The following is a 54,532-nucleotide window of genomic DNA, read 5'->3' as shown; positions in this document are numbered from 1 at the left end:
GTGTCAGCATAGATTTCAGAAAAAATATTTGTTTTTTAATAATGAGTCACATATCTATAATGACATTGAAAGCAGGTGCCATTATAATAAATGAAAAAAAAAACATTGCAATTAAAATGTGTGTATCATGTTGTTTCACAGAAATCTTCAAGCCTTTGCAAAACTTTGAAATTTAGTTGCAGTTTAGCAGGATTTCCGAGGGCTAACGGCGGCATTTAACAATCAATGACTCAGGCTGTTGTGCTGTCATTCCAGATATGACTATTTAGTTTCTCCTTAATTCTTTTTTTTAATTTTTTTCTTTCTGTTAGACTAATCTAGCTGTTTTAATTGTAGCTCTGAGTTTGCTTGGAGCTGTGGAGGATTTCAGTGGAAAATATAACTGATAAAGCTTAAATGAACTCGCCCATTTAATGTGTGCACTGCCATGAAATTAGGGGGAAACAACACTGAACGGGTCTATTTTAAAAGACACTGTAAAGTCACCGTCACTGATTACAACAGTTAAAAGGGCAAGAATGAGCATGTTTCAAAGCCTGGAAAAAAAAAAAAAAAGCTTTTCAGAAAAATGTGAATCACTTAATTGTGGAAAATGATGTTTCTGCAGAGTATGCTTTCCTGATTTGATGTAGGAGTACAGCAGGCTATTGTTCAGCATATTTCAGCACTTGACATTTTGAGATATGCTAACAATAAATCTTCAGGCATTAATCACAAGGATAAGAGTTGAAAAGAAAAAAAAATTCTCATTCTTGGCGGGCAGCAATTGAAGAGCAACTTTTTGTGGCTGTAACCCAGAATAGCACCTCCATACACACTCAAAGTTTTGCTGAATGACTGAATGTTAGGTTCTAATGAGTTGGGTGATGTGTGAAAATCTTTTCTTTCTCCACTCCCCTCTCGCTGTCTCTGTTTTCTATTCTGTCATTTTCTCTTTTTCACACTTGCACACAGTGACACCATCGGTTTTTTCTCTTGGTCACACACACACAAGGAAATGTTCACACAAACACACACATGCATACACAAATACTCCTACACCTCCAGAAATAGAGACAGAAACAGTCTCGCTGAATCTCACAGCCCACATGTTGATAATGTCACCTTTTCAGTGTTTCATTACCTTGTGCTAACAATCACAAAGCATCTCCTTTTTTTCCCAATCAACTCAGTCTCTCTTCCTCTGTCTTTATTTTGGGATCAGTGGGATGTTTGAGAGAACCTGCCATTCTATATAATTGCGATGGTTAATGGTGCTACTCTATAATTTCTCCCTCACATCTGGAGAGGGAAGAGAGTTTATGATCCATTAATGTCAGCACTCTAAATTGTAAACTGCACTCAGAGGAAATATCAGACAAAAGGACGACAGTATGGAAGCAAGGTGCAATACACAAGAGGTTGAGTTGCTTCACATTCAGAGGGCCTGTCAAGTATAACATTGTGAAATTTCATGATATATTTAACCACTCAAATCACCATAGTTACCACGCATTGTCAGAGAATTACAATCCAGAGGGGTTTCGAGCACAAATCTTATTGCTGTGTGAAAATACAAAATTTCATAAATGCTGATGTCATCAGTCAACAAAATATAAAAATGCATGTAAACTGATTCATAGTAAACTTATCCTCACACTGACAAAGTACAAAATATGTCAGCTAATATATCAAATTTCAGTTAAATTATTATTATTTTTAATATTATGTAAATTAATGAAAAAATGTCATTTCAAGACATTTTAGAGATACAGTAAAATTCTGTTAAAATATTGTTTAATATTTACTGCAATCCAATAATAATCCATTTATAAGTCTTTATAAGCACCACTTGTCTGATTCATTAGAATTGGTGTTATAAATGAAAATACATATTTAAAAAAAATGTTTCCATGCTAAAGAAAACAAACAGATTGCATCAAATCTTTTCTTTAAGCCCATCTCCTGTCCTGAGGATCCACGGGCCAACGGAGAGGAAAAGCCCATTTTAATAAAGGGAAACTTCCAGCAGAACCAGACTCCGGAAGGGCGGCCATCTGCCTCAACTGGTTGGACATTGCCAAAACAGGAAAGAGGGGTCAGCAAGCACCGTAACACTAAGCCAGGAATACCTGCTGAGAAAGCAAAAAAGAGAAATACAAGTTAATGACAACAATAATGTCTTTAACCCATTATAGCACAGGCTAATAATAGCATAACTAAAGGGTTAAGGATAACCTAACCCAGCCCTGACTATGTGTTCTCAAAGAGGAAAGTTTGAAGACTATTCTTAAAATCAGAGACAGTGTGTGCTTCCTGAGCTCAGACTGGGAGCTGGTTCCATCGGTGAGGGGACTTATAACTGAAGGGTCTGCCTCCCATTCAACCTTTAGACACTCCAGAAAACACAAGCAAGCCTGCAGTCTAAGAGCAAAGCGTCCTGTTGGGAAGAGCTTTATATATAAGTAAAATAATAATTCTGGATTTAACTGAGAGAAAAAAAAAAAGATCTGCCCTGTTTATTTTTTTTTAGAACCCTCATTGCAACATTTTGGATCAACTGGATCCTTTGAATCAACCTTTCAGAGAATTTTATGGATGATTATTAATAATGAATTGTAGTAGTCTAATCTTGAAGTAGCAAATGGGTGGAGTAGTTTAATGGCATCACTCTGAGATTTGATATTCCTAAGTTTAGCATTATTCCTTAAGTCAAACAAAGCTTTCCTTGAAGAATGGAGAGATGTTTTTGAATGAAACAATGTTTAATTATTTTCACATCAAGGGTTTTAATTTGTCCAAACTGTACAGCCAAGTAGCCTACATGTTAATTTATTACTTGTTTAAAAAAGAATGGGAAACCGCACTGATGTAAAGGTACTGAAATTGCATTTAATTACCTAAAAAATCATGAATTATAGTACCACATTTTTTCTAATAAACCATTTTACTTCTGCAGACATGCACATTGATGTTTTTTTCTGTATTTAAATCTGATTTTAACTTTTACTCAGTTTGTTGATTTTTCTATTTGACCTATGAAAATATTGATAAAATAATATCTTGTCACATTTATATAATATAAACTATCTATAAAAACACCTGGATCATTTTCTTGTCCTCTTTATCACTGATCCATGTTCCAGCCCTGGAGGTCCCTGCTTGGTCAGGAGCATTTTCTGCATTAGCACATTAGTTGTTACTATAAATTCTTACAGATGGGTCCAAGCCACTTGGCCAGGCCAAGATACAAACAGCTGACTGTTTTGCAAATAAATGAATTCATGCATGTAGCTGTCATGATTTTATTGCAGGTAAATGACCTTTCAAATCACAATGAAAAATTGCTCAAAGAGTCAAAAAAAAAAAAAAAAAAACTAAATTTACACAAAAAAAATTAAAACAAAGTCAACCTAATCTTTAAAATGTCATTTGAAGTACAAATGTATAGAATGATGATAAGTCAAAGGGAAATACTAAATAACAAGAATTTTACACTGATTTGCTTTAAAAATATTTTCTGAGGCATGAGTGGCAGCAGTAGACTTTTTTTCTTGGTAGAGTCATCATCAAGGGAAAGTATTTGAAGAAAAGCAACTAAAGGGTTGAACAGATGGTCAGTGAAATTTTAATGCCCAGGCAAAACTAAACTGTTGCTTGGTGGTTGGCTAAATCTCAGGGCTATAATCAGTGTTATGTAAACTGAGGAGTGAGAGCACTGGTGCTGCTGTGTGCCTCCGCTTCGTGGCATCACTTGCTCGCTTCCACAGCACTGTATCTATGTATATGACAAGTGTATTTTCATGAGCAGGCATCTGTGTTTTTGTGGTGGGAATGGAGACAAGAGCCGATATGGATGTAAACCAGGCAAGATTAAATGGAGGAAACAAGACAAAGATCAAGGGCGACTGACAGAAGAATTTTCAAATTTAGTAGAATTCACATCCAGCCAGTAATCAGCAGCTGCCACAGCTGAATAATGTAGATAATGGATATGATTCTAGGATGCACTTTATTCAGTGGCCACAAGAGGCTGGATGTTTACTAACTGGGTCTAAATAAACTGTAATCTTTGCTTTGGAAGGTTCCTAACTGAGTGAAATTACCCTGAAGTATGTCAGCAGCAGCCATAGGAACCATTCTCTAAAAGCTAAAGAAGCTGTCTTTAGCTTTTAGATTAACACTCATATATGAGAGATTAAAACATTTCTAAGAAAAATTTGTGGTGAAAATTATGTATACATACACTACAGGATATACTCCTGAGTTGTTAATTTTCTAAGCCAGGGGTGCCCAAGTTCGGTCTTTTAGATGCAACCCTTCTCCAACAGGCTTGAATCAGATGTCATCTGCGTGTCATTCAGCTCTGCAGAGGCCTGGTAACGAGCCAGTCATTTGATTCCGGTGTGTTGGAGAAGGGTTGCATCTAAAAGTTGCAGGATAGTAGATCTCGAGGACCAGACTTGGGCACCCCTGTTCTAAGATTTTTTTGTTTTGTTTTTTTTGCTCTTACGGACCTTTTAAAATCTTGAGCTACCTTCAATAATAGGGATTCATGTTAAATGAAGATGTGCATTACACTCTTGTAAATAATAAAATGTTAGTAAAATGTTTGGAAGTTTAAAAAAAATGTATTGCTCCCATCGTGTACAAGAGTAATAAACGGTACAGGAGGTTTTATACGTTATAGGACTCAATGGTCACTCTGCAGTTCACTCAAAGAGTGGAAAGTGTTGAGGGTTAGTGTCTGCCAAACAAGGCACAAATCATTCTCCTCTACCACTGTTCTTGACTGTTGGTATGAGGGCTTTTGTCTTGATGTGCTGTCATCAGTTTTAATCAGTGCTATGTTGTGGTTTTCACTAAGTTTAGTTTTCACCACATGACACTGTCCTTTATGACCGAAAACTTCCTAATCCTTTCAAAAGATGTCATACAGTCTATTTATAATTGCACTTTATTATGTAAATTGTCAAGTGAGGCCTATAGTGTCTGAGATGTAGTTCTTGGGGTTGTGTACTTTCTCTGAACATAGTCTGACCATGGAGTGAACTTGCTAGGACATCATAAATTTCTTGAATGTTATCCACTTGTGCAGCAATAATTGCTTTTCAAAAATATTCACTGAAGTTTTTCCTCCTTGAGATTATGTTGACAAGACACATCTAAATCCTTCATACCCCAAAACTGCCAAAATGTCTTCCTTATAGAAATGTGTTGCCACTTGCTGACTACTTCTTGAAAGTATATTTTACTTACAGCACCTTGTTGCTATCACCCTCCTAATTTCCTCTTAACAATGACGCAATGCAAAATCTTGTACTGTTGTTCTCCAAAAGTTGTGTTTACTGAATCTTAAGACCTGTTGGGACAACAAAAATACAGTCAGGTCCGTATATATGTGGACACTGACACACATTTTGTTACTTTGGGTGTACTAAAACATACACAAAATACAGTTGTGTAATCAATATGTACTTGAAATGCAGACTCAGCTTTAACTTAATGGTATGAACACCCAAATCAAAGGAAAGGTTTTGGGATTACAACTCTTTAATATGAGTTAATTTCCTCATGCATCCATCATCAGTTAAGCTGGTAAAAGGTCAGGACGTGACTCCAGGTGTGGCATTTGCATTTGTAATCTGTTGCTGTGAACCCACAACATGCAGGAGCTCTCAATGGATGTGAAATAGACCGTCCTTTGAAAGAAGAAATCCATCAGAGAGACAGTACAAATGTTAGGAGTGACTAAAACAAGAGTTTGGTACATTCTGAGAGAAAGAGAGTGCGCTGGTAAGCTTGGGAACTCAAAAAGGTCATCAGTCAGTCATCAGATCTAAACCTGATTGACCATAAATCTCAGAAAGAGGGTGGGTAGAAAGACCCACAAACAAGCATCAACTGAAGACAACTGCAGTAAAGGTCGAGCAAAGGATCACAAAGGAGGAAAGCCAGGGTTAGGTGATGTTCATGGGTTCCAGGCTTCAGGTAGTCATTGATTCTCATTCTCCAGCAACGTCCGCGAGCTACTGTTTCCACCCAAGAAAAAAATAAATAAAATAAAATAAAGAATAAAAATAAAACAATAAAACTTAAAATAAAGTTTTGGCTTATCTCTGAATAAGTGAATAACTGCATGTGGAAATTAAAGATAGATTTTGAACCAGTAACCTCCCTTTAGACTAGCAATGTAACAGTTAAAACATGATATGATGGAGATATTTATTTTTATATCTATGCACTTCAACAAGTTACTGTAAATTGCCCCACCGGTAAGGCAGAAGAGGAACTGTTGGAATTATCCAGTGATGGGACATTGCAAGTCCAATTTTAGCAGGTTAATCATGAAAACTTTTGGCCCTCCCTCTCTCACAAGTGTCCCAAACTCACTGCCTATGCCATGAAACATATTAATTATCTCTCTCTCTCTCTCTCGCTTCTATTACATTTCAGTTGTTTAATTTCAAATCCAATGTTGTGATATACAGAGCCCAAATCATGACAATTGTGTTAATGTCCAAATATGTCTCAGCCTATCTTAGAACTACATTTCAGTAGTAAAAAACAGTAAAATAATACATTTTTTCAGGGAGAAACAACACAAATGCTACAGATGATTTTACATAAATTGCTATGATGCCATTGTTTCACACAAAATAAGTATCATCCATCCATCCATCCATCCATCCATCCATCCATCCATCCATCCATTCATCCATCCATCCATCCATCCATCCATCCATCCACTTTTTATACCGGACATTACATTGCAGTGTTGTTAGGGGAAAAAAACAAAAGCTAGAACATCTATATCTACATAAACATCTTAAAAAAAGGATACCACAGATATGAATAGCCAGATCTGCATGCTATGAACCTTGAGTGTTTCTGCTTTAAGCAGCTGTGTTTACATACAGCTTGTCTGCATTTACATGCACACGCAGTAAGTTCAGTTTTCTTTAAATAAAACAATTTGACTGCGTGCTCACAGAATTTCTGCTTGGCAAGACATTTGCACTATTTGCACTGTATTAAAATGTGCATGTCAGCCTAAATGAGCAAGTGCATATGATTTGGTATGGCCGTGTATGTGTGTACACCTTAACACCCATGTCACACTGGACTTGACCTCGAACAGTGACTCAGAGAAGATGGCAAGTTTTGCTGATTGCAGAGAGCAGCTCGCAGTGGGGTAGCCTACTTTTGTCTTCAACAACAGCTTGATTTGTTTCTCAGGATGACTGATTGAGGCAAGTCACTCCTAATGCTCTGCAGGATAGGAGCTACAGACTGCAATCACAGGAGCTTTGTGTCCTCCGGTAAAATGACAGGTGTCCTGCAGTCTGGCAAGAATAACATCTGACCTCTGCATTCTGGTCAGTCCAACAATTCCTTCACTCATTTTAACCCTTTAAAATCTACCATATAACAAGTCAGCCAAAGTATAATTTTACATTTTTAATGTTTTTTTTTTTTTTTTTTTTAGCATTTTGATCAGTATAAACCTTAGATTTCATATTTTGATAATATGCATTTCCAGCTTCAACGAAACAATCAACAATGACACAATGACAAAAAAAAGATTGTTAAAAAAAGTGTTGGAAGCCACAAAAAACCCAAAACAAAACAAAATAAAAGCTGAAAGCAGCGATGAAGGCCCTCGCACCTCTGGCACCACTCCAGCCTATTGCACCGCCCCATCAGCCATATGCTCACTTGTCCCCAGGTTTTCTGCCTTGGTGGTCATTGTCTCCCTCCGAGGATCACCTGGTACATCAACGGGCCCAATAATGACATCAGAAGTGTTCATGACCATGTTCTGACCAATTGTGTGAAATAAATACAAACAAAAGCACATATAAACATTGCCTGTAGGTGGGGCCATAGTGTCTTTTTATATACTAACATGTTCAGGATGGGACTTTAATGACAAATGAAAAAAATAAAAAACGTTCTTTGGTCAACTGAGTCCAGAGTTATAGCTACTTCCTGTTTCATGGTGAAGAACTGAAACCTCACAGGCAGCCATTTTAATCATGATGGTGTAAGAAGTTTTTTATAATGTGAATCATTAGTTCATCAAGGATGATGTTGATGAGTTTGCTTAGGTTTTCAAGGTTTTCATTGGTAAAAAGAAAATGCGGTACTTCCTGTTTTCGGGGGGGGGGGGGGGGGGGGGGGGGGGCTATGGTGTTAACAATATCTGGACATGTCGATGTGGTCAGCATGGAAATGGTATCATACATGGGCATATTTTGGTTCAGATATGTTGTTTTGTATGTAAGTTATATCAATTTCATCTCTCATAGTGAGATATCAAAGTTTGAGGCCACACCCCTGCCATGCCCTTTCTCCTTTGAGAGAGTTTTTTATAACTTCTCATCACACATGCCTCTGGAGTGTTCAGACTGATTTTGAGGCCAGTACGATAAAATCTCTAGGAGGAGTTTGTTTAAATGCAAGTCAAAGAAAAATGCAAAAATTACCCCAAAAATGACTTTTTTCAAAATGGCCGACTTCCTGTTGAAGTTAACATTTAGGTCCAGGAGGCTTTTTTGTACATTCTTGCAAGTTCTATCAATATGCCAGATTTCAGCCATATCGGTCAATTTAGTGTGCTGTTATGGTCAATTAAACATTTGTAGGGGGCGCTATAGAGCCATATTGCAACTTTTCCAGCATATGCCAATTTGGCTCAGTTCCATGTCGTTCCTTCCTGCCGATTTTGGTGAAGATCAATGGTACAATAGGTGAGTTACAAGTAATTCCTGTGTGATGGCGTCGGACCAATATTCACCATGGTTATGCTTGGCAAAGGAACTTGAGATTTTTACTGTGGTATCATGAAAGGGTTTAACCTGTTGTGAAGCAATTTCAAGTGTCTGGAGTTCATGCCTACGGAGAAGGACCCTGGCATCTGAAAAAAAGCCCTCCCTGTTGAAAGTGGGCGGGGCTTAGGGCTACACTGGAAGTGGTCATATAGGTCTGTTCGGACCGGACCATGACTAATTCCTATGAGTGTGATGGTTATTGGATGAAAATTGAGGGACTTATTTTGATTTATGATGTCATGCCGTCTTAGCGAAGTTCGCCATGGCGCCATGGTCTCGCCTTGCAGCATAGAGCAACAGTTTTCACCGGATATCATCACCAACTTGTTTTCTGCTGTCTGACCCAGTTTGGGCCTGGTTGTGTCTAAAACATCAGAGAAGTGGGTCATCAAGTAAAAACCATGACTTCCGGTTGCCAGGGGGCGTGGCCAATTCATAATCCAAATATTGGCATGTAGTTGTGTTCAAGATGGGACTGGCATCATACATGGCCATTTTGGTTCAGATATCTTGTTTTATGTGGAAGTTATATTACTTTTGTTTTTCATGGCGATGCATCAAACTTTGAGGCCACGCCCCTGCTATACACTTTCTCCTTTGAGAAAATTTTTGACAACTTTTAAAGACACATGCCTTCTGAACATACTGAGCAATTTTGGTGCCAGTGTGATGAAATCTCTAGGAGAAGATAGATTGTAAACGTCAGTAAAATGCCAAAATGGCGACTTTGACCTTAAATGGCCAACTTCCTGTTGGTTTTCAGCAAATACTCCAAGAGGATTTTTTATTCGCCTGAGCATTTAGAATGTGTGTACGGATTTTTATAAAGATTGATGACATGCAGTGACGGGGCATCATAAATAGGTGGCGCTCTCGTTCAATTTTGCCCGAACCGTCCAGAGCACCCCAAAATACATAAATTTACGCATTCCTTTGGGGGTGTAGGCAAAATTTGGTGAGTTTTTGAGCATGTTCAGATCCCATAAAAAGCTATTTATTTTTAGAAAGCCTCAAACCGTGATGGCCTTGTCCTCTCCAACCACTATGAGGCTCTGTCTGTACTTGTGGTCCTGTGGCTGCTTGGACTGAGGGTTCAACGCCAAGTAGCAATCGGCCAGTTGTTGTTTCTGTCCCTGCTCATGCCGAGAGAGAGGTTTGACATGTGCAATGCTCATCTTCAAACTGTTGCAAGGGGATGTGGTGAGTGGACACCCTGGGACTCATCGCCATTTTGACCACGAGCGTGGCCCAGTGGGGGCCCATACTACAACGTGTTCATCTGTGGCCACTGTTGCTGGTGCCTCAGTATCAAGAACCACCACTACCCCTCCTGCAGCAGCTGCTGCCGAAAACATCCGCCTCACACAACTCTTCTCTGTCCACAAAACTTCACACAGGCACAAAAACTCTCAAGTTGCAGCAATCCGAAACCCTTAAGCCTTCCCGAAACCCTTCACAGCATCAAAAAGTTAAAGAAACGATGCATCATCTCTGGTCCACTTCCCTCCCCCCGTTTTGGGGACATGAAATTCAGCCACTTGCAACAGCTTCACATTCCATATGTTGACAACCTCTTACAACAGACCATGCATTTTCAAACATTACGGCATACATCCAAATCAAACAGGAACTAATGTTTTTACCACTCACTCACGGATCTTTCAGGAACAGCAAAACATTTACAACAGTGCAGTGAAACAAGCAAGAACCCTCCATTTTTCAAATCTTATCACACAAAACAAAAACATTCCAAAATTCCTTTTTAAAACAATAGATCTTCAATTAAACACATATTTAACAAGTCTTCCATGGCAGCATCAGACACTGCATGTGAGGACTTTGCAGACCACTTCAAGGTAAGATCAGTGCTTCAATGAGATAAAAGACTAGATCAGTGTAGATCTAGTCTTTTATCTCACCAAAATGTTTATTCTAACATGTCTGAAGCATTTTTCTTACCCAAGGAAAAACTGGAGAGTTTATGCAAAGATCTTTGGTTAAGTTTTCTCCCAACTAAACCCAAAAACCTGCCTTCTAGATCCCAATCCCACATCCTTTTTAAAAACATTTCATTGAGCTTATAACATTGTTAATTACTCTTTTCAAATAAGGGTTCTTCCCATCTGCCTTCAAAACAGCAGTGGGGAGGCCCCTTTTGAAGAAGAGTAATTTAGATCCCAACATATTTTATAACTACTGACCTGTATCCAACTTACCCTTTTCAAGTAAGATTATAGTAAAAAGTTGTTTTTATCAAATTGCATGAGTTTTAAAATAAACAGAGCAATAAGAAAAGAACATCAGTCTGGTTTTAGGACAAACCACAGTACCGAGACACCCCTTTTAAAGATTATTAATGATCTCAGATGTAACATGGACTCTCCGAAACTTTCAGTCCTGGTGCTGCTCGATCTTAGGGCAGCTTTTGATTCAGAAGATCACCACATTTTATTAAACAGACTTAGAAATCTGGTGGACGTCTCTGGTACTGTTACCTGGTTTAATTCTGACCTGCAATTACTCCAAAGTTTAGCTACACGTGTTCTGATGAGGACCAGAGGGTGGGAACACATTACACCAGTTGTAAAATTACTGCATTGGCTCCACATGCGTTTTGAGATTGATTTCAACTTTCTTTTATTTGTTTATAAATGCCTTAATGGTCTTGGACCTTGTTTTTTTATCTGACCTTCTTTTAAGTTTTGAGCCCTTGAGGACCCTGAGGTCCTCTGGTACCAGCCTTTTAGTTGTTCCTAAAGTTAGAGCTAAAGCTTATGGTGAGACCTCATTCCACTATCATGGCACTCGACAGTGGAACAGCCTGCCAGAGAACCTCAAGGCTACAGGGACTGTTCATGTTTTTTAAAAAGAGGCTCAAGACCTATCTTTTTAGGATATATATATATATATATATATTTGTCCATTTATTATTTTATATGTCTTATTAATTGTGTACTTTTTTGTTTTCATTGTTTTTAGGTTTATTTTTTATCTTGTTTTACCTTTTTAACTTCAGTGTTTTCCTCATGGGGATCCATCGCATAGGGGGCAATGTCTTCTTTGTCTGTGGGTACTTACTCTGGACATTGCCCTGGTGGGGTGGTTTGTGGGGTCTTTCACTACAGCTCTGGCTGTATTGTGGGGCCCCTGGCTGCCCTGATTTCGGCAGTTTCCTGTGATAACGCTATATGTGGTCTTTGGTGAGGCGGCTCCTGGTGTGGAAGGATATTGTTTCCTCACCTTAGCATCAGGCCAGATTTTTATATCCAGATGTTTACCTCTGGTCAAATTTTCAAATGTTTCAGTTAAAGCGATAGAAACTAAATGTCAGAGTTTATGTTTGTGCAAAGAGGGCTGGGAGTTGTATATGTGTGCTGAGTGTGATGATGATGTGTGTGTGTGAGAGTATGATCAGGGGTGTGTTATTGAACTTTGTTTTATACTTGTGTGTGACGGTTTTATATATACTCAAAATTAGTTTTTATATAAAACATGGTTCTGCTTTTTGTATGAAAAGTGCTTTATAAATAAAGTTTGATTTTTATTTTATTATATTTATCATATTACTTATGCATATTATATTTTGGCATTTTTCATTTATTAAATGTGAAAATTTTTACGTTAATTAGTGGTTTAATTTTTTTTTTAGCATTTTAAAAAGATTTATTTGTTCTTAAAAGTGAAAGTGTTTCTTTCAAGTATTGATGTTATTGAGGTTTATTTATATTATTTATTGCCTGTGCAATAACGATATTAATGTACAACCGTGACTGTCTTCTAAGGTGCAAAATGTATTGATATCAGTATCAATGAGAAAGTAGATAACGGTATGGTACGGACAGGAAAAACTTTGGCATCACCTATTTGTGGATTTACAAATAGACAAATACCACACACAGCCAACAATGTCTTATTCAAGTCTGACCTGCAAACTTTCAATATGGCAATAGGCCTACATGAAAAGTTAGAGGTGAAACACAAGAGATGACACAACTGGTGGCAGCAGGTTGCGGTTTCTACTGATGTGCATTTATGCAAGGTTTCTTCCTGGGGCCAGTTTACCACTGTGGGTCATTTTAGTTTTTTGTGAAATGAGACAAATTATCATCACATTCAGAACCATGAAAGATGCACAAACAGTAAGGAGGGGGCGCAGTTTGTCAAAATCCCTTCTTTCAAAATTCCAAGGCAGTGTTCACAGCGAGTGATTATTTTCCCATAACCCGCACATCTCTCACCTAAATTACCGTCATCCATCTTTCTCCGTTTAGCCCTACACACACTCACACACACGCGTTTCACTAACCCTTCCCATCACCTGCCCAGAGATGGAGCTGTGGGAAGGCAAGTCGGCTGTTTTTGCTGTTTGAACGGCGCCAATGGAAAATCACTTGCACTGTTGAGAAGCTGCCTCTTGTTGCCCGCGCAGAAAGTCTCCTCCTTGGTAGAGCGAAAGGTTATTAAGATGCCGGGAGGCTGAAGCCCCGACGGCGGCGGTCGCACTTACTTTTCCCTTCTCTCAGATTTCCGATGCGGGCGTGCACGTTGTGAAAAAAAAAAGAAAAGAAAAAACACTAGCATGCGGGCACGTGTTGGTCGTGCACGCCCGCACGTGCACGCGCGAGCACAGGCAAATCGAGTCACATGCAGCGGTTGCGAATGGCTTTCAGGGAAGGTGGTGGTGGTGGGGTCTTGAAACGAAACTCCAGTTGCATTATAATGGCATCAATTGTACAGAAGCAGATGGATGGGGTGATGGAGGGATTTAAAAAAATATTAGCAGATGCACATGCACCTGCAGCATCGAGTCTGGAGAAGAAATGCAAGTGCAAAAATATGGGAAAAGAGTGGGGAGTGGGTAACGGAGGTTTTTTTTTTTTTTTTTTTTTGTAGATAGATAGATAGATAGATAGATAGATAGATAGATAGATAGATAGATAGATAGAGACAGTGCTTTTGAATCCAGAGAATACAGTGCATATAAGCCCATGACGTCCCTCATAACTAATCACGCACATGCATTACTTTAACCACGCGTGAGGAGGCAACACACACGCTCTCAGAGGAAACGTTGCACTGCAGACCAGACTGACGTGACTCCACTGCCAGCTCACTCTGCCTGTTCTGCTGTGATGAAAATAAACCCCTAGTCAAAAAAATGAGTTCTTCCACTGTCAAAAGCATTCTGTCAACAGCCGGGATTAATAGAAGGCATAAATTACACTGATATGATGTGAACTGCCCCATAAGAATGCCCTTCCTGTCCGCGCCTGCCTCATGCTACAGTCCTTGGTGATTAAAATGTCCTCTGATTTGTAGTTTAAGTTGAATACGCAGATGACTACAGAAATATACGCCGCGTATCATAAGCCCCCTTTTTTTCCTCCCTTGCAGATGCACGCAGCTCAGCGCTCCTCGCCGTTCTGTGTTCAGTCTGGAGTCGCGCGGCTGTAGCAGCAGAATATTTGGCTGTAAACAGAGACACGGCGCTGTTGTCTCAATGCGAAACGTGGGCTTTTAGGAGACGGTGAGTGATTCGAAGAGGATTTTATTGCAGATACAGGTTCGTCTCATCAGTGGTGGCAATCTGGTGAGGGGGTCAGTATTTTTTATTATTATTCTGACGGTGTCTTCCCAGCTTGTGCGCTCCTAGTCTTATCCATTCGTGTTTAATTCTGTCTCGCCGCATCGTAAGTACTTGTTGGTTTTTATAAGTGGTACTCTTGTAGATAAGATGCATAAACTGTCTTGGTTGGGAAAGGGTCTTCATATAAATGAAATGTCGGCGAATTTGAGCTCTTTGAGAATCATCACGTAGGAGTCATGGAGACTGGCGGATAACGCGCGATGGGGGAGAAAACAAGGAATTCTAGTTGAAAATGTAAGAGGATTTTTATTTAGCAGCCACTGAAAAGAGATTAGAGCGACAGCAGTGGAAGTTAAATTGTGCTGCATATAAAATGGGCGGGTTTGTCTTAATATTACGTTGGCACAGCCTATTCCAAAATGAAGTAGACTGAGGTCGGCATAGTCCTATCTGTTTGCGTGCCCCTAATTTAAAGGCACGATCAATGAACTAAAACATTTATGTAAGGAGAGCAGAACTGATAGTTTAGCAGAACATTTCTGTTACTGACAGACTGAGAGTTGAACTCTCTACAGCACCACCAATGAACAGTGAGAGAGACCTGCGCATATCGTCAGCAGCCGCTTCTCCAGCCTCAAGCTAAAAATCGTCAGATCTGAGATCACAGAGATTTTTTTCTCATTCAGTCCGGCTAGAAAAATATTTTCACAAAAGTTTGGGGGTATAGTCAGCGGACGCCCAATATGCATCGGCTCATCTGCTGTAAGTGGTATTCTCTATTTTCTCACCGTTTTTTTTTTTCGGGCTAAAGAAGGGGAAAGGGGAGTAACAGTCGGTTTTTAGGAACGGATGGGTTTTGTTGCTGGAAACTGCTACCATCGAAGACCGGTTTTATTGGGGTGTAGGGGAGGTTATCACCGAAATAGGGATCGTTTAAGGGGTATTTTATGACAAGCACGAAGCGGTAGGTGCTGCCCGGTTTCAGCACCACGGACAGCACTCCGAATAAACAGAATCAACGCACATTTGCTTAATTGCTCCGCCACGGATTGGAACCGTCGTGCATGCATTTAGACCAGCCTTGTAGGGATGCCAGTTGCATGCAAAATTTTCAAGCCAGTTTCAAAATATTCATTTGCTGCTGGTAAGAGGGTGACATTCCCCTAGAATAACTTAAAAAGTGTGCTTGTCCGGGATTTTCTCTCCCGTTCGTTAATCTGCATCATCCTCGCTTTAAATCCTTGCCAGCCAAAGGATTTATTTTTATTTTCATTTCTTCTTTTTTTCTGTGCATTGTATATCAAGCGTTCCTTATCCGGTCACAGCACACCTTGAAACACCACAAGCAAGTGTTAAGGGTATTGTGTTTTACGTGATCTCTGTTTCAGGGGCAAAATTTTGTGGCCGTTTGTACAATTTTAGCGCTTCTGTTCTTATTTAAGCAGCTGGCCCTCTCGTGGACACATCGATTATGCTTTCCATAACAGACTGTGAATATCAGCATTGTAATTTGCATGTTCAATAGCGCAGAGTGTTGCTTATGTACTTGATGACCTGGCTGACATCATTGGCGAATATCTGAGGAGGAAGCAAATGTGTTTAATTTTTATTTGTTCATTTATTTATTTTCCGGGGGGAGGGGGGGTAGTTTGATCTTGCGGTACCGCCGCCTCACATTGCAGGGAATTAGAAGAGGCTGTTCACAGGTGCTACAAGCTCACACAGGGTGCTCTGTGCTTGATGGTGTGTTTCCTTGTTATTTCTTCTTAATTGTTATGTGCTACAGATGCAGCCCCGCCGTATGCGTCTGTTATGAACGTCTGTTCTGAAAATCTATTTACACACATCCCTCTGTCATCGTGGCTGCGTTGAACTGTTATTTCAGATTTGGGCTCTCTTAGAGTTAAACTGCAGAATATATCTCTGCCAATGTGACACTTGATTCAAAATGATGATATACAATGAAATGATAGAAGGTTTTGTGTCGAAGGTGCACGTGTGGCAGTTTGGTTTGAGTTCTTTGCTGTCACTGAAACTGGGAGAGATGTTTAGTTCCAGGATCAAAAACCTTACATGAAGCACATATACAGTGACACAATCATCCTTCTTAGCTGTGTTTTTTAAGCACACCTTGTTTGTTGACACTTTGAGCTGACAAAATGTTGGAGATAGTGGTGTAACACTGGAATATTATATTGAAATGATGTTCCTTTTCTCTGTCTTCAGCAGTGAAAGGTCCTCATATTGCAACTATGTGTGGACGGAGCAGGGCGGCCTGTCTGTGTGTTTTGGCTTGCTTGCTTGTCACCAACAGTGTACTAGGTGGGAAAAGGTAAGAAAAAACTCCAGTTTGTGACGGAAATACATTTGTGCCTGTGAATTACACTGGTTAACTCATGAAAGTCTGGGACACTCAAATGCATCTGCACATTGCTCATGTGTTCTGATTTTGACGTCCTTCACAGAATATGAATGGTCTAAATCTGCCGATTTGTTCAAGCTATTTCTGGGAAGAACCAGCAAATTGAATGAAATTCCGTTTTTTTGAAAAGTACAAGTATCTTTTAATGCAGATTCACAGCCAGCCAAATGGTCAGCTGGCTTGAGGAAAGTTCTGTAAATCTGGAAGCCAGCCAAGGTGGGAAGCAGCCAATCATATGACTGATATTCCATTTTCCTGCCTAGTGCTTGGTGTATTGGGTTAGAATCTTGCAGAGTACATTCACTGTGGTTGTAACTGGGGCATCCCCACAGGACACCTGCATACGTATAATTGCAAAGGTAATAAGAAGTGCAACACAGGGAGAAGGAGCCAAAATAAGCTCTATCCACTTTACTGTAGTGCTACTCTTTGCCGGTGTGCAATAAATGTTCTTTGCAATAGATTAGTGTTTTTGACAGCAACTGCAGGGGTCAATGTACAGACATTTCTGCTTAGTGTCAACACTGAAGTGTTGAATGTCAGCTACTCATAAGCAAACAAACAAGGAGAGAAATGAGAGAATTGGATTAGAGATGACAGCAATAAGATTCACTGTCATGTGACAGCAACTGCATTAATTCCCACATGATTCAAATGCCAAGCAGCCCTTCGTCTGCTGCATATTTGAAAACACTCTTTGGATGAATGTGGATGCAAACCAATTAAACATTTATAAACACAAATAAAACAGCTCTGAAAGAACAATTCATCAGCTGCTCCAGTTGCCTGAGATCATTTGAGCTCTTGTCCCTATGTGGTTCTTGTGGAGAATCCTCTAAAGATTGAAGGGATCAGGATTTTCCTCACAGTTGAATAATTCAGTAGAACTGTCATAGGCAGTTGGCTTAAATAGTGATATCTTGAGACGGTCCGGCTTGGCTTCCTCAGTAGTTACACCAAAAAGGAAAAGAAAAAACTAACCAAATCATACATGTTTCAGCTTAAACCCTCCAAGCCAAAGAGAAAATCACGTGTTCTGTTTCGAATGTATGAGGCGCTGCTGTATGTCATCATTGGGAATTGATTCGATCTAACTCATTAATCACAACTGCAGCTTGGATTTGAGATTTACTGGCTGCAAATGGAGGGTCTTATTTACTGGATTTGATGAGCTGTACATTAGAGAAAATGTGAAAGCACTGAAGCACTGCAGTGACAGTCCCCCCAGTACTGTCATTGCAAACTGCAAAGCAATTATCACCCAAAGATTTACTGTATAATCCAGTCCCCCTTTTGAAGTCAAATGCAGAATCACACACACACACTCATGCACACACCTTTGGGGATTTGAGCAGGACACGGTAATCAAGAGGACCGAGCACTCTGATACAGTATGTTGCCAACTAAAGAAATTACCTTATAATTAGATATCCGGCAGACAGGAGAATCAAATAGAGAGAAAGTGACATATACAGTGAAATGAACAGATAGGGGGAGAGAGAGAGAGAGAGAGAGAGAGAGAGAGAGGCATTGGCAGCATGAGTGTGAACGGCACTGTTGCTGTTCAGATGACCTGTAGATGGAGATGGTGTACAGTGTTATAGAAGGAAGTAGCCTCTGGCTGCTAAACTTGTGTGTTCTTTCACTCCACCTGTGTCTCTCCATTTTCTTTTCTTATCCTTGACAGACATCAATGATCTTCACACCATGTCGCACCATATGTTCTAACAAAACCTTATGGATAAAATTGATGTAGTCATTGTATCATCTTCACTCCTGTTATTACTCCTATTATACAGTATTACATGCAAATGTGTTATTTTACTGTTATTTTTACTGAATAACAACTTGTAAGGGTGGATCTTCTTCACTCCCCGATAAATCAGTTCAGTGGAAACAGCTGAAGATCCTGGCTTATACTCTGTATTCATGTGAACTATAAGTAAGGAGATTGTAACCATGTCGGCAAACCTAAAAATAATTTTGGTTCCTTGCACTGCTTTGGCAAATTCAAAATGCCCACAAAGATGTTGAAAGTGGGAATATTACAAAGGATGGCAAGAGAGAGACAATGTTTTATTTCCGTCTCAGCTGACATCCCATGGATGCGGTTTATGTTGTCTGTTTTTATGCATAATTGGCTTCCCAGACTCAAATAGAGGTATTAATTATTGTTTTACATTCGAGTTTTGCAAAGCAGTTACCTTCAGGGCTGTTGTGGACCAAAATTACTCATCATGTTTTGTCTTTTTTTTTTAAATTTATTTTATTGTTGCTGTTTATATTATTCTTTTTCTTTTCTTTCGGAAGATGGGGGGATGCTCGTGAGCCAAAGGAAATTGGAGGCAGAGAGAGAGATGTGCATTAACTCTGTGATGCAAATCCATGCGTGATATAATTGGTGCATCCTCATTTATATAGCTCACGTTAAGATCTGTAGGATCTGCCTCAGTCCTGCTAACTTAAATGTGAGCTACATCCCTCAAAATGGTGACAGTTGAAACAGCATTCACACCTTTTGCAGCCTTCCTTTCTCACATTTCCTTCCTCCCTGCTATCGTCTTTTTATTTCCTCTTGCTTGTCTTCTCTTTAGAGCTCTAGCTCACATGTTTCTCCAGATGCTGCGCTCCCTCTGCTTGTTCCTTCTCTCCCGTCGCAGGTCCCCGCTAACTAATCTTGATGACCTCTCCCTCTCCTTGGAGCCGTTCAGCTACCAGAGCTTATTTTCAAACACTCACTGTTTATTTTGCATGCAATCAAACCAAATGCTGCTGGCATGACAATGAGAAAGAAGATGATAGAGCCAAACTGCAAAATTATTATCTATGCTAGCTTCCGTGTGAACATCTACAAGCGCAGTGCATGCATGCATCAACTCAAAAACACACATACACACATGATGTCTCAGTTTTCTCATATCCTGCTTTTATCCTCTAGTACTGCATGTAATTAGCAGTTGTTTCCCTGATTAGGAGTGTGTTGAAATATTAATGCATGGAGATGCAAACGCTGCTCTTACAATTACTGATTGTGACTGTTTTCGGCATTGCTCTAAGCATTTTGTTTCATGTTGTTCAAAACAGCATATTCAGCTATGCCTTTGTCGTCTCAAATACCATATTAAAGTATAAATAATGTATTATGATTTCTCTGCTTCCATTCTTTGTCTCACTCTCTCCTCTCTCTATTGTGCCTACATGCGGATTTGCGCCCACATGCACATGTGCACTTTGAGCAGTTTCACATCCTGATAAATAGCATAATGTAAACTAACAAACATGTCCCCTAAACAGGCCAGTAAATCACTTATTAATTCATCATACTGATTTAAAATCTCATGTTCAAACACGAACTGTAAATTTGCAATAAAAAAAGTCAGTTCTTAACAGTGTTTTTCCATAAGTGTTTTTACAATGTGATTTGTGATGCGTAGTTAAACAGAGCCTTCTTGCCATATCTACAGGAGTGCGATCATCTCTTTTTGTCTTTGCAGTGTGATTCTGTACAGAGTTGGATGTTATTCCGTGGAGAGTTTTGGCTGTGGTTTTGTATTTTAGCTGTGACTTTAAATCTTCTTCTTTGCTTTGCCAGCTCTGGGCAGAACGGCATGACAGATGAACAGAAAGATAACACTACAGTGTTCACCAAGATCTTAGACAGCCTTCTGGATGGCTATGACAATCGCCTCAGGCCAGGACTGGGAGGTCAGTAAACCCAAGTCATTGAATATAGTTCGTCTCTCATGATGGCTGTTTGGACTTATTATTTATTTATTTTTTACTATTTCTTTTCAAAGATGCAAATGTCATCCTAGAAATAGTTTTACTTACCACAGGAAGGCACAGAAAAATATCTATATGACTGAATAATATGGAAGTGGGCTCATTTTCAGTGTCAGACTATTGTATGATCATTTAAATAAAGAAGTGAAGAGTCGTCATTATTTACCTGCTGCTTTTGTGAAGTTGTCATTACACCAGGACTTCCTATCACGCAGCGACTGTCATTTTTTTTTGTGTGGGCTTTTATTAACTCCATTGTCAAGTCACCATTGTTAGGGAGAAAAGCAAAATGGCAGGGAGTCTGAGAGACAAATCCTGGAAACAGAAAATGAATGAAAAAAAGATAAAGAAATAGAAAGGGAGAGTAAAAGAAAAAGGAGGGAAATATAATGTAAAAACTGTGAGTGTGAAGGATAGGGAGGACCGTGAGGTATGATGCGGCAAGCATCAAACAGACAGGCGAATGAAAGCCAGCCTGCTAGAAGTTTAGCAAGAAATTATGGATCATGAAGGGTATCATTCATAAATCATGCTTGACAGCTGAAAGGAAGAAACCTTCTCAAGTACTTGAACACACATGCACAGACACACACTGGTCCTCTTTGTCACCTTCTTCAAATAAATCCTGACCCAGAGGTCCTGTGATGGTTTTATGGACACAAGTTGCGTGTTTGCAGCAATGCACAAATTGTTAAGAAACTGAACCTTTTTTCTGGTAATGAAGCTGACACTGAGACCAATAACATCAGGAACAGTTATCGACTTCTAAAATGGGCATCTTAATATTGTTTGTGTGTGTGTATGTGTGTGTATGTGTGTGCCTGTCTAAGTGTTAAATATTGCTGAATAGATTGAATGGATCAGAGGCTATAGCCAGGTGGTCTTGTATTAACAAGTAGTTAGGGGCTAATGAATGCCACCGATAGTCACTCACTCTGGCAATTTCCTGCTTCAACAGAGCGTGTAACTGAAGTCAAGACTGACATTTTTGTGACTAGCATTGGACCAGTTTCGGACCACGACATGGTAAGACTCTTTTTGCCTCTGTAAATGTCACTCGTTTCCCTCTGCCCCCAAACTTCACCCTCACACCTGCCTTTGAACTGCTCCAAAAAATGTATTGAATTGAAGATTAATCCTATTAATTTGTAAAGTTTTAATAAAACTTGTGAAGTGTGTTTATTGTATTTGTTGTGTTTCACTTTACGTACAGTTAATGCCACCTCTTCTTGTAAATGTACCTGCATGAAATTTGTGACTTGGTTTTCTTCCTACATTATCATTCAGAGCAAGAATTATCATTAACACTGAAGTGATAACCCCGTACATTTCTGTCTTTACACAGAAAACTAGATATCAGAGTTGAAGGACAAATGTAAGGACAAGTAAATGACTAAATAAAGTCTACAAATGGTGACTGCATTTATTTAAAAAGAGCCAGATAAATAAAAGAAAAAGACTGATTTCCCTTTTTCTTCTCAAAATGAGTTCCAACTACTTAAAAAAAGCCATATTTCCTCCTGTGACATGAGATCTTTAATAATCATTTCAATGGCAATGAGATTTTATAGTAGGTGGCCGTAAATACAACAGCGTTCCGATAGAAAAATCATCATAATATAGAAAAGTGCTATTACAATTTCCTTATTCCTTTTTACGTTCTACTATCATCAAAAACTGCAGGCTGTTCAAACCTGAGTATCTGATCTTTGACCCATGCACACAAAACCAATTAATCTCATTCAAATGATTTGCTCTTTTTATATGCACATAAAGTGTGTCTACTCTATTTGACATAATCTCAGTTAATTGCAGTGGCTGACATGCAGGCCAGGACTATTTTGCTGCTCTGTGAAGGCCAGAAGGAAGAACTATATAATGTTTTCTTCATCTGTAGCCTTTCTCTATCCTCCTCTATTACACTGAAGCTCTGTTTCAGTTTACACTAATTATCTTATGAGAACCAAGTTGGAAAGGGGGCAAAGAAAAAAAATAAATAAATAAAGGCTGTGCTGTAATTTTTACGGGGTCTCTTTGCTGGCAGGCAGTCATGTGGAACCATTAAAATCTCCTCTTAGCTATAGTCATTAGCTGGCTTGAAAATGAAATGCCCTCCTAATTTTATGTCCAGTGCTTCTTTTTGTGTCCAGTGTAATTTAGATTACTGAGCAAGGAAGTTTCCTAAAGATAAATGCTAACTGTAGTCATTTTTTTGCACTTACCTAACAATGCAATGTCAAATGAGTGGATAGCAAGGGATCCTCCATTTGCATATTTGCATTAACCTGATCTGACTATAATTATGTAAATAACTGAGTGGAAGGAAATGGAAAGGCAACCACAAATATTACTGTCTACAATAGAGAACAATGGCAGAACAATGGGGCATTCTTGAGAAGTTACTAGACAGGAAACTATGCACCTCCATCCACTGGATCCCCACCACTTTGTATGCCAAAGCTGTTAACTTGAAGAGACAGTTACCAGCAGGGAAACTGGGCCACGACTACCACAAGAAAGTCAAAGTGACATGAACAAGAGAAAAAAAAGAAAGAAAAATGTTAAAAAAAAAAAAAAGTTAGAGTATGAAAAAGGGCAAAAGGGAAAAATAAGGTTAGATTACACAACATCTTTTCCTAGCCAGCAGTAGGTAAAGATAGAAAGGAAAGTGCTGTAGGACAGCAAGCCTGGCCTTTTCTTGACTTCTTTACTTTTACACCTGTAGGAGTACACCATCGATGTCTTCTTCAGACAGAGCTGGAAAGATGAAAGATTAAAGTTCAAAGGCCCCATGGCCGTGCTACGTCTCAACAACCTCATGGCTAGTAAGATCTGGACTCCGGATACGTTCTTTCACAACGGCAAGAAGTCAGTGGCTCACAACATGACCATGCCAAACAAGCTGCTGCGAATTACAGAGGAAGGAACATTGCTGTATACCATGAGGTAGGCTGACGTCATCTACACTACATCTGTGCAGAAAAATATGTCGGGACAACAGTTAAAGCATGAGAGAAAATCAATAACATCACACTGATCAAAAACAGTGAATCTGCTTAAAATGAGTTGAAAAGGAGGTGACTGACATTGTCTTCACAAACTGACGAAACCATTGAAACCTGGTTGATTTTACACACAGTGACATAAACACAAGGAATTAACTTGTCTAAAATGTAATACTTTTAAAAAAACTACCACTAAATGACAAAAAAAAGAGCTAGTCTGTCAATGCTTGTCCTGACCTTGCTGTTCTGTTGATGGTACTCAGCCCAGTCTGTTGCTCAAGCAAATATTACTCAAACCAAATGATCCACTTTTGTGCTATTTTAAACTGATGATCAACATAGATTTGTTGTGCTAGTATCTAAGTGTGTTTTTCTTTTGTGGGTGTGGGGTGGGTGTTGACTCACTGCAAAGCTCAGATGTGTGACCATGAAGTTAATATGTCACTAGTTATTACTGTTGGTTATAATATGGTTAAAACTGATGGTTTTTATTCATTATACTTACATACAGGGTTGGAATTACACAGGGGGCTTTTAGGGGCTTTATTGTCGAATGTGCACAGCACCTTCCCACGTCACATGCACATCAATAAATATTACTACACTGTAGCTTAGCCAAAACAATGGGTTTACTCCCAAAAAAAACATTATGCTGCAACATTTTGAAATTGGTACCATCAGAAACATCTCATACAGAGATGTAAAGGTCTTTAAACAGACACAAAAGGCAGCCAATAAAGTGGTTGCAGTTTGTTGGTGATAAATCACCTGTTTTCTTTGGAAAATTTAATGTATTTAATAAGTAAACACACAATGCTCACAAAGTAATTATTTTCCTTTAAGAATCATCAGGAATCTTATAGAAAATAGAATAAAATATAACCTAAAAGTGGATTATTTTTAGAGCTCCCCCTTTGTATCACAAGTTAATGTTTTCAGTTGAGCTCATCTGGGCATGAGGGGTAATAAACAGCCCCTTAGCTCTTCTGTAATTTGAACCCTGCTCACATATATAAAGGTTCCTTGGAAAAAAATAAATGATGGTTTTGAAGAAAATTTTATTTTATTCCTCTTGATTTTGGATTTTACTTGGAAAAATGTAATTGGAAAGTGTTGTTGGTTAAATGGGATAGAAAATTAACTGTTATCATAAAGTACTTATGTAAATGAGGAAAGATCCAAAATGTGTTTATATGCCCTTCTTCTATTCTGGTAAATCTTGAATCTAACCAAAACTCTTCTCAGTTACGCGTTACTTTCAAACAAGGATGATTCACTATGCTATCATATTTTTATTTTCATTTCACTTCTATTTTTCAAATGTCCTTTAGAGATTGCTGCACCACATACAGTTTTATCACAAACTGTCATATAACCCATGGTAGTGTTCACCAGGAGCACTATCATAGCTGTTAAACCTAATTTATCACTTTGGAGATGCTACCTGACATTTGCGAGCAGCTGAATTTAGAAGCACTCGTGGCACCTCAGTAGCCTTCAGTAGAGGGAGGGTAAATAAACTCCTCATGACAAGACAGACCTTGATGCACACCACAGACCGATGTTAATGTGAGATGTCTAAGGCAAGGATTGTAAAACATTTGTTTCAACATGTTTACCAAGAGGGGGAGGGGAAAGAGGCAGAGCCCATATTGGTGTCACAGATGAGTGAGATGAGGGATAGATGGGAGATTAGTGTGTCACGGGTGGCCTGACATGCTGTTTTTCCACCAAGCTGTAAGGAAATAGAAGCTCACAGCTCTGGGAACATTTCTGTCTGGGTAAAGATGGTCCAGCTTGAACAGTATTTCAGTGCTGAACAACTGAAGGAAAACATTATACCACAGCTCCTTAGTGTCTAACCTGCATTCCACCGTAATACTTCCAACCTTACTCCAGCACTGCCTGCATGATTTCCTTCATCGGTTTAGCTGCATTCGTTGTGTTTCTTGCTTTCTCTGCTACTTTACTTGCTAATACTCAGTTTATGTGTTCATGAATCTTCTAGGCTTACAGTGAGAGCAGAATGTCCCATGCATCTAGAAGACTTCCCTATGGATGCCCATGCTTGTCCACTGAAGTTTGGTAGCTGTAAGTAGGCTCTATACTAAATATAAATATTGATTAAAAATGTGTTCTCACTGCTAAAACACACAAAAATGTTGTTATGAGAATGCATCATCCAACTGGAAGAGTAAGAACAAGGAGCATAGTAACAGCCTTCTCAGTGAACCCTGACAGACCTTCCAAGTCGCTGGCAGGCATGCAGCACGCAGTACTTACCGTAATATTGCCAGAGCATCACACCAGCTGCTCACTGCTGACAGCTGTAGCTACCCAGCATCATGCTTAAGAAGACATAACAAGAGATGGAATGATGGAGGATGGAGACAAGAACAGAAAATGTGTGTATGTGTGTGTGTGTGTGTGTGTGTGGAGGAGGGGTTGGTTGGAGGGGAGAAATGATGGGGACAGAGGCTGGTTTCTAGGGTGTTTGGGTGACAAGAGCAAAAAATACAGCAGCATTAAGCCAACAGAGAACGTCATGCTGCCTCTGTGCTACTCCTCAGACAGCTGCACAGCGTGAGTGAGGAGCAAGCCTTTAACTCCTTTAAACTGAACTCACTTGTTAAATATTTTAGTGATGAGCTCTCCTCCTTATGCTGCAGTCTGCAGTTGAGCCATCCTTTCCTCTGCAGTGGTCGAGCCACACTGCAGCTTTGACAGGTTGGATAGCCAGGGGGAAGGTAAAAACTGACTTGGCTGCTTTAAGGTCACGTTGTCCTGTTGGGATGTTGTTTGCTTATTTTCTTGTAAGATGACAATGACATTAAATGGCGTGGCATGATGTGACACAACATATTGCGTAATAAATTGTTTGAGAAAACCTAATATATATAGGTATAGATATAGAGACAATCTGATTAGATGATAAAAGGAAAACATATTAGAGAGTGGAGATGAGGCACACAGACACTACAGGCAGGATAATATGTTTGAATAGCAAATAAGTCTAAACAAAAGGCATTGAAATGGGAACAGACTTGACAAGAAGAAGAGATGAGACTAAATTTGATGAAGACAAAACTGATTTTTTTTTTTTTGTTTGTTTGTTTTTGTAAACTCCTGAAATCTCTTACAACATCATGGAAAGAATTTACACATTCTGTTTTTCTGTCAGATGCCTACACCAGAGCAGAGGTAGTCTATGTGTGGACCAGAGGGGCTGCTCAGTCTGTTGTTGTGGCAGAGGATGGCTCCAGGTTAAACCAATATGATCTGATGGGACAGAGTGTGGATTCCGGTGTTGTGCAGTCCAGCACAGGTAGGTTTCAGCTAATGATATGACATGTTACATTGCTTATGTGTAAAGAGACATGTCAACCTACTTGTTGCTGCTTGCCAGTATATATATATATAAATATATATATATGCAGTATTTAGCCCTTTTCGTTTTCAATCATTGAACAATCCTGAAATTGTACATTTTGAGAACTGATGCAGTTCATAAATATCTTCATGACATCAATTTTTTGATCTTTAAATGACAGACCATGTCCTGGATTCTGTATTTCCCTATTGGCCCCACACATGTTTATTTTTTACTCCCATTTCATTTTGGTCAATTGACACTGGCAAAAATTAGTTACTGCTTAAAATGGGTGACCTGTTTGCAGACAGTAATGCTCAAGATGGCAGAATCCCTCCATCCCACACATGGAGATGTCTATATATGTCCTATAGACATTATAACATCCTTAATACTGCTGTCACAACTGGATCTTCACTGCAGGTGAAGGTTTGAATTGGATTACTCATTTTATTGCTGTCAGATTACTATCAGATTCCAGATGAGTGTAATAAGGAATGTTTAATATTTTCATCCTGAAATGTTTTTTTAGCTGCTTTTGTTTAGGTTTAGGATCTCTGTCATGGTAAATGACAAAGGGTCATTTTATCACTTTGTTCCTTTGACCAGTTAATGTCCTTTGGCAGCTTTGTTTAACACCCATACAGTACATGATCATGCTATAGCAGAAGCACCTTTGTGTTTGACAGATTTACAGGGAAAACATTGGTTATGGGCTGTTTTATGTTTCTACACACTTTCTCTTTGTGTCAATTTGAGTTTGAGTTTTTAAAAAAATATTGTATGTGATGCCAGTGTCCCATTAAAGGGGAAGAAACTATGCCATGGGAATCTTTTTGATTGCCTTTTAGGTGTGGCGAAGTACTCAGGTGAATCCGTAGCCATGTATTTAGTCATCTTTAACCTTAAATATTTTAGCCATCTTTTTTTATCAGTATCTAAACCTAAACATGTATTTTCTGTGAATGAATTGAAACAGTTGACAGCAAAAAAGAAAAGTGAAAATTTATTTGAAGGGAAAGTTACCAAACTTGCTTTTTTTCTTCTTCTTTTTTATTGTCCAGAGTGTAATGCCACTCTCCACCCTCTTAATAATTAAGCTATATCACATTGATAAACACACATTTAAAGTAATACAGCCCATAAGGTTGATATAGGTTACTAATACAAATATTGGCATGCGAACATGTGAAGACATGCATCAGTTTTGTAGCCCAAATTAATTTGATTTGATTGTTTTTATTTATTTATTGGCACAATGCAATCTGGCTTTTTCCTTTTTTTTCTTGAATCTTAATTTTAATTTTGACTGTCACAAGGAACTGATGAATCTATATTGGAGTCCTCTTTCTGTGCTCATATAATGTTAATAGAAAACTGCTGTATAATGCTTTGAGACCTAATTTTCCATTTACTTTTTACCCCTTGTAATTCTGTCAACTTGGATTAAAAAGGCTCTCTAAACTGAAGTTAAGATTAATCACTGTAATTGAAAGTGGTGACCCTCATTAAAGTCTGTTTGTGCTATATTGTAAGTTTCCCTTTCTTTTATCTTGCTGTCAACAGGAGAGTATGTGGTGATGACAACCCACTTCCACCTGAAGAGGAAAATTGGTTACTTTGTGATCCAGACATATCTACCCTGCATCATGACAGTCATCCTCTCCCAAGTGTCTTTTTGGCTCAACAGAGAATCTGTCCCTGCCAGGACTGTCTTTGGTGAGTTGTCTGCTCTCTTCTCCTCTAAACATCTGTGGCTACAGAAATGAGCCCATCAGCAGAAGGTTTCAAATCTGTTCTTAGAAAATCCATGTGGAAGATGAGGACACATAAGGCACTTGCTCAAAACTATAGCAGCTTAGACGGTGAAAGTAAACCAGCTGGGATGTTTGGGGACAAGGCCGGCTTTATGCAGGGGCAAGAGGGGGCAGTGCCCCCTCAAACAAACATTCTGCCCCCTCAATCAAATGCGCCGAAATGGGCAAATCTCTCCAAACGCTCTCTCCCCTCTGTACTGAACTCTGTGTGTCGGAGCTTCACAGGATCCATTGTACTGTCTTCAACAAGTCCTTCCCACCACCACAGAAAACAACCAATCAGTGTTTAGTATGCAAATGAGTTGACATACAGCCTGATCTTGCGGTGTCATATTTCTCCCCCTCGTAGAGAGAGCGGCTGCTGAGCTCCAGCGGTAAAACTTATAGAGTAAAGCTCTGTTAAATGTGTTGTAGCGATACTGAATAAATACTTATAATAACAGACGTATTTATTGCATCTATTCTGTCAACTGGGGTTTGTTTCTGTTCTATTTAAACGTGTCTACGCCTGTTAGTAGGAGCAGTGATCAATCACGCACGGGCCATAGATGTGACTGCCTCCTCGGTACTAGACTGAGGGAAAACGAGCTGCGCATATGAGACCCCTCAAGCTCCGCCCAGCCTTTAGTTCAGCATGCTAGTTTGAAGAAAAAAATAACAGAAAGTTTCACTCTACATTCCCGCTGCTTTCAGCAGTTCAGCTCAGAGCTTCATGTATGCCTTGTTGGTTCTTAAAATTTTGATGAAGGATCATTTAGTTTTTACTCATTTTCATTTATTATTATCATTATTTCCCCCTGAAGATTCACTGCCTTATTTTGGTAGGGGGTTTAATTTTTTGCTCTGTTATTGTTGTGCTTGATAGTTATGATTCTTTAATCATTATGGTCTATATACAGACAGAAACAAACACACAGATAGTTGAGTTTATTGTTATTAGTTTCAAATTTATTCAAAATGCTTAGACATCTAATGGCTGTCCAATAGGGCAATTGTTATTTTGTTGGTTGTTAAAGCTTTGATAATGGATCATTCTTTTCTTTTTTCTTACTTCATTTTGTTATTGATATTTTCTGTTCCCCCCCTGAGGGATTGCCACCTTATTGTGGTCAGGGGGTTTGCGTGCCTCAGTGACTCTAAGAGCTATACCAGCAGGAGCTTTGGTTTCAGGTGGGACACCCAAGCTGGACAGGTCTTAGAGTAGAGGCCTGACAAAGTGCAATCCATTTCTTTGAAGTTGGACTCCACTAACAGCACAGTTCCGTTAAAGAAACACTTAAAAAACAACAACAAGAAAATGCTGAAGTATGTACTCATAATGCCCCCTTCAAATTTATGCCTGCCCCCTCATGTATGCATTCCTAGAACCGGCCCTGTTTGGGGATATTATAAAAAGCAAAAGACCCTGGAAATAGTACAAAGGCTTCATACAGCCTCAATGTCATTATGCAACAAACTAACTTGCATATTAATTTAAAATAATTGTAATGACATTTTTAAATTATTTAAGTTGACTGATGATATTAAATGATCATTTACATAGTGTGTTATAAGTCATTAAGTATCAGTTTGCTTTCAAAAGTGTTTTACTGAGATTTACAAATAAATTGTAACCCATAATGATCCAGTTTTGTTTGATTAGTGGGATTATACTGTCACATAGTAATTTATTATATTAGAATGGTACATTACCAGATATATATTGGTTTTTTTTTTCAAAAGTTTTCAATCAAGATAAATTAATTACTTCCTTAGAGCATGGTGCATTTGGCTTATTGGAACATGTCTTAATTTTAGCAACACCTTGCAGATACAAACTTCACATACAGCAAACAGTGATCCTACGTTTGCTTATTTGTACAAACAATGCATGTTTATCATCTACACAAGGCCCACTTTACCTTCTCCTTCTCTATGCTATGTTTAAATGATAAAACACAGGAATAGTTAAGTAGTTTAGAAAACAGGTGTGTTTTCTTTCTTGCTAAGAGTGTTGCAGGCAAGGCTGGATTAGCCCTAGCATGGCATCACAACTGGAAACTAGAGGAAACAGTCAGCCTGGCTTTGAACACTTCTAAAGCACATTAACATGTAGATTTGATTAGCTGACTCTGTGCACCGATTAAGATATAGCAAGAACAAGGTTTTACATGCCTTAACACTTTATTGATCATTGGGTGGGTATAGAGACTTCTTGGAGTTTGTTGATTGCTCTGAAACCTCACAGCGATGAAAAACAGTTGTGTCAATATAACGCTCAAAAGCTAATGGGTTTGTTTCCAATAATGGCAGAGAAAATGCTACAGGACATTAAAAAGATTAACTGGCCAATAGCTTACTGAGACCAAGCTTTCTGCACAATATTTTCTATCCTGCTCTGTTCTGTTCTGTCTTCCACCAATCAGGTGGACATGAAGTTTAATCAGTTGTGGCTAGCTGCAGCCGAATTATAAGCACAGCTGAGTGTGAATTTAGAATTACGTGCTCTGAATGTCAGACTACAAGTGTGTGCGTATGAGACGGCCTGTGTGTCATTTCAATGTGCTTTTGTGTGCATGTGCACATTGGCCAGTGTTATATGTGCATTTGTGTTTGCATGTGTCTGTGTGTGTATCTAGTCTGCCTCTGTCTGTCTGTCTATCACACTGAGGTCTTACATAATACCACCCAAAAGGGAAGCTCATGCTTGTCTGCAGCATGCTCTGTAGCAGCAAGGCGCAGCAGCAAGCAGAATGTCCTTGAGTTACCTCACCCTACATGCTTCCTTCTTCCTAATTTTTTTTAATCTATCTCCTACACTCACATTTGCATTTCTTCTTCCTCTCCTCATGGATGTCAGTGTCTCCTTTGGCTTATAACATAAAAGATTCACCAAAATCCTTCCAGAAGCACCAGATTTTGCAGGTCTGTAGTCTCCAGCAGGTTTTCGTACTCTCCCTGCAATGTTTTGGTGTCTGTTTGTGAGAGCTGAGAGGGTTTCGTGTGTGTGCCACAGCTTGCTACCTGCGGTGCTCGTCACGTGTCGAGGGGAAATGAGGATGGCCTAGATTAAATTCAAATATCTAGGGCATAAGTGTGTCCCTCATGCTACCATTGCTGGTTCTGCTTCATGAGATTACATGCGTACAGTGTGCACACATGCATGTGAACACACAAGCACGCACACACACAATCACAGCTGCATAAACAGACACATACATTTTTATTAAGACAGAACAGCAGACAAATAAGTATACTGTATTGGTCATTCGTGTGATTAATATCTGAGACATCTGATGAATGAGCCTGCTTTCAAAGAGGTTAAAATGTCAATATCACCATAAATTAAATCATTACGAAGACACAACACACAATCAAGATTTCTTATAGTCATCTCTATCCTTTGACTATTATCCAAACAATAAGCCAAACAATTATACAGTATATCAAAGTATTTTCATTTGTCTTGTGGTGTCACAAGGAAATAGTTCCCCGAGTGTCCTGACAATGAAGCTCTTTTATTGCCTATATATTTTTGATCTTTGTAAAGAATATGTATAAAGCAACATAAATAATAAACTACCTGGCAGAGTAAACCTGGGAATTGTGTGCAGTGTGTTAGAGGCTAAAGACTTCCAGAGTCCCACTGCTTGTAATGTTTGCTCTGCATTTGGAGAAAATGTCTTTCATTGCCTTTGTTCTTCTAAGTCTTGCTGTGTTTTTATATTCCTGAATTTACACTCCCAAACACTGACAATTTATAAAAGCCCCTGTTGTCTTTGATATATGTAAAAATGGTTGTTTGCATCAACACACTGACAAACCAACCAGCAACCATTATCATGAATCCTTTTATACTCATGTTGAAACCGGAGAGAGAAAGGGGAAAAGTCACAGACTTCCTGTAGAAACATGGACCTCCACTTTGAGACCAGCTTACAGCAGGGGTTTTAATTCTTTGCTCTTTTGCTTTTGTTTTACTTACTCAATTTGGTTAGGCTTTGGGAACATAATTTCCTGGTTGGGTTTGGCACTACAACTGATTGGTTAGGTTTAGGAAAGGATTGTGGTAAAGTTTTTAATTCACATCATTGCCTGTAACAGTACTGACATAAAAAATGGAGCTTCTGGCTATGATTGACTTTCATTAAAAATAAATAAATGAACAGGTGGACAAAGTTTGCATTATATTACACCATCATAAAGACAACTGGCAGAATTTATTTAATATTCTACTTTCTTTTATCATTTTATTGGTGCTTCTAAAAGACTAAAAGTAACACCTAAGAAATGGTAACAGAGGAGTAGATCGAAGATGAGTCAGGCCAGAGCAGGGTGGCTGTGGATAAAAAACACATACATTTGGGGTAAGGAAGAAACCTGGATTATTAAGGGTTTGAAAGGGTGCACACACCTTGGTGTGTTTACACACGTTGGTGTAAAGTGAACACAAGTCATCAGTTGAATTATGCTCTGGAAAACATAACTGGAAAGATGACTGTAGTGTCCCATGTCAGAGTTATGCAAAGACTAAGATTAGAATAATTTCATATTTAAAATAACATCAATAGTCACAATATTACAGTGCTTATTAACATCACAAATGTCTTTCAGGACCAAGTGTATGAATTTCTTTTTAAAATTGTGTCTACTGTAGGAGAAATTAGTAAACCTGGAAGATGCAATATAGCCGTTTTTCTCACTGACACCTATTCGCAGCTTGATTTTTCCTTGTTTTCATTTCTGAAAAGCATCAAAATGGATCAAATGAAGCACCAGCAGTAAGAATAAAATAACTCCTGTTGTCATCTGTATCTTCATAGTTGTGATCAGGTGTCCAAAGCTGACAGAGAAACAACATTAATGTGAACAAATGCAGCACTGAAAAGCTTTTTTTTTTTTTTAAATTATATTACATGACTATGAAGCAAAGCATAAGCAGTAACTCTTTTTTCCTTAAAGCCTGCCCTGTAGATGAATAGGCAATTTAAAAACACAGCAGTGGGTAGAGTTATCTTATTCATCACTGTACCGATTAAGAGGCTGATTAGTTTATAGCTAGTTCGTTGTAGTGGAAAACTGTTAGCAATTTATTTCTTTGCAGTCCAAATAAAAACTGAGAGGAATCAGCCACTGATGGTGCTGTTTTCTCTTTCCTCCTCCTTCTCCTCCTTCATTCCTCCTTCTCGGTCTCTGAGCTGTCAGGGACAGCAGCGCTCAGATTAGCCTGCTTCCATCTCTCTTTAGAAGCGAATGGCTGGGTATTTATTGGTTCCCTCATGATGCTGTTTAATGCATCTACTCCTTAAAGAATAACACCTTGTATGCATGTGAGTGGGTGTATACAGGAAGTTGGGTGTGCATATCCAAAATCTTATACACAAACACAAGCTCACACATTTATACGCGAATGTGGGCACGTGTCACTGTGCGTGTTTGTCTGCCACATGTGATCATGCTGGTTGTACGCCAGTGGGTATGCTGATAATCATGAACGCTGGTTGACATCGTAGGCACTGCTGTTATTTACTGTAGCATGTCTGTGTGTGAGTGTGTGCGCTTGATTTAAATCTCACAGCTGTGGTGCTGGCGTAGTCATTTAATCACCTGCCAATCATCATGTCACTTTATTTCTTCATTTAAGTAAACCAAAGATGATTTAGTGATGCTGAATGTAGTGTGTGTCTGAGTCAGGCATCCGTCAGGCGTCAGTTATTGATAAGGCTTGAATATATGAGTGCCTGCAGCACAGTGGGAATTTTAATAGACACCTAACCAAGACAGTGTCATTTGGGAGTGGTTGCGAGAATGTAAAGAAGTTGCTTGACAACTCCCCACTCGATTTACAAGATTCACCACTAATGCACTTTCATACAATAATATGAGATCCAGCTGATCATTGTCATGCTTTTATGTGTTAAGAAAAAACTCCATCTGCAAAGATTGATTTGTATCAAAAGATAATTAGAAAAAAAAATACATTTGGGTTTTTAACAGAATACCAGTGTTATGTCAGCTATGTCAATTTATTTCATTGTATATTCAAAGCACTTGTTTAAAGGAGCAGTATGTAACAAAATAATATATCATTAAAAACTGTGTTTCGATTGGTATCTAATCGCTTTGCTAAAATAACTATTAGTACAGCAGAAACAAGTTGTCCAATAGAAACCACAATCCTGCAAGTTTTAGATGTTTTCCTTTTTCAAAACACCTGAGCAGAACTTGATAAGCTATGTGTTAGAGCCATCTAACACACCTGATAGACATTGTTGACATCTAAATCCTGCAAGACTACGGCTCTCTAGAACCAACCCACAACTTACCTACCAAGTTGTAATGAGCCACTTGCTGTGGGTGCACATTCATGACAGCTGCTGTATTGGTGCCACCGTTTTTACTATGGTGTCCCTGAATGGACAGACAACTCTTTGTGTAAAGTGAGAGCCCTTTAAAATTTAATGAAAGGCGCATAGAATACAGTACAAATGTACATGATTTTTAAGTACAGTAATTACCTGTAGTGTAGTCATCACTGCACCTGAGGCTACTGGAAAGTTGCTATCTTTATGGCTGGATGTCAGTAATTCTTACACACTCTAACATTAATGTTTCTGATAACAAAAGTTGAACATGGTTAAGTATTGAAAACAGAAATAATTAAATAAATAAATCTACCATTGGTTGGATGGAAACACTGTAGAATAATTTTCACAGCTGTTACCTAACCTCAAACTCAAGCGATTATACCTAGAATCCCATACAACCTGGTATGAGCCAAACATGTGAAGTAACTATAACAATTCCCACACCTCATTATATGATAGTGGCATGTAATGTGTTTGAATTGATGTGCCTGCACCAGTCTAGTTTTTCTTGATACTGATATTAGCTGTGTCGCAATTCAGGGTCTGCACACTTCAAAGTGGGGACTCATGAGCTACATACATCATTGTGATGCAGCAACCACAGTCCCAACTCGAAGGAGCCTCCGAATCCACCCTACAAACCCACATTTTATTTGGCCTAAAACGAAGGCTGCTCCTTCATGGCCTTCTTTTTTTCATTGCACACAAGACGGTGGCGAATGAGCAACCAAGCTCAGAAGAGTCACTTTTTTTTGTCTTCTTTTCGTTTTATAAACTACAATTTAGTAGAAACGGGACAAAATCAAAAACATGTTTGTTAAGTGGTCACATTTAAATTCTGTAATATTTGATACTCATTTTTAAGGGGTCAAGGAAGTGTCAACCAGCTGGAAAACAACAGAGCCTCAGACTGTTTGTTTTATATATATATATATATATTTTTACCCAGTTGGTGTTAACATTCACTGAAATGTCCTATGATATACAAAGAGTAATTTCAGAAGTTTAAGTGATTTAACGTCCTACATTGTTGCTATGTCAAATTCTTGTTAGCTAGGTAGACTGTCCCGTTTCACGAATGTTAAGCAGACTTCAAAGTGTCTAGACTACAGGGGACACTCTGTAGCCTACGAAGTCTGCACACTCCGAAGTGCGCAGACCCTGAATTGCAAGTGACAACCTCCTGTGGTAAAATGGGAAGCCTATGAAGAAGTGCAAAAAATTGCAGTTCACCCCTCATTCACTAGGGGCTGGCTCCAAAAAAGAGTCAGTCCCCAAAGACTCCTATGTAAAAAGACCAACTTCACAGCAGAAATAAACATGTTTAAAACCTGGTACAAAGGTACATTTTAGAATTAATAGGTCAAGTTTACCTTTATGACAACTGTGAGGGGGGTGGATTTTTTTCTAACTCATCCGTTTTGATGTTATTTAATCTTGAAATTTGGCATAATTAGGGGCGTGTCCTTTTGATTGACATGTATCCAATCTCCACGGCAAGAAGAGAGAGTGTAGCACAGATGCGGTTTTTAGCTGGCAAACAGTGCAGCTTAGCTTTAGCCCACCTACCTTCATTAGCCGGTTAGCTCAAGTTAGATCCGAGTTGGCTCAGTTAGCTCTTAGCTACAGGCAGCTGAGAGTTTGATAGACGTCAGTCCTCCACCCCTACGATCACTGCCCACCTCCCAGCTCCGTTATTTTGCTCATTTTTGTATTTTCTGGGAGCGACGGCAGGTGCCAAAAGGGTGACGCTGCCAAAAGGGCGATGGTGGGAACTGGCCAACGAGCTTTACTTTTGCTCTTCAGAAAGCTACAGGTGATGTCACGGAGGCTACATCCATCTATACAGTCTATGATTGGGACACAACTATTTTTACCAGTGTTGGCACTAGTATCGGTAACAGTATTGCATTAGAGATATCTTTTCAGCAGATTATTGCATATAGAAACCAAACATAACGTTTTAATGCTTTAAAATGATGACCTTTTTACAGAAGCAGTCATCTCCTACTATGAAGAAAAACTTCCTTGTATTAAGTCCACAGCCTTCAAGTGAAAGATTGCCAGTTCAGATCCTATCCTTCAAAACATTTTCCTCAGTCTTTTCATTTCTACTTTCATCATTACTTACTTTTCTGCCTCACTTCCACTCACTAATGGAAGAGGTAGGATTAATGTACATTGTAAAGCTAAGTAAATAAACGTTTGAGTTTGAAAAAATAGACATTGTCATGGACTATGTTTTATACCAATCTTTTGGCAGTTTCCGTCACATGAGCTGACTACCCAGCACAAAAACATTGTCTAAAAGGATTTCATCTCCTCACACTGAAGCCTAGATGTTTTTGGGAGATGTGGCAGAGAAGCATTTATTTAAACACATTACATCCCCCCCACCACGTCAGTTCATTTCTTGTATTTCTGTAACATGGGGCTGAACTTGTGGTTGAATCCTAACACCTTCATGTCATCCCACTGATGTCTGTGAGGTGAAAGCCATTGCATTAGCCATAGAAAAGCATGACAGTGTTACACTATTAGCAATAAATCTTGACAAGTCTTGTCTGATCTGTCTTTGTTCTTTTGTAGCTGTGTGTTCAAATACCATAAGAAGTTTCTAAAACTATTAATTTTACCATATTTATTTCAAAATCATTACAGCATTCTGCCTAGAGGCCATATTTTCAGTTGAACAGGCGAACAGGCATCCTATTTACAATGTACTTTTGACCCACATTTTAATTGTCATTTGTGCTTGAAACTGGGGGGGGGTACATTTTCCTGAAGGCTCAATCCTTCTGACATGTCTTTGTCTGTGGTGTGACTATGATGCATTGACTGAGTAGCCTACTGCATTTGCTGGTTCGGGATTGGTCAGATTATCTAAAAGAAGAGTTGAATATTTGTCAGTTATTTAAGGGTTGTCAGAAATGGGCTTCAGTTTCAACAAAGCATAAATGAACTGCAAGAAAGATTAGTATTAATAATAACACAATGATTTTGTGCCGCATGAAGAATTATTTGACCTTAGATACAGAAAAGATAAACTCTGAGGTTTTTAATTTCTTTTTAGCCAAGCATGGAGCAGACATATTACAGACAATTGAGCACTAATGGCCTGTTAGTGTGGTGGCTGACAGACATTAAATCCAGTTTCTTTAGGCTTTACTTTATTCTGCCATTAACTTATTACCCAAGTGGACGTTATTTGCCATACACTTTCCAAAACTGCCATTTTGAACTTTGTGTCTGTGTCTGTAGTGATATATAAAAAACTCCTTTGCCTGAGGCAACAGTGTCAACTCTCCAACCTGAAAATTGTCTGCCTTTCCTTATGATTCATCACCTTTAATCTGTAATTCATTTCTACAAATTGTCTTTTTTCTCAGCATCTTTCTCTATTTTTTGACATCTCTTTTCTATGAGCTTGTGTGTATGTGTGTGTGAATATTTGAAAGTGATCCTTTCCAAAAGCCAAAAGCAAAGATATGTATCACATATATCATATGTCAGTACATGTCCACACAGAGCTAAAGTGAGTGGAAGGAACTCTCAATATTGGAGTTGCACCACTATTAATCCAGTGAGAACTTTTCAGATCAGTGGCTTTGTTCATTAACAGTCTTCAAAGCCTCAACTCTATTAGTTACAACACGTCAAATGGAGTCATTTAAAGCCAGCTTCGGAGTCTTGTTCTAATGAATCAACTTGCTAGTGTTCTTAATGACTCCTAAGTAGGTCTATCACCAAGCACACACAAAGGAGGATTGTTTTCACTCAAGGCTGAAATCGCAACTCTGCCTAGTTAGCACAGTCACCCCAACACACCTTTACACAGGTGATTGTAAACAATTGGAGACACAAAATCCTCAAATGCATTATTGTGTGCAAGCAGTTAAGCAAACTATCTCTTATTAGAATGAACTCCATGGATGATTTAATATGTTAATACCAAATAGCTTCACTTCACCCTCTTTTTTTTTTTTTTACTTGTGGTATTAACACATTGCAGTCAATGAAAGGCTTGTTTCTATGACAACAGAGCTTGTCAAACACAGTAAACGATATCAGATACCAAGCATCAAAGGGCTTTTCTAAGACTTGTGTAATACCCAGTGGAGCTGGCTTCATCCTCCCCCTTAAAAGACACTGGTTTACTGGTGAACAAAGTGTGTGATACACTGTAGTCTGGTCTCACCCCCCAGTTCTTCACCCGCTACCTTATCAGGGACATTGACATCAATTTTAAATACACTGGACAATTCTTTTTTAAAGTGCAACATTAAAATTGAGAAAGGGCTACATGAAGCATCCGATTTTGAGTCTTGAAGATGTTGAAATGAGGTGTGGAGATCATAGTTGTTTTTTTTTAATGGTGCCTTGTGAGTGAGACTTTTCTTTTAGTCAAATTATATTTCCATACAGAGTTAAGATGTCTTACTGTAAAGGGTAAATGTTTTAAAACATGTTTTAATACAAAAATAGGCATTTTATTCCAGACACATTTCAAATGTAGTCTCCAAATTGAAAGAAATTTAAAATACAATTACCTTAATCTACCACCACTCCTAAAAAATCCTTATAAGGGCTTTACCAGCTATATATGATGCAAACACTTCAACAAGCCTCATTTCATTTCTACTGTAGCTATATTTTTCCCTTAGCATTTCCCAGATCAGATGCAATGGATGTTTCCAAAATACCTGCTGTGGCAGGTATTTTGCTGGCAAAATGGTTTTCTGGTTTCCGTAGTAAATGTTTCTGGCACAAGGCTAGCAAGTCAATGTAAGTCAATGTTAGAGTTACACTTCAATACACTGTAAAAAAAGCAATCTTTAACTAAAAATGTCTTAAATCATGACACCATGCAAGTTCCCCCACTCAGTTTACTTTTTATGTGACACTCATTGTGTACTAATTCTGTAAGTTCTTTTTACATGTATGTTATGCTATATGTAGCAGCAACTTATATGAACTTGAGGTATTTAACACTTTATATCTGAGTGAAATGTAGCATAGAGGAGGCCTTACAAAGCTGCCTGTAGCAGGTAAATAAAAGCTAAATGAATTTCTTGCATTTGGCCACCATTATCCCTCGTCTCATTTTCCTTTGTTGACATTTTCTTAAACACAAACTGGCAACATATGAACAGATTTCTGAGGCAAAATTCATGAATAATTGACCAAGCATCACTCCATATTTTTATTTCTCCTGTTGCCATGCATTCCCACACAATTAAATCAGGAAACCACACAGTGGCCTACTTAACAGTTGGTGCAGTGCAGCTCATGGTTGTGAATGGATTATGTGAAATAACATAACTTTAATAATATACATACCTGTATGAAAGTTGCTATTTAAAGGTGCATCCCAGTGCCTGCATTTATTGTAGATAGAAAAAAAAACTGCATGAACTCCTGCTCCACCTGTGCAAATCATTCATATGGACAGTTGCCTTCTGTCTACACACCAAATTAAAGGGAAAAAAACAATTTCATCTGTAAATTACTCAAGAATAAATACCTTTGACCTACTTACAGTATTTTCAATTCCCTTTTGGGTCTGAATGAACATCAGAAACATATGACCATGCACCCCGTGTTCACACTATGCAGATCCAGTAAATCCATCAAGTGTGCCTTGTTCGGTTATAGCCAAAGACCAATCATTTATTTGGCTGTGAGTAATGAGAACATAATAACCATCCTTTCTGGTTCATGCCTCAGCACCCAGTCGGCAGTGGCAAAAGCATGTGAAAAGAGAGTGGGAGGATGAGGAGTCTGTGATTCATCACTTAGCACTTCACCAGAACTGAGGAGGAAGTAAAAAGAGAATTCATAATTTTGAAGGGAAACAGTAACAATTTGGGGACATCTGTAATAACCCAGCACCAGCTGATTTTGAATCTTGGAGGTTTCAATAATATCACGAAAACGGCAATAAGATCTAATTGCATTGTTGATGATGCTTTATTTTTAGGTCAACTATTACTTCTTTCTAATGCACATTTCCTCTATTCAATATATAGGGTGCAAAGTTTAAACTTAGTATTATTAATGGTCTTTGTAGATCAGGAGCTGGCCACAGGCTGAACTACAGTGAATTTTTACCACCTTTGTCAGAGTTCTTTTGTTTTAAATTGTTTTGAATTGATGGCCCTCTAGTGAAAATCACAATAAACAGATCATCAATCATCAATATTAACCTAAATAAACTGCAGATTTATTACACATTTTCATGTTAATTGTTTGTGTGGAAGACCGATATATATATATATATATATATTTATATGTATATATGTATATATATATATATATAAATATATATATATATATATATATATATATATATATATATATATATATATATATATATATATATATATATATACATTGTGCTCATGTAGAATATATATATGAATTATGAACATATATTTTTTATTTATTTATTTTTTCTTCTCTGATAACTAATCTTTAAATTCATCTTCTCAGCACTAAGGAGTTAATAAGAGAGACAAACAAGTTGTTTTTAAAGGTTTCAAATTAATCTGACAGTCGCACATTTCTGTGGATCCAATGTTTTTTTGTACATGTAAACATCTTTCCCCATACATCATGTGAGTGGAAGGGCCCTCTTTGCATATTTCATATTTCCTCTACAAAGCAGCTGTTTTTTCATGATAGTCCAATCAGAGCTGGTGGATTTTTTGCCGCTTGGGCTAATGTTACATGTTGTGTAAACATCTGCAGTAGGCTGGTCAATGAAGAGTACCATACTATTAAATATGGCTTTGACCCAGTTATTCTCTTGCTACAAAGCATCTCATCACAGCTTTCAAGTAGATGATGTTATAGTTGAGCAATGTGATTTTCTAGGGTTGAGCACCCTGTGTCAACTTTTAATCCAAAATACCAACCAAGGCACGTTGGATTAAAAATGCTTTTTCTTAAATCGCTTTATTGCATAGGCGATTAGATGGGGTGTTCAGGCCAAATTTGGGGGAAAATGTGTTTTCTTGTGCTAATTCTTCATCAAGAGCTCTCAGGCCAGTTATATCTGCTACATTTACATGTAGAAAGCTCCATATTTCATGAACAAATAATAGAGGAACCACCACCACAAGATTGTATTCTTAATAAAGATGAAGTAAATGAAAATATGTCCTAATTGAGATAAGAAAAAAAAACTACTGTCAGTATAAATCTTTTATTTGCTAGTGCTTTAAAGGTACCTTTTTAATAGTCCACAAAGAATTTCCTGTTTTTTTTTTTAAGTATTGTTTATGTTTAAATAAAAATTTAAGTGGGTTTGCAATGTTTTTTATTTTGTCTTTTAAATAAAATCCATACTACTTTTATTACCAGTTTACACATAACCACTCACAGCAGCACAGGAACGAGGATTTAACCATGTTTACATCTTGTTGTCTATCTTCCTGCAGGAGTGACCACCGTCCTGACCATGACCACTCTCAGTATCAGTGCCAGGAATTCTCTCCCGAAAGTGGCCTACGCCACAGCTATGGACTGGTTCATTGCTGTCTGCTATGCCTTTGTCTTCTCGGCTCTCATTGAGTTTGCAACAGTCAACTACTTCACCAAGAGGGGTTACGCTTGGGATGGGAAAAGTGTTGTACCAGAGAAGGTATTTGAAAATCCTTTTAGTTTCTTTGCATTGTAATGAAATCAGAGAAAATAGAGAAAGGGCTTAACATAAATATGTGATGTTAAGGTCAAGAGTGCATCAAATTTTAACAGCATGAAGGAAAATCTATTCGGTAATAGACTCGTCAGACCAGCCAATCAGTTTTCATTAAAATAAAAATCAACTCTGATTCTTTTGTTGTTTCAAATAGTTTTTCTTTCTTACACCAGGACTGCACTTAACTATCAAGCAGGCTGCTCCAGGCAGGGAAACATTTAGCCGTTGTCGCCAGCTCATCTAATAGAAAATGCTATTTGAGAAACATGACATGAACATTAATAGTTTAGTGTTCATCTTGTGCTTTCTGCTCCACTTGTCTGCATGGTGCAGTTAGCAGCACTACTGTGCAATTTCCAGCTATTCTGAAGAAGTACAGTCAAATAATAATTTTCTGACTGATATTAAAGCTCTCTTTTTTTAGGACTAATTTAAGAGATGGAGCGAGTAGCTTTAAACAAGTGCCTTGCACAAAGCTGTGTAAGGTTCTAGGCTGAGATTCTTTTCATTGTTTAAGCTGAACTTTGAAGTTTTTGTTTGTTTACAATTCCTTTTTCCAACTATTGTAATCAGCAAAAGAAGAAGAAGGAGTCTCTTCTCAAGAAAAATAACACCACAGCTTACCCAACTGCCACTGCTACACCCTTCGCCCCCAATCCTGCCAGGAACCCTGGATTGGCTACGATCGCTAAAAGCGCCCCTCCACCCCCAGATGAGCCCAAGGAGGAGCCAAAGCCCAAACCTCCAGAGGCTAAGAAGACCTTTAACAGTGTGAGCAAGATTGACAGGATTGCCAGAATAGCCTTCCCTCTGCTCTTTGGAACCTTTAACTTGGTCTACTGGGCAACCTACTTGAATAAGAAGCCCAAATTGCAGGGGGTCAATCCAACCTAATCCATGTTTCATCCCTTTTAAATTATATCTGGTTTCATTTTCTTTCTTATTCCTCTAAGAGAAGTGTTTATTTTGAGATAAACATTGTGTCCATGCTGGTTTGAATTCCCAGTTGTTGCATTGCTTCTATGTTTACCAAAATTTTGACAATTTTGAAAATACAAAATATACGAAAGAAAAAAAAAGATAGCTAATAAAACACATTTTTGAAAGGGTGATGTTCAGGTCTAAGATGATGCTACTATAAATGCTACTATAAATATCTAGCCAAGAGAATGCTATTCTATGACTGCACATAGCCCACACTTGTCAAGGGGGCTGTTGAGTCTATGTTTGTTTCCTTGTTTTGATTACTTATTTATTTATTTATTTATTTTATTTGTTATTTTTTTTGTTTATTTTGTTGGGAGGGGGGCTGTTTTGTTTTGTTTTGTTCTATTTTCTTTAAACAGGGAATCACAGGAACAGTGAAAGGCACTTATGTATATGCATGGACAGGGCATCTTTTAATTTATATTTATTTATTCAAAAAAGAGATCAGCATTGACTGGTGGCTTAGTTTAATTGATATCAGCAGTGCTACGCTCATTCTCTTTCAAAAATATCTTCCGTTTTCTGTAGACATTTTATGATACTAGTTCATTCTTCAAAACATTTTAGGGTTTCTGCAATAGCAATAAAACATGTCTCAGTGGACACCATTTCTTTAGAGATAAAACAAAAAAATAAAAGGTTCAGTCATCCCTGTGCTCAGTATTGGACAATATTTTGATTTTCTTTTGTGGCATTGTAAATAATATCAGGTGTTAGAAATGTCTACATTATGTTTAAGCTTTGCAAAGTGTAACTAAAGGATATGTTAAGTGAATCCATGGAGAGGTCAACTTTTCTGTTGATTTCCTTTCTGTTTCTCTTTACCAAACTTTCCACAAGAAGAGTATATCCTGGTCTGAGTCATGCCTTCATGACCTTTTCTCACCAAACTCATGTTCTACTTACAGCTGCTTTTACACAGATGTTAAATATTATTCAAATGTGTGTTTTTCCACACACACACTGATGCGGCAGCATCAACAACAATGCTACTAGTATATGATGAGATTGGCTTGTCACAAGAAAAAGAATGTAAAATCATCTCGAAGAGTGCATTTTACATTTAGAATTAAAAAATATGTCTACTTACTTTTGTTTGGTATATTTTATTTTATTTATTTATTTATATATTTATTTACTTATATGTTTATTTGGGCTTTTGACTGCTTATAGCGGGGCCTCCTTTGCCAAAACATTGTTTTTAGGAAAGTTCATTTAGCGTCTGTGAAAAAGGGGTGGGGCACACTGAGACGGAGGAGAAGTGCCTTTTCCATTTTCAGAGTCGAAGCCGTGAAGGCTGTTACTTTGTTGATAGATGGCGCATCTGTATTTTCCATCCCACTGTGTCCCCTGACCATGTTTACCATAGTCCCCATGTCCATTGGGTTGAAAATTGAGACATAACACTCAGAAAGTACCAGCTACACTGCCTTCAGTATCACATGCCCGTTTGGAGTCATTTGTTGCTGCTTGTTGGTGAGCAACAGCGAGAGACAGGGACAGAGACAGAAAGGGACGAAAAGAAAGAAGATGTTGAGTTGAAGTGGCACTGTAATCTTATGTTAGCCGGCGCTGTGTTTCGCACAGAGGACTTGTCTTGTAGTTCTACGATAGTGACGAAGATGAATATATTTTTGTAGCATGATGTCAATCCCTCTTCCGATAAAAACCAACAGAAACTAAAGTGAAAAGAATGCTTTTGTTCTTGTCTTCAACATTGCTTGCTTCCTTTTCTTCCTTTAACTTTGAGAAAACACTCTCTTTTATTTGGAAATGCTTCTTCTCTAATGTGGCACGTAAAGGTTTCTGAACAGTCCATTTTAAATTATGTTAATGTAGCAATATTAATTAGCAAGGGCTTTTCTTAGGACCTGAACCTGACACTCAGTCAAGGGGGTGATATCCATTGTAGCTTTACACTGACCCCTCTGTACTTGTAGTCTCATCCGTGTGCTGTATGTGGAAAATTTAATCAATACTATTTATATTTGGTTTAAGATAACAGGCACTGCATTTCGTGACCATCTTGGGTTCTAAAAGCCTTTTCTCCCTCTCTTACTGTAACAAAGTCAAGAGAAGAGGTGCACTGTACCACTTTGTGGATTCTCAGTGTGCTGTGCTATAAATGTCTTACAGGGCACTAAACAGGCCAAAAGGCACATCAGAACTTGCAGAATTTTATGAATGTTTCTGCTCCGGGGCGATTTGATCACACTATTATTAGAAGGAACTGAAGAAGAGATTAGTAGTTGTTGCTTTTGTTATTATTTGCATTATCATTATGACCGCTACTGAATCTATCCCCCTAATGGAAGAGATCTTTACAAGCATATGCAAGCAGTCTACTGTTCACAGCCACTTAACCTACAAGCAGAGGGTCAAGGAACTGTAAAGTTCAGGGTGAAGAGTTGTATAAAGATATTTGAATTCTAAACTATTGTATGTATGTTTATTATCATGAAGAAAAACTATCTATACATATGTAAAATACATAATGCATACAGTATTTGATTCTATTAATGATGATATTAGCTAAGATGATGATGAATATTGTTTGTATTATCAACCTATTGTTATGCATTTTGCACATTTAGAAGAACAATAACATTACATTTATGTAGTCAGCTTCGTGCTATGCAAGGACAGCTTTGAACCACATCACTGACCTTCTTTCCCCTGACCATTGAGCTTTAGATTTACAAGCTATTATAAAAAACAAATTAAAAAAACGAAAAAAAAAAAAAAAAAAAAAGGAAAATAGCTTAGCCTTTGTATCAGCTGTGCAACCATTAGCTTTTCATTTTTTTTCTCCTCCAACCCAGGCTATACAGGGTGACATAAAAGAAAACACTGGATTATCTCTTTTGTTTGTGCTTTGGATTTGTCAGTGGTTGAGGGGAAAATGGCTTTCATTGTTGATTGCACTTTTTCTCCAGAAACATGCAATAACATGATTGAGCCGACAAAGCAAAACTGTAACAAAAACACCTTGTTATTATTATTTCTGTTTAGTTGTGAAGCTTGTTTGTCATTACAAAAATGGAGGCAAGTATAAATGTGTTGCTAAAAAGGTTCACTTAATTCTTTCTTTGCTTTTCCAAGTGCGGTGATAATGAAAGGTGCACCAGAGAGTTTTCACTTTAACAGACTTAATATAAATTTTTTACTGAAGTTTTCTGTTGGAAGCATCTTGGCTAAGCCCCTATCTTGTACCCCATGCAGGAAGAAACAAAAGCTAAAGACCATTTATAAATATTTTTGAGCCAGGTCTGGTTTTGCTTTATAATGCTCCACAGAGAGAATGTGAAATATGAGGCACAGTGCAATCATGAGCTTCCAACTTTTACCGTCACACTCATAGGCAGTTCATACGTGTAAATATTACATATGTAGACACATCAGTCATTGATGTCATTATGTTTGATGCAAGGTCCATTGCAGTTCTCAGCAGCACTTGCTTTCCAACACCGAGTCTTTGGTAATTCCTAGATAGCTACCGGAGTTTTTCTTGTATTTTTATCAAGCAAAATATGTTCTGATTTTCACTGAAATATAAAGAAAAAAACTAATTTTCTAAAGCACAAAAGATGATTAGGGTAATCGATATTAGAACAAGATTGTATTCAAATGGACATCACTAGACACAAAATGCACACAGCCTCACATTTTAACACACAGTACATATGCTGGTAGGTCAATGATACGGATAAAGGGTTGTGATTGATGTAGATGAAATGGTAAACCTTCTGTAAATGTTTTCTTTTGTTTCTTTTGGTTATGATACGGCCCTGTAAAATCTGATTCTCTGCATTAGTCTTTAAATAAAAAGAAAACAAATGAGTGGCATGTGTCCTTTTTGTGGATCACAAGACAAAACATTACAGTGTTTGATTTTACACAATGGCTGTAAGGTGCAACAATTTCACCACAAGCAGTAAAATAAAAAAAATAAATAAAAAAATGAAAAAAAACTTGCTTTGCATCTGTTAGTAAAGAACAGAAAACGATGCTTTACAGGACATCTCATCTGCTGAAAAGGTTCCACTGGATAGATGATAAAATATAATGTTTAAAAAACTCTTTGCTAAAACACTTCTATTGCTTCCTGACTGTGTTCAGGTGGGTCTGAAGCAGGATTGTTGGCCTATCAAGGTAACTTCAGGTTCAGTTCGGGATTTTCACTATCACAAAGCTGCTTCACGTCTTGCTGCGATAAATCATCCAGGAAGAAAACAAGGTTTCCAGGTTCTGAAATGACAGATGAAAGCAGGTGAAAGCACTGCCTCAATGAAAAATAAAAGTATAAAAAAGACAGTGTGTAGATGGTCTCTGTCAGACTTGAATTGTATCAGGTTTCTCATCATTTCTAGACATCTCATGAAAATATACTTAACTAGCAAGCCATATTTTTCACTTTTTACTGGTCTTTTATCCACAATTTAAAATTTTGGTATGTAATGTCACATTAAGATGCCAAATGTTTTGGGTTAAGATAAAACTCCAGGACTGGGTGTCTCACAGGAGATGGCATGAATCCGTTCTTTGTTTTTCTCTTCTTAATTTGTACATATTTGACTCTTTAGTAGCTAACAAAAAAATTCAGTCATGAAATTTCAGCTGCCAGTTTTACAACAGCCCCTACTCGCTGACTGTGCTGTTTAACTTGTATGCAAATCAAGATATAAAGATCAGTAATAAACATGTTCACTGTTAACATGACAAAGCAAAGCAACTCCCTTTGATTCGTCATTGATTGATGCCTGTATTGGATAAAGGAGATTTTCCTGTATCAATATGTTTGGATAGCTAATCATTTTTCCCTGCACATCTAGAAGTCTGTGATGTCATCATGGAAAATTTGATGGAATTATAACACTGCAATACAGTTGCTTGGAAAATATTGGTGTTTATGGTCAAATCTTGGAATTTGACACCATTTAGTACACAAAAGCTGAATTTCCACAATCAAATATCTTTCAGATCACATAGTTGTTTCGATTAATTCTAAGTATGGAAACGTGTTAAGATACAATAGACATGATAAGTAATGTTGGGCAACATTACCTCATTAGTGATAATTCTTGATAATATGTAAGCGAGGGAAAAAACAATTAGTCTGATTCAGGTGGTGGTTTTTTCAATGTTTATGTCTGTTTCTGAGCCTTCAAAAATAATGTGAATTTTTATGTTTTTAACCTGCATTTTGCAACTTATTCATCCTCCCCTGCTTCTGCTGCCTCTGCTCTCAAGCTCCCACCTCATCCCAATCTTCTCCCAGCATGCCATTAGACTTCAGGTGCAAAGGAACGTGTGCTTCTTCCTTAAAAGCATGTGAGCTGCCAAACCCTGAGAGTGTTACATAATAAAGCTGCTTCTCCCTGGCAGGAATGAAGAGAGAGCCTTTTTACTGTCTTTCTTCTTGGTTCTTCTCCTCTTCTGTCTCCCCCACAGTCAGTTTTCTCTAAATTCTTTAAAAGATCTCCCCTCTATCCCAGTTTGTGCTTCATGTGCTCTTGCTATGCTTTCTCTTTGATCTGGGATTAGACACAGAAAAGCTTTGTGTGAATAATGTTTTAGTCTTTTTATATGTGTAGTTTTTAGTGTTTTTTTTTTTATTATTTTTCATGTGTTTCTTGCCTTCTGTAGAAAACTCCAAAACTGTGTCAGAATGTTTTCTAACTAAGAATCTACTGTGACAATTAAAGATTAACGGTAAAGCTTCCCCCCCCCCAGCCCCATAACAGGCCTAAAGGTGGCAAATAAAATGAAGGATGCTTGCTGTTAAAAACAAAAAAGTAAATATATAAAAAATTTTAAAAAATCTAAAAATAGAGATTAATAAAACAAGTGCCACAGCGAAAAAAAAAAAAATAATATATATATATATATATATATATATATATATATGTATATATATATATATATATATATATATATATATATATATATATATATATATATATATATATATTATTATTAGTGGTGTTGTGTTTTGAATGCTTTTACACAATATAATTAGGTATTCCTAATTTTAGGTATATTTTAAGTTATATAAAAATTAAATTAAATTAAATTAAATTAAATTAAGCCGTGCCAACATGCCAAGCTGAACATACCCCTGTAGATCATTTTAGAGCTGCACATAAATAAAATGAAACAAATAATCTAGTCTACAACATAAATAATTAGTCTTTCTGAACACCTTTACATTCTCACTTTAGATCATAATTGTAAATCCAACTCTCTATCTATAAAAGTGACTGCAGTTCCTAAAATAATGTCCTTTTGATTGTATTACTTGGGATTTCACAATTATACATATCGCTATTAGTTAATATGTTGTAATAAATAAAGAAAATACAAAACCAGCATTTAACCAGAATATTCAATAATAATAGCAACATTAAAGCTTTCATCTTGTGAGGGTGATGGAGGCTGCAGAGAGTGAAGGAGTTACTGTGTCTTTCTTACTTACATTCAAGGTATCTTGTGTCACGTCCAGTTACTCAGGCTCTATATTCTCAAGCAGTAGCCATATCGGGGACTCACATCTCCTGAGGTTTCTATTAGTTCTCTCACTGCTCCCTCATTTTTCTGTCCCTTTTCTTCAACATCTCACTCTCTTCAATTGCCTCCTGTCTCTTTTCCCAATTACCCTTTGGAGGACTCCATAGAATTTCTTGGCCAGGTGTCAGGCTCAGTGGTTTGTTTTTTCCTCTTAATACTCAAAAATTGAATCTTCTTTCAAATGACCTTGTAAACACCTAATTCCAAATAAAAATGGCCATTCCAAATTTAAATTAAATTTGAAGTAAGTGGCTGGTTTATTTTGATTTTAAATCAGAATTGAATAATTTCTAGATCATGTTCATTCTGTTTTAAATTAATTCCAGTTTTGCGTGTTCCTTTGTCCAGTTGTGATGATGGTATGGTACTCTCTTCCTTCTCCTGCTCAGCTGACCAAAGTAAAGTAGTATGCTAGTGCCGAGCTGCTGCTTCAAAGTTGTAATTAAAATTAGAGTTAAAATAGTTCTTATTATGTCGTCATCCATGTTGTAGATGAAAAGCAGAGAAGCAGGAACTCAAGATTGTTTTCTTCCGGTTGTTGTAAATACGTCACATCCAACCCCTGTCCTATCAGAACCCTTCCAAACCCCAAATCCAAAGCAGGATTAAGTATTGGCGATTAAACATGTTTTCCATGTAAAGCTCAATTCAAAATTACTATCTCCATGTAAATGCAAAGGATAATACTTTAATTCCGAATGATTTAATTCTGAATAATTATTTCCGAATTTAAAACAACACCATGTGATCGTGGTCATTGTCAAACTTCTTTCTAAACAGATGATAAAACTATATTTAAAGGCAAAGTCCATAACAGCAAAATGTTGGGTTTGAGACATGGAAGAAACCAGACTTTTTCATGGTTGCACATTGAGTCATATTTGGGGTATACTTAGGCGGTCTTATAATTGTATTGTCTAAATGTATGTTATAAGAGACATCTTTGAAATTCAGGTAATCAATTATTCTGCATAAAGAGAATGCAAAGCTGTGCTTTATGCTTTCAGCAAAAAGTTATAGAATTCTTGTATTTCCTGGTGGAATTTGAACAATTAATGAATAACCATAGTTGTAAAAGCTGTTAGATACTCCACGAGAAGTGAAAACATTTTTCTTGTTCTTAAGGCCACTTGCAGACATTTTTGGGGACATCTTGCAGCTTGTTTTTGATCTGAGCATAACTTTTATCTTGTGGGGCTCTGAGAAGTATTGCGTGATTGGTCGGACATTTGAGGTGGGCGTGGTTAACATGGAAAAGCATGAATTGCAATGTTGTTAGTTACTTATTTCTGATGATGCAAGGCTGAACGGATAACTTTAATTAACGGGCCTATGTAAGAAGTTTAAACCAGTGAGTAAACTGTAAATATAGATTGATGGATCCATTTACCTTGAGGCAGGTGTGTTGGAGCAAGGATCCACAGAAAACCTGCAAGACTGCAGCACTTGTAGGACCAAACTGAGTAGTAATGGCTTAGGTCATCAACATCTACACAATCATTTTAATTAATAATAAATAAGTAAATACTAAACGTACTACTTTTATGCAGAAAAGGAAGCAAATTAAAACGATTATTAAGCAGCCTACAGGTTCCCCAAGTTTTGATTACAAAGACATCCTCAATTTCCACAAAACATGTTGAAGCAAGCTTTCTTACAGATCTTTTTAAAGCTTTGTTAGGACAATCAACAACCTGTAGGAAAACAGGCTGCCTAGTCAGGGCAGTCCTAGAACAAGATAATGACCCAAAGTATAGGTAAAATAAGCAGGATGTAGCCATAAAGATGGAAGACCATCACTGCCCCATAAGTCAAATAGCATCAAGCAAATTAAGGCAGTAGACAGAGATTAAAAGTGCAATAAATTTTATTTACTAATATCTTTTTTAAGTCTACATTCATTTTAAACTTTGGTCTTCAATCTTCAAATGTATAGAGTAAATACAAATTATATAGACTACATTTGGGATTTGGGGTGTTGCAGTATACATTTTACTTTTAACAACAACAAAAAATATATCTGAGGGATAAAACATGCCCACTGACAATTAATTTCTTTTACTGTCTAATCAGTAGAGCAAATCTCAGTGGTTTGTTTGTGATAGACAGTAAATAAGCAGCTGGTTAGATTTGGGAGAAACTAGAAGACAGAAGATCCTGAATTGTTTTGACAAGACCTAAATTGTTATAGACAGATGATTTGATCAGAGCAGCAGTGGGGTTAGCATTAGACCCTGATAATATTATTTTGGGGAAGCAGAAACCATAAGACTACTTACTGACATACTAGAGCACAGTCAGAGATAAGCAGTTACCAGGTATGACAGGATATATTTTGAATCCATATACGTCAAGTTATTTTAAGTTTAGAAAAACTGAACCTGCACTTGCTCTATATTCATCATATATTGACATTAATATTTGCATTATTTATTGTTTTAGGATAAATTGTTTATTTTATTAATATAATATGCAATACATTTAAACATAACAGTAACGACATTAAAACGTGTTAATTTGATTTTCTTTTTATATTTTTTTACAGTTTTTTTTTTTTTTGTTGTTTTGTTTTTGTTTTTTTTTTTTTTGCTTTTATTTAGGTTTCGTCACCTGTGTTATTTTATCTAAATAAAGTGGAGTTGGAGTCATGAGTTATTCTATAAAAATGCTTTAAGTTATTCTTATCAACTTTTTATTTGCACACAATTTCTGGGGGTTGGGTGGGGGGTGCTGGAGTCAGTCCAAACTGCTTTCTGCTGAGAGCAAGGGTACATCATGAATTTGCTGCCAGACACCAATTAACCTAACATGCATATTTTTGGACTGCAGAGGAAGCTGGAGTACCTGGAGACAACCCATGCATCCATTTGTAGAACTCATGGATGCATATGTGACTTAATCTCAGTCTAGACTCTTAATGAGAATGGTACATAGCAGCAGTGAGCTCATCTGTTAGTATTTTCTTTTTTTTTTTTTTTTAAAGCATAAGTTCAGAGTTTGTCACTTTTGTTCTTTTAAGCAACATATGGAAATACTTGGACAAAAGGGTTGGGTTTAAAAGTCATACTTGAAACCAGAAACAGCAGAAATTAAAGTCTTTCTATGTTAATATAAATGTCTTGACAGCACAGCAGTCAGCAAATATAAATCCAACTCTTGACTTTAACTCCATAACAGCAGTGTCATGGTGGCACTACATATTTCATAAATTAGTTTTTATGTATTTATTTTTTAATTTTTTTATTTTAGAATCTCAAAATCTTTTTTGTAGTCTTTTCCTTTTGACAGGTTTCTTTTGATAAACAATCTGGGACATATTCATAATCTCCCACCCAAACAAATGCACTAAAGCCCTGCCGTGAAAATAATTTTGGCCAGTGATATTATTACTTCCCCAGAGTTATGCAACCATACTATAACATAAGTGGTGTTACTGCATCTATCAAATTTTTCTATTCTCACCTCCCAGGCTGAGTTTTCTGTTCACAATCTTTACCCCAGACTGCACCCTAAAACTTTTCTCTATAGATTTTAGCATCTCAGGATAACTGCAATTTCCCAGAGGTGCTCAGTTTGACTGCATGAAACACAAAATTACCAAGACACAAAGCAACCAAATATTCAACATTAACGTCCAATAGATGGAAGTTAAATGGAAATATTAAAGAGGAATAAAATCCCTCTTAGGGGAAGTTATCATTTGCACCCATAATGTTGCAGTGAAAATAACTTGGCCAGGACCACTGGTGGAAGCAGAGCCCACAAGCTGTTCTATTCCTATGAGAATAATGTTAGTCATATAGCACGACATTTGCAGAGCCACCACAGTGACAGGTTTATCTAAATGAGCTTGTCATTAAGTCTTGGTTGAATGTTGGAGAACACGGGGCATCAGATAATGATGGTGGAAGCAGCCGAAGGCAAGACTTGTCAGTCCAAGGGAATGACTGGTTAATGGTAGGGATAAGTATAGGAAAATGATTCTCCAGGCTATCATGATATAATCCACATATAGTCTTCTTTTTTCCTCCAACTTTTGGTCATAAAAAGGTCAAGTTTTTTTTTTGTTTTTTTTTATTCTATTTATGATTTTCAAAAGAATTTAGTTTTCCACCTCGCCACATATTTTGTA

The 54,532-nt window shown here is 37.7% G+C and overlaps 1 protein-coding gene across 5 annotated transcripts; it reads left to right on the top strand.

Annotated features, from left to right (window-relative positions):
- Window positions 1-14,189: 14,189 nt before the first annotated feature.
- gabra1 (gamma-aminobutyric acid type A receptor subunit alpha1) lies at window positions 14,190-47,673 on the top strand. Of its 5 annotated transcripts, none has more exons than XM_042007702.1 (10): window positions 14,190-14,376; window positions 16,627-16,732; window positions 20,415-20,527; window positions 21,564-21,631; window positions 23,331-23,551; window positions 25,619-25,701; window positions 26,792-26,935; window positions 28,547-28,699; window positions 42,587-42,789; window positions 43,420-47,673. In XM_042007702.1, exons 2-10 carry the CDS (start codon window positions 16,653-16,655, stop codon window positions 43,738-43,740), a joined length of 1,386 nt encoding a protein of 461 aa, XP_041863636.1. In that variant the 5' UTR covers window positions 14,190-14,376; window positions 16,627-16,652; the 3' UTR covers window positions 43,741-47,673. The 5 variants fall into 5 exon arrangements, with proteins under 5 accessions (XP_041863636.1, XP_041863635.1, XP_041863633.1 ...); XM_042007701.1 differs by having other exon boundaries at window positions 14,191-14,340; window positions 16,630-16,732; XM_042007699.1 differs by having other exon boundaries at window positions 14,191-14,340.
- The last annotated feature ends 6,859 nt before the right edge of the window (window positions 47,674-54,532 follow it).

The sequence above is a fragment of the Melanotaenia boesemani genome, chromosome 15 (assembly GCF_017639745.1).
Source record: "Melanotaenia boesemani isolate fMelBoe1 chromosome 15, fMelBoe1.pri, whole genome shotgun sequence".
NCBI classification, from domain to species: Eukaryota; Metazoa; Chordata; class Actinopteri; order Atheriniformes; family Melanotaeniidae; genus Melanotaenia; species Melanotaenia boesemani.
The sequence above is the reverse complement of the archived record's forward strand: the minus strand, read 5'-3'. Positions and strand labels throughout refer to the sequence as shown.

What these genes read in the sequence shown, in the direction of transcription:
- gabra1 (XM_042007697.1), top strand. An exon ending in CAGTTTCGGACCACGACATG is followed by an intron (nt 21,632 to 23,330) that starts GTAAGACTCTTT and finishes TTACACCTGTAG; the next exon opens with GAGTACACCATCGATGTCTT. An exon ending in AAAGTGTTGTACCAGAGAAG is followed by an intron (nt 42,790 to 43,419) that starts GTATTTGAAAAT and finishes TATTGTAATCAG; the next exon opens with CAAAAGAAGAAGAAGGAGTC.